Source organism: Pistacia vera, unplaced genomic scaffold (genome assembly GCF_008641045.1).
Source record: "Pistacia vera cultivar Batoury unplaced genomic scaffold, PisVer_v2 Contig3, whole genome shotgun sequence".
NCBI classification, from domain to species: domain Eukaryota; kingdom Viridiplantae; phylum Streptophyta; class Magnoliopsida; order Sapindales; family Anacardiaceae; genus Pistacia; species Pistacia vera.
Window position 1 is genome coordinate 200,524 of NW_022196112.1, and position 72,089 is coordinate 272,612.

The 72,089-nt window shown below is 37.2% G+C and overlaps 4 protein-coding genes across 4 annotated transcripts; 2 read left to right on the forward strand and 2 right to left on the reverse strand.

Annotated features, from left to right (window-relative positions):
• The first annotated feature begins 32,547 nt into the window (after positions 1 to 32,547).
• Positions 32,548 to 34,463, forward strand: LOC116135377. Its single transcript, XM_031421073.1, has 3 exons — positions 32,548 to 32,744; positions 32,939 to 33,245; positions 34,103 to 34,463. The coding sequence occupies exons 1-3, from the start codon at positions 32,679 to 32,681 to the stop codon at positions 34,219 to 34,221; spliced, it is 492 nt and encodes a 163-aa protein (XP_031276933.1). The 5' UTR covers positions 32,548 to 32,678; the 3' UTR covers positions 34,222 to 34,463.
• Positions 34,464 to 34,754: 291 nt separating this feature from the next.
• On the reverse strand, positions 34,755 to 38,257 carry LOC116135376 (cyclin-dependent kinase G-2-like). The gene is made up of 6 exons (XM_031421072.1): positions 36,315 to 38,257; positions 35,914 to 36,049; positions 35,713 to 35,804; positions 35,448 to 35,559; positions 35,243 to 35,340; positions 34,755 to 35,123 (listed from the first exon to the last, which is right to left on the reverse strand). Exons 1-6 carry the CDS (start codon positions 37,790 to 37,792, stop codon positions 35,015 to 35,017), a joined length of 2,025 nt encoding a protein of 674 aa, XP_031276932.1. The 5' UTR covers positions 37,793 to 38,257; the 3' UTR covers positions 34,755 to 35,014.
• Positions 38,258 to 41,773: 3,516 nt separating this feature from the next.
• On the reverse strand, positions 41,774 to 42,106 carry LOC116135414. The gene has a single exon (XM_031421121.1). It carries the CDS (start codon positions 42,104 to 42,106, stop codon positions 41,774 to 41,776), a length of 333 nt encoding a protein of 110 aa, XP_031276981.1.
• A 5,330-nt stretch (positions 42,107 to 47,436) lies between these two features.
• Positions 47,437 to 49,611, forward strand: LOC116135407 (malate synthase, glyoxysomal). The gene is made up of 4 exons (XM_031421114.1): positions 47,437 to 47,846; positions 47,925 to 48,250; positions 48,485 to 48,815; positions 48,900 to 49,611. Exons 1-4 carry the CDS (start codon positions 47,454 to 47,456, stop codon positions 49,554 to 49,556), a joined length of 1,707 nt encoding a protein of 568 aa, XP_031276974.1. The 5' UTR covers positions 47,437 to 47,453; the 3' UTR covers positions 49,557 to 49,611.
• Positions 49,612 to 72,089: the final 22,478 nt, after the last annotated feature.

Genomic DNA, 72,089 nt, shown 5'->3' on the forward strand with positions numbered 1-72,089 from the left:
TAATCAAAGAATACCAAGCTAAGTCTCAGTTAAGGGTTGCTTCTTATAAATAAGAAGCTAAAAGAAATTTCAATTCCAAAGAAAAAAATCGAGACTTCGAGGTGGGCAACCTAGTTCTTAAAAAGGTTGTCCCAAGTACACATAATTAGAACTTGGGGACACTTGGGCCCAAATAGGAAGGTCTTTTAGGTCCTCTAAAAAGCTCACACTAGAAACTTGTCACGTGGAGCACATCAATGGTAAAGCTGTATTGCGAGCATGGAATGTCGAGTACCTATGAAGATATTACCAATAAGCAGCTCGGGCTTTCAATTTTGTTCTCTCTTTCTCTTCTCCCAAATCAAATGTAAGGTCTCTTATGGCCAAGTTTCAATTATCAATAAAGAGGTATTATTCAAAACTTTATTTTCTTCATTATTATTTATCTGTTATTTCAAAATTGTGACCTAAGCAACAACATCTAAAAAACTCAGAGTCAAGAGTTCGAAAAAAGGCAGCTTAGTTTTATAAGCCACGCCATAATTCAACTCATTAACATAGACATTCCCCGAAGTGACGAAGTTAAAACTCAAAAAACACTCGAGTAAAAACAAGTCGAAATGAAATCGATCATAAATCGACGACCAAAACATGAGAGGGGCAACTAGCCCAAACTAGGCGTTGTCGCAAAAAAGATTTTCTTGTTTGTTCAAAAAGCTCCTAAAGAAGCGAGCTAACTTGAAGCAAATTCGAATTTTTGATGCTAAGTTTGTTTAGAACAGATAAAATGACTCAGCAGGAATAAAATTATTGCTCGACCACAAATGAGAAAAGTTAATTTTTCATTGATCAGTAAATGTTTAGTTACAAAACTAAACTAAAAACAAAAAAGAAATTTTTTTAGGTCTCAATTGTAGGAGTCAGAGCATCTTTAGCAGGAGCTTGAGGGACATCTTCATGAGCAGGGGCTGACCTTTTGCTTGACTGCGACCTCTTCTTCTTCTTCACCTTCTTTTTCATCCTTGCTCTCGTTATACTCGAAATTGTCTGAATAGACAAACTCCAAGCCTTTTGCTTTGGCCTTCATTCTCTTGATTTCTTTTCGGTAGACGACGGGAAGAAATGAGAAGTCCACTGAGGGATGAGCCTCCCAAAGCTGTGAGACCAAGTAAACCGATGTCTCCCAAGAGTGCCCTTTGACCTCATACTTCAGATCTTCAACCCCTCTTTTGAGGTTAACAATCTCTGCCTTGGCCTCTTTGCAATCATCCCTCTCTTGGAAGATTTGGCCCAAGGCATCTGTATGCTTGGCCTCCCGTTCTGATGTAGCTTTCTTAGTCATAGCAAGCTTAGAATCCAACTTATTGTTGGCACCTCGCTGTTGTGCTAGGTCTCTCTCGGCCTTTTGTAGATCCGCTTCAGATTTCTATTGAGCTACCTTGCTTGTTGAGAATTTGTCGAGAAACTTTCTCTCTTTGACCTTAAAGGTCTCGACTTGCCCTTTCAGTCACTCAAGCTCTGCTCGTAACGACTCTTTTTCCTTCCCGCCACCTCAGCCATCACCAAGGCATCTTCCTTAAGCTTTTTAGCCTCCTGCCAACACAGGTGATTACCCTCCAAGGTCAAATAGTTCTCATCAAACAAGAGCTTACTCACCGTGCTAGCCTAAAAAAGAAAAAGCAGTTAGCAAAGAGTAGGGGTAAAGAGCTCAAGACAATCTAAGAGAGGCGAACTACTAATACCTTGGTGACGTACCCACAAAGGTGAGCAAGCTGCTCGTAAGGAGGAGTAGCCTTGAGCATCTTATAGGTTTGCACCGAAACGGCCTCCCTGATCGTCGATGCTCTAACGCCTCTATGCTTGAGGAGCCTAATGATTCACTCATCAAGATCGACCTCGGTTGCTTTAGCCACTTTCCTCTTACAATGTCACGGGGGTGAGCTTTCCCCACTTTCACTAGTACTGGTGGCCCCAGCCGCTAGAGCAAACTTCTTCTTGGCCGTGCTCTTTACTAAGATTTTTGTCAGGCCATCCTGATAGTCTTCTTTCCTGAGCCCTCAAACTGCTCGATCAACTTATGTTTTCCTGAGCCTCCCTACTACTCGATCAACTTTTGTTTACCCGACCCTCCCTGCAGCTCGATTGATTTCTTTTTCCCCGAGCCTTTTCCTACTGCTTGGCCACCTTCTTCTTCCCCGAGCCTTCTGCCGGCTTAGAGTATTTTTTGGTCAAGCCCATTGGGAGCTTGGGAGTACCCTTTTGCTCGATCGCCTTGGAAGCTGCTGTGAGCTTCTTCGCACTCAGGCCTTCCCCAAGCTCTTTGCTAATTCTCTTGAGAGTCGGTGATGAAGAACCAAGCCCGGTCACCTTGGTAGGATCTGCGGGTTGTTTCTTCACCAGGATCCTTGGTGGTTTCTTGGCAGCCTCGTGAACTACCAGCATCTTCTTCAGGTTCTTTGGCTATCAGCCCACATATCTGCAATGAAAACATGGCTATTACTGACCTATCAAAATGGAGGCAGAAAGTGCAAGTTATCGGACACGTACCTTTTTCAAAGATTATATAGAATTTTGCTGAATCATTGTAGAAGCTGTACACGACCAAGTGAGAAAGTGTAATGAGCTGGGTAACGTCGTGCTCGTTGATAGGAAGATTGGTAAAATATTGAAGCCACTCTAAGCTCGCTTTAGGGAAAAAATTTTGCTCTACATTTATTGCAAAACAAAGAAAATTAGATTAGCTTGTGCATCCAACCAAAAAAGTGTTAAGCTTTGTGCGGATATCAGGATACTTACAAGCCTCCAAGGCAAAAATGCCAGTTTCCCAACTTCATATAAGAAATATTGGGAGTCCTAATTCGCAATCTTCTTCAAGACTTCAGCCAAACCATTCAAGTGTACTTTCCTCGCCTTATAAAGGTAGTAAAAGATAGAATGCATGGAGAATGATGCATGTGATACTATAACATGTATATTCATATTTTGCAAAAAAAATTCAATCAAATTGAAAACAAAGTAAGGTATCACTTGTTACCTTAAGTCCTTGGCAATCTTGGAGACTTTTAATTTCAAGAGAAATTAAAGAAAAGAGTATCCACACTAAGGTAAAAGAAGAATTAGGCCAAGAGAGACATTTGGGGTTCTTAGAAATTTTTGATCTCTATCTCAAACTTGATATATCATTTTCTTTATATATGTAGCCTTGTAAACAATTCAATAATTGTTTTGGACTTCCTTAAACAATTCCATAATTGTTTTGGAGTTGTAAATAATTCCATAATTATTATGAAGTTGTTAAACTTTTTTAAACAATAACATTGGATTAACATTTAATCACAATTAACAATTTAACTCTTAAAATGTTTACATAACAATTTAACCCTTAAATTTTTCATATGTTTACAAGTACAACCCATTGTTAAATTCAATTTAATATAAAGAAAATGATTAATTATGAATTGGAATTCCATTTAATTCCAATTAGCAATTTAACTCTTAAATTATTCATAATAACTAATGTAACCCTCCATTGAATCTAATTCAATGATAATAATATAAATAACTTTATTACCCTTGGTAGGTGATAGCCAACCTTGGATATTGGATAATAACCTCTCTTTGGCTATTTCTCCATTCTCCTTAGTTTTTATGTTTGACCTTTTAGATTCACTGTGGCCTAGCCGTAGGCCCAATATCATAGTCTATTCTGATATGTTTTGTCATAACTCTTTATGCACAAAACTCTCGCCGATTATGGTAGGCATCTAGCAATGCTACATAACCCCTAAGTCACAATGAAGATATACTCCAACAAACCCTTTTATAATCATACACACTGTATAATCAAATCCTTTCGTTGTCTAATCCCAATTGAGAATGGATTCATGGTATGTCAAAATCCTTATCTTAATTTTATATCAAATTGACAATCAATACATATGGAACGTGTCACCATGAAACAACCTTTTAGGTAACATTTTATATACCCCGGCCGGAGATTTCCCTTTTCCAATGTATCTTTAAATTTGTCTAGGAACTTGATATCAATCTATACCAAGTCAATGGATCCCATCTTGACTATCACTTGTCCTCACACATAAACAACACATGTCCAAATTGGCTTATTAACACATGTCCAAATCGGCTTATTAACACATGATATGATTAGCCTCGTGTTTATACACCATATGAACCATATGCGTTTATGCAGAATCCAACCGTGATATCTAAGGTCTAAGGATTAATAATACACTAGTACGATCTTATGATGAATTATTGACTACATTTTAAATGTCCATGTGATTCATCAGTAATGGCCATATTCAATAAACAGTTCACTACCCGCTTATCCGTGCTAATGCCCTAGTGATATAACTTTGATAATCACCCACACTAATACCATCACATGATATTCTACGGAGGCATTCAGCATGCCTACTATATAATATTATTGCCCAATTAATATTACCTATGTAGGGAATACTTTGATGATGTTAATCTTCTAAAGATTTGTATCATCCGAACATTTCACATGTAATACATATATATGAATGAAGCAATAAACCACATGTGAAATAAGAACAGTTTCTTCTATTCATAAGATAAAAATGTATATACAAAATATATATACATTAACATATATATGTACAAAACATAATGCCTTGTAACCGATGACATGATTGGTTCCTAGAGCATACACTAACAAAACTCCCAGTTGCACTAGAGCCAATCGTTGTGGTATCTAATACCCATCTTCTCAAGATGATTATCTAATTGCTTTTGTGTCATCACTTTAGTAATTGGGTCAGCTACGTTATCCGTTGAAGGTGTTTTCTACACCAAAATTTCTCCAGCTTCAACAAGCTCTCTCAAAATATGATATTTACACTAAATATGTTTTGATTTTTGGTGTGCTCATGGTTCCTTTGCTTGTGCAATAGCACCATTATTGTCACATAACAAGGTTATCGGATAAATCATGTTCGGAACCACGTCAAGTTCAGCTACAAATTTGTGTATCCACACACCTACTTTTGCTACTTCTGAAACGACTATATATGCTGCTTCTGAAGCGGCAATATATTCAGCTTCTGTAGTGGAGTCGGCAATGGTCGACTGCTTGGAACTTTTCTAACTAACTGCTTCTCCATTACATGTAAAGATGAATCCGGATGTAGACTTTCTATCATCCACATCTGATTGAAATTAGAATCTGAGTATCCCTGGATTTTTAATTCTAAACTTCCATAACTCAGTATTAAATCTTTAGTCCTTCTCAAGTACTTAAAAGAGTGTTTTAACTGCTGACCAGTGTTTCTCTCCTGGATTTGATTGATATCTGCTTGGAACAGTTACAGCATAGGCTATATCAGGCCTTGTACATAGCTTTGCGTACATAAGACTACCTACGGCTGAAGCATAGGGTATATTATGCATCCGCTGTTGCTCCTGATCAGTCCATGACCACAAGGCAAAAATCCTCTCTTGGAGTCTTGCATGTTGAACTTTTTCAACATTTTCTCTATATACATGCTTTGAGATAACCCTATCAATCTTTTCACTCTATTTTTATAGATGAGAATTCCTAGGATGTAATTTTCTTCTCCCAAATCTTTCATTGAGAAAGCCTTTGATAACCACATCTTAACTTTGATCATCATACTAATATCATTTCCCATTAACAATATGTCATCTACATATAATATGAGGAAAATTGAGACATGATAGTTTACCCACTTATATACACAAGGTTCATCCGGATTCTTTATGAAACCAAAAGTCTTGATCATTTCATCAAACCGGATATTCCAGCTTCTAAAAGCTTACTTCAATCCATAAATGGATCTATGTAATTTGCACACTTTCTGTCTTTCAGTATTGGATACAAAACCTTCAGGTTGTTGCATATATATGTTTTCCTCAACAAATTCATTAAGGAACGCGATCTTGACATCCATTTGCCAAATTTCATAATCATAGTGTGCTGCTATGGCTAGCATGATTTTGATGGATTTAAGCATTGCAACTAGTGAAGAGGTTTCCTCATAATCCAACCCTTCTTTCTGAGTATAATCTTTCGCTACCAGTCTAGCCTTATAGGTCTCTACCTTTCCATCTTTGCCAACCTTTCTCTTGAAGACCCATTTACAACTAATAGGAACTATTCCTTATAGAGGGTCAACAAGTGTCTAAACTTGATTAGCGTGCATGGATTCTATTCAGAATTCATCACTTCTAGCCATCTTCCCGAATTGATATCTAATATCACTTCTTCATAAGTTTTAGGATCATCTCCATGATCAACTTCTCCTATTGAAAAAGATTCAAAAACTTTTTTATGTAGAAAACCATAATATCTCTCTGGAGGTCGAGATATTCTAGAAGATATATGGGTTGGAATCATTGTGTCATGGGTTAAAGGTTCTTGATCTAGTTCACCTATCTGAGTATTATCGATTTGAGACTTTTCGGAATATTCCTTGAGTTCAATTTTTCTTCTTACACCTCCTTCTTCCAAGAATTATTTCTCAAAGAAATGTGCATTTCTACTGATTGAGATTCTTTGATTAGTACAGAAGTAAAAATAATATCTTAAACTTTCTTTAGGATACCCTATAAACCGACATTTTTTAGATCTTACGTCCAACTTATATGTTTTGACAGTCTTGACATAAGCTGGACAACCCCAGTGTTTTCTGGATTAATTTAGATGGTGCTCTATTTAAACTATGCACTGCTGTTTGTAGAGCATACCCCCCTAAGTAAATCGGCAAGTCCATACAAGTCATCATCGATCGTACCATATCCAATAAAGTATGATTTCTCCTTTCAAATACACCATTGTGTTGTGGTGTAAATGGAGGAGTTAATTGTGATATAATTTCATTTTCTTTTTGGAAATCTCAAAATTTCGTACTTAAGTATTCACCTCCACGATCTGATCGTAGAATTTTAATACTCTTTCCAATTTGTTTCTCTACTTAATTCTTGAATTCTTTGAACCTTTCAAAAGATTCTGATTTGTATTTCATTAAATACAAATACCCATACCTTGGTAATTAAGTAATGAAAACCTCCTCTAACCATTTCATTAAATGGTCCATATACATATGTATGTATTAATTCCAACAATTCTTTGGCCCTTTCCCCTTTACTCTTAAAGGGTGACTTGGTCATTTTTCCTTGAAGACAAGATTCACAAGTCGGATGGGGTTATAAACCCAATGAACTTAGAAGTCGACTTTCTCCTAACTGGATTACTCTTCTGTCTCTTATATGACCTAATCTATGATGCCAAAGTAATTTAGGATTAATTTCATTACGAGTTTGTTTATTAGTTATGGAATTCATTATGCTATGGCCATTTAATTCTAGCACATACAAACCATTTGTATTGATAGCTTTGCCAACAAGTTTATTTCCAAAATGAACTAAATATTCATTTCTATTGAACTGTACATTGTAACCATATTTACATACTACAGAAACTGAAATTATATTTCTAGTGGCTTTAGCAAAATACAGGACATTGTACAAATACAAAAGGGGTCCTGATGGAAGCATCAAACTGCATGTTCCCATGGCTTCGGCAACAACATTTGCTCCATTTGCCATTCTTAACATGACTTGATCTTTCGCTAGAGCAGAACTATTCTGCAGATCCTGCAAACAAACACAAATGTACGAAGTAGCAGCTGAACCTAATATCCAGGATAAATTATTTGAACTAACATTTAATTTAAATTCAATGACATAGCATTGGGACATACCTGATTTAGTCTTCTCAATGAGAAGAGCTTTAGTCTTCTTAAGACTTTCTAGATAGACAGGACAATTCCTCTTCCAGTGCCCTTTTTCTATGCACCAAAAGCATTGGCCCTTTTCTTTAGATTTATTGGCTTGAGGTGTAGCCTTTTTCTTAAACCCCTTTCCCTTGGGTTTTGTTCCCAATTTCTTTTCGGATTTCATTAGCTTTTTCTTCTTTGTCTTACTGGAAGAAACCATACTAACAACCTCCTCCCTTTTCCCTTTTCTTTCCTGACCATAAAACTATTGAATCTCATTCAACAAATTAGGAAGTTTTCTCTTAATCTTATTGAGATGATAATTATTAATGAAAGGTGTGAAACTTGAAGGTAGAGATTGAAGAACTAAATCCACCTTGAGGGTGTCTAGCATTTCAATTTTCATGGCATGAAATTGCCCCATAATATTAATCATTTTCATCACATGTTCTTCTGGTGACACACACTCTTTCAACTTCATTCCAAATAAAGTCAAACTTAGTTCATATTGTCTTATCCTCGAATTTTCATGGTACAACTCTTGTAACTCGAGGTAAATTTCATTAGCACTTTACATCTCTTCACACCTTCTCTAGAGCTTGTCACTCATCGATGCCATCATATAAGGGTGAGCTTTAAGTTCATCTTCCTTCCATTTTTTATATTCATTATGCTCATCGGAAGGAGGAGGTTTAGGCATGGGCGTTTCTAAAACATAGGCTGCGTTTTCTGAATTCAATATTATTGTCAGTTTCCTCAGCCAATCATTGAAATTACTACGGCCAACTAACTTGTTGTTCTTATCCAAGATTTTCAATAGTAGATTATTCATCTTTTATAGTTTAATATTTTATGAGAGATGTTGCAAGGAAATTAAAAATTATGAGTGATTTGTCACATATGTCTTTTATTAAGCTAATCTAATTAGCTCCCAATAATTTAATTAGCTCCCACTATTTTATTCAAATCTTATACTTCCCTGGATAAAGATTCGGAAATTTCGCTGGATTAAAATTTCTAGTGGGGAATCAAATTCTTATCAAATTTAGTAAACCTCACATAATAGAAATCTTGGTCCATTAAATTCAATAAGTAGGAAACTATTTCCTTTTATATCACCATATAAACTATTATTCATTTCCTTGCCTCTAGTTTCAGATACCTCACATAATAGAAATCTTGGTACCCTAGGCTAGTTAAATCCGACCCATTATGCTTTCTTAAAATATAATTCCTATTATACCCTCACATAATAGAAATCTTGGGTACAATGAGAATTTCTATCAAAGAACTAAGACAATCAATTATGTGTCATAAATTAGTATCCCTCACATAATAGAAATCTTGGGATCTCTAATTCTATGGCAAAGAATTAATTGACTTCTAATGGAAGGCTTAGAATTAATATTTTAATTAGGGAAGATTTAAAGATTAGGTTTTGTTTTAGGTTAATGTTTTAATATCTACCCTATACATATCCACCATATGTATCAACTAAATATAAAACATAAACCCCAAACTACAAACCTAAAACTAAATGTCATGCCATAAAATTAAGCTTCAATACTTCATATAAATATTAAAACTTAACAATAAACAAGCATATTACATGCTTAAATATAGCATCACATGTTATCAAACATAACAAATATGCATTGTATTAATATAACACACATATATCCCATATATCAATTATATCTAATAAATGGCTCATTAATAATCATTAATGAAACTTTAGGGGATAATGTAACACTCATATTAAATAAGCAATTATACAACCAACATTGGCAACGAAAAGTTGGTGGAGTAAATTTATGCTTGTCTTGTCACATGGAACATCAATGTACATTAATGATTGATTCAATTAATCTTATCAAAGACATAATGAACAATTAAATTGTGTTCACACTACCTTTCCATGTTCTTGCTACAAAGACAATTTTGCCCTTAACTCTTTAAGGCAAAGTATTTTAATACCCTTTAATGTCTTGTAACACCCACATCAAGGTACATAAGTTTATTCTGAAGTAAGGGCACAGATAATACGGTAAGGCTATCATAGTATTGAACAACCCTGTCGAAAGGCAGTGACTGATCTCACTTGTCAAGGTTGTTTGGTGATAACCTGGTGCAACACATGGGTGCTTGCTGTAGGAGGATATACCGTAGCAAGTTCGCTGGACTGACCCACCAGAGGATTCCATATGGATGGTAACCTCAGTGTCTATGGAAAAAATCCTCTAACGAATGGTGGTGCATGTGATCCTTAGACTTGAGATCACCGGAGCGCCTTGTGCACCGATTAGTGCAGTTTGACACTAGCCTAACATAGTTATATTCAGAGCTATCAAGACGGTGGTGATTGGCTACATCAAGGAATGTATCAAGACTATGGTGAATTTACAGAGGATTCATCACTCCCAAGTACGGGAGAAGTTATCTCACAGCGCAATTCAGTATATGGCAATGACACTAAAACTGTGGCCACAATGGGGTTGAGTTGTTGCTCTATCCAGTTTATAATACAAGTCATTGGTCTAGAAACTGAATGCATAATATCGAGAGTAACCAGAGGTTGACACTATTTCTATGCCTTTGTCTTGTTGAGATATAGTATGATGAAAACATCGAATTGTATGGTAACCATATCGTTGACAGGTAGCTACTTTGCTGAATCCAAATCTATCGGGTGGCCTTGATGCCTTGCTAGGGGCCAATCTTGGTCTATGTATTAGTGAGATGATTAATTGGTATTAATCACGATACTATACACTGCCAGTATGATGAGGAGCCTATAGGTCACACACATAGAAGATAATTTAAGAGCCAAGAAGAAAGAAGGGCGTTTTCGTCTTTTTAGGTGAAAGGGTATTTTGGTAATTTCACAGTGCAATTAAATTTGCTGAGGTTGTAGCTTTATTTAATTTGTTAGAAAAATTAAATAAGTGAAATTACGTTTAAATGTGTGTTCGCACATATTTAATTAAATCATCATTATTGTTAAATGTTAATTAAATATTAATTGATTTTAATTAAGATAATGATGAATTAAATTAAAATAATGATGAATTAAATTAAAATATCAAATTGGGAGTGTTTGGCAACATGGGGTGTTTGGGTTGGAGCCCAAGCCCATTCCATGTGGGAATAGGGCAACTAAGTTTACCTACAAAAGAAAAGTGTTTGTGTGTGATTTAAGAAGAATGATTTTATTTTTGCCTTTTGATTAAAGAAAAGAAAAACACACACAACAAAAAGCTCTCCCATGCCACTTTCACTGTTTGATTGAAAATCAAATATTTCTTTTTCTTCTTCTTGATTTCTTAAGGCCAAGTAGGATCTAGCAAATCCTTCCTTGGTTCCTTGCGATTGTCTTCGTGTGGACTTCTATGGTTCGATCCTACACTTGGATCGGTAGCAAACACGTTCAGAGACAATATTGGTGGAGCCTCCAACGTGGGTATGAATCTAAACTTTAGATTTATTTTTTCTGCAGATTCTTGTTGTAATATATAAACTGTAATTTTCTATGCCCTGATTTTGGGTTCTAAGGAACGATCCATGGTTGTAAAATTTTGTTTTCCGCTGCGCAACCGGATCGTTTCCTAACAGAACACGCCACCTCTCATCCATTTTCTCTCAAGCTTCTTCATCAAATTTCAAAGGGAATTCATAGGGTTTAGCTTAAATTTTTGTATATTTTCAATCCTAAAGCATCCAAAGAAGATTCTAGCACAAAGGTATGTGATTAAACTTTAAAGTTCTAAATTCTTATGGTTTTATATCATTTAGGTCCAAGAGGAAGCGAATTTAAGCAAAGGGGGGGTTATATCACTAGTGTTGTACAAATTCAAGGTAAGTAAATCCAATTTTAGTTTTGATTTGAGCAATAATTGTGTAGATCGATTCTTGTGTGTTTGTATGTGATGTATGGTGGGAATTATTGGCTGTTTTAATGTTTGAATGATGTATAAAATTCTAGCCATGAAGAGTAGTTCATGGTTCATGTGTATGTGTATGTGTATGTAGTGATTTGGTGGAATTATGGATGAAATATGGAAGAATTGTTGATGGAATTTTGAAGTGCCGAATCTGGCCAGATTTGAAGTTAAGTGTTGGTGAGTTTTTGCTCTAGTTTTGGTGGATTTGGAGAGATGTGGAAGTGTGGCCAACCAAGTATTCGCATGTGCATGTGAATTGTTTGATGAAAATTCAAAGAGAAATGCATGCATGAGTTTGTTAAATCTTATTGAAGGAATTGTTTGAGAAGGGAAAGAATTGGAGTTGAAAGGTTATGTTAGGCTTAACCAAGTGTAAGTTTTAGTATTCAAGAGTGCATTTTGTTATGCCAAAATTTAGAATATCACTTGGTCATGTTGGTTCAATGAGATAAATGGGTTTTAGTGCATGGTTCAAGTTACTTGAACCTTTAGTATGTCTTTGAATAGCACATTGTATTTGGTTATTGAATTAACAATTGTGAAACTTATGACTTTAGGAAAGTGTTAGAAGGGATTTGTATGTTAAATTGTTACTTTGATATGGCATTGTTGATAGTACAGAATGGTGGATTATGTCATGGCATATCAATATGCCACAATAAATTCTCAAGTTTGTGTACTTGAATTTGGAAAGAACATCAAAGAATGGGCTCGGTCATACATATTTTGTGCATATCATCCACATATACTTTATTTGGCAAGTGAGAATATTAAGGAGAATGTTAGCAGAAAGTGACAGAAAGAAAGAAAAGAAAATTGCTTTGTAGATTCATTTTAAGCTAACATGTAAATATGTATATTTTCCTATTTATTAAAGAATATAATTTTACACTTTCCATAACTTGGAAATATATTTAGAAATGTGTATAAAATCTTTTTCAGAGATATAGAATGTTATGTTAGAAGGTTGTTGCGATGGGGAACCCATGAGTGACAGAGATGCAGAAAGTTCTTACATGCACACCGCCATTAGTGAGCGGCCTCAAACTAGAAAATCAGAATTTGTACAGTCTGTTAGAAGTGCATGTGGATGAGGATTGTACCCAGAAGGAATTTTAGAATACACTCACATGGCCAAGGCTCCAAATCCATGCCTCAGCCTAGTCCGATCGGCAAACCAGAATAGAATAAAGAAAAAGAAACAAAAACAGAATAAGAGATAGAAAACAGAAAGGAAAAAAGAAAATTTAGTTCTTAGCAAAAGTTTATTTATTTTGTATATGTATTATGCAACTTGCATTAATTAGAATTTTATATGTGCCCGACTATATTCTTTTATATTAATTGTTCTTGCATGTTGATAAGTAGCAAATTAGTATGGGAAAGAATGTGAAGGGACAGAAGAGAAATTTGAGAAGTAGCAAATTGAGTATGAGAATGAAGAATAATAAAAAAGAATGAAGAATAATAGAAAAGAATAAGTGAGAAAGGAAAGCCAGAATATGAGTAACGGAGGAAAAATAGTAGTGTAGTTTGATTTTACTTACTAAGCAATTAGTGCTTACTCTGTTATTTTACTATTTTTTGCAGGTACTAGGTGAAATACGGTCGGATGGGAAGTCAATAGGTAGAGGAGTTTGGCAGCACTGTCCAAGGATATTTTGCACTTGTTGATATATATTAGTTGTTTTGTGTAGAGATATATAAATTAAAGTTAGTGTTTTTGGTCTACATCATATATATGTATGTATGTATGTTTTTTAAGAAATATTTAGTGGATTTTATCATATATCTCTCAAAGAATTACTAGCTAGAGAATATATTACATTTTTTGTATCAGAGCTAGGTTTTGGGAAAAGTAAGGTCTTTTTATCAGAATTGACAGTGTGCCTCTCCCGCCGCATTGATGTGCCATAGCTGATCGTTGTAAGTTATTTCTTTTCTTACTTGTGCTAGATGAGTTATTTTAGTTAACTAATTGTATTGGTACTATGTGTTTTAGATGAGACGTACGACTCGATCTGGTAATAAGAATGCATCGAGTATAGGTGAGCCATCCAACCCGTTAGGATCTACTCCCCTTGTCCTCGATGAAGCGTGGATTCGTAATATCATTCAGTAGGTATTGAGGGAGAGTTAGGGGAGACCTATATCGAAGAGAGTTGAGACACCAGTTGTTGTACCAACCACCAGAGATGACAGAGAAAAGCTGTTACCCCCGATAGTACAAAGCCATCTTAAGCCTATTTATGGGTTACCTAGTTAGCATCAACCGCCAGAATTCAGAGGTACGACTAATGTAACGCCCCACTTGAGGTACGTAGTTATTGTTTCCTCTTTCGCCCTCATTTGAGTTGTTTTTGGTAATATTGTTTGATAGTTATTAGTATGAGTGTTGTGTGGATTAATTGCCTTGAAATGGGTTAAAAATAGAAGAAGTGTAATATGCCGAGCTTCGCCGGGGCGAAGAAGAATCTTCGCCGCGGCGAAGATGTGTTGAAACCACCGGAAACTCTCTGGACGGTTTCGCCGCGGCGACAGAAGTTTCTTCGCCGCGGCGACAGGCCGATTAAAATGTTGCTCAAGTTTTAGATATTTTCTTCCCTAAGGGCAATTTGACCATTCTACCCCTAATTAGCAGGAAAAGTGGGGAGTTAATTGTAAGGATTTTTCATGGAGAATATGTTGATATGGGGGTGAGTTTGTAATGAATCAAAGGATATAGATGGAATTCCCAAAGAAGAGTAAGGGCAAAATGGGAATGCTTGGGTATAAATTTCATTAAAAGGAATTAAGAGTTAGCAAACCCCTCATTCTTCTTCTCAAAAACGCAACCCTCCATTCTTGTTCCTCTCAATTTCTCTTTCTTTTGATCAAGGAGTTCCAAGGGGTTTTTGAAGTGATTTGGGGTAGAAAAGCAACCTAAGGCTTCCTAAGGTAAGGATTCCTACTTAAGTTGTGTGATTTGTGAGTTTTAGTTCATATTGAAGTTTGAAGGTTTTTGTTCTTTTGGTTAAGAGTAGAGAAAAAGTCAAGCAAAACAAGTGAAAGGAAGAGTTGGTGAAGTCTCTCCATAACAAGGTAAGTAAACCCCAACCCAAGTTGAGATTTAAGAATTTTCTTGATTAGGGTTTTGATAGAAATGATGTATGTATGTGATATACATGTGATATGCCATGTATGGAGGCTTAAATAGAGATTTCTATGCCTTGTGATTGTTTATACCTTGCAAATATGAGAAATGAGTTGTTGGGTTGGAAAGGTAGTTTGAGATGGAATTGAAGGGGTATTGTGGATCCCTTTTTGGAAGTGCTTTCTTTGACAGGTTTTATGGTTATGTGAAGGGGTTTCTCCCCATTTTGGATGGTTAGAGAAAGATTTAGAATCATTGCTATAGTAGAGTTTTATGATGCACTTGAGTTGTTTGATGAAATGCCTAATAGAGGTTTGAGTATGAGTAGTGAACCTTAATTCTTGCAACATTGCATGTTGGCATTTCATAAGTGCATTAGTGGAGATGAACCATCCATAGGCACTAATTGTGCATTGAAAAGTGACCTAAGAAAGTGTAGGAAAATTGTGTATGCAATTACCCTATGAGTAGAGAGCTTGGTGGATGCAACTACTCTAAGGGTAGAGAGAATGAAAAATGCTAGAATAGAGTGAATTAGAAGAGTAGAATAGATGGGTTGATGCTTTGTGATCATCACCCGACAGTTATGGGAATCGGGTTGATGCTTTGTGATCACCACCCGAATAGCCCTTAGAGATGGGTCGATGCTTTGTGATCGTCACCCGATGAGTAGTAGAAACGGGTGGATGCTTTGTGACCACCACCCGGTTAGTTATTAGATAAGTGGGTTGATGCTTTGTGATCATCATCCAACATTTAGTAGAAGTGGGTTGATGCTTTGTGATCATCACCCGACAGTGACTAGAGACGGGTTAATGCTTGGTGATCGTTACCCAAAAGTCATGAGAAACGGGTAGGTGCTAGGTGGTCTCCACCCGATAGTTAGGAAAACCGAGTAGGTGCTTTGTGATCCCCACTCGGTAGTCACTAAGAACGGGTTGGTACTGTGTGAATTCCACCCGATAGTCATGGAGAGTGAGATGGTGCTGTGTGAACGCCATCCGGCCGTACCTCCGGTAAGATGAGGCCATGGTATTTAGTAGAAACAGAAACAGAATTAGAAAAGGAAAGAATTAAGAGTTATATACGGGGACAGACAGTTAGAGGGTTTACTTACTGAGCATTATTTTGTGCTCACCCCGTTATTTTCCTTTGTGGATGCAGGATCTAGGTGATGAAGCAGTCGGAGGGGCGTTGGCAAGCGAGAGAAATAGCTACACTGTTTCCCCCTGTTTTGTCTTTTAAAATACATTTTGTAAACAGCACTCTTTATGTATAAAAGACACATGAATTATAATGAAAAGAAAACTTTGGGCCCAATTTTACATTGTTATCATGCATGCATTGTACTAGTTTTCAGTAGATGTTACAACTAACCCATTAGTGGCAGAAGAATGGATTAGATCCATAGAGCGTACGATGACACTTTTTCCTAAGACAACCAAATGCTTGATGCATTTACAGATACAGCAAAAATAATGAGATCATACATTTTGTTGTTAATACACCAACAAGGATTGATGTTACCAATGAACAATCCATATGGACAATGATAGATTCATCTGTTACATGCCAGAAGCATGGCAAGCCGATTAGAGCCAAGGATATTGTTCCTAGGGAACGAAAGACACAAAACCAAATAGGTGCCAATATTGACAATACTAGAACAATTGACGATTCCATACCTTCTAAACCAACTATAGAAGAGTTGACAGTCCCTGAACGGACACACATCCCTGAAGAGGAACAAATCCCTAAAGGAATGCAAGAACATAGAAATGAAGAAATTTCTATAAACTATTCTCATAGTAAAGAAATGAGGAATCGTGAAACAACTATTGTCAATAACATATTTTCATACGCAGTGGCCACTGAAATTATGAATGATGAATTTGAGCCACATTCTGTTGATGAATGTCACAAGAGACATGATTGGCCAAAATGGGAAGAGGCAATTCAAGCATAATTAACCTCCCTAACAAAACGTAATGTATTTGGACTTGTAGTCCAAACACCTGAAAACGTGAAACCAGTAGGATATAAGTGGGTATTCACAAGGAAAAGAAATGAGAAAAATGAGATTGCTAGGTATAAGGCCAGACTAGCAGCTTAAGGTTTCGTATAGAGACCCGGAATTGACTTTAATGAGACATATTCACTAGTGATGGATGCTATTACATTTCGATACTTGATTAGTTTATCAGTCTTAGAAGGACTTGATATGCGTCTCATGGACGTTGTCACTGCGTATTTGTATAGGACACTAGATATTGATATTTATATGAAAATCCCTAAAGGATTCAAAGTGCCAGAAGCAAATAAAACGAACATGCATTCAATTAAATTGCAAAGGTCGTTATATGGGTTGAAACAATTAGGATGAATGTGGTATAATCGTTTCAGTGAGTATCTGATAAAGGAAGGATACATTAATGATCCTGTATGTATGTGTGTCTTTATAAAAAGGTTAGAATCAGGATTTGTAATTGTGGTAGTATATGTCGATGACAAGAACCTAATAAGGACTCCTGAAGAGGTCACAACAGCTGCTAAGTACTTAAAAAGAGAATTTGAAATGAAGGATCAAGGGGAAACAAAGTATTGTCTCGGCCTGCAGATCGAATATTGTTCAAATGGAATTTTGCTCCATCAATCAAATTATACAACAAAGATCCTTAAGCAATTTTAATATGGATAAATCTCACCCCTTAAGTACCCCATTGGTAGTTTGGTCTCTTGATCCTAAAAAGGATCCATTTCGTCCTAAAGAAGATGATGAAAAGATACTTGGCCTTGATGTATCGTATCTAAATGCAATAGGTGCATTATTATATTGGGCACAATGTACGAGACCAGACATAGCATTTGCAGTGAATCTATTGGCAAGATTTAGCTCTACACTAACTCGCCAACATTGGAATGGGATCAAACATGTATTTCGTTACCTCAGTAGAACAAAAGACTTGGGATTATTTTATCCAAGGAAGTCTGATAATGATCCTAAATTAGTTGACTATACGGATGTTAGGTACCTTTCTGATCCTCGCAAAGCCCACTCACCTATGGGATATGTTTTCACTTATAATGATACTGCAATATCATAGCGCTCTACAAAATAAACATTTGTTGCCGCTTCCTCTAACCACTCCGAGATTCTTGCACTTCACAAAGCCAGCCGAGAATGCATATGGTTAAGATCTGTCATCCATCATATTAAAAGTACATGCAAATTGCATGTACCTCAGACGCTGCCACAATTATAAATGAAGATAATGCATCATGTATTGCTCAAGTCAGGGGGGGTATATCAAAGGAGACAAAACTAAGCATATTTCACCAAAGTTCTTTTACACACATGAACTCCAGCAAAATCGAGAGATTGATGTCAAACAAACATGCTCTAGTGATAATCTTGCAAATTTATTCACTAAGGCCTTACCGACATCAACATTTGAAAAGTTAGTGTATAACATTGATATGTGGCGACTCAATAAGTTACTAAATTAATTCTACTATTATGAGGGGGAGCATTGATTAAGAGGAACATCAATTAGGGGGAGTGTTTAGAAAATTTTATTGTATTGGACATATGTTCACTGTACTCTTTTTTCCTTGATCAGGTTTTGTCCTACTGGGTTTTCCTAAGAAGGTTTTTAATGAGGCAGTATGAAGCAGTCCATCTTCATGTTACAGTTTCATTATAGAGTTGTATTTCTTTACTTAGGTTTTTTCTCAATGGGTTTTTCTTGAGTAAGGTTAAATACAATCATTTGTAAATGGTGGATGTCCAAGGGAGAGCATTATAAAAGGTGAACCTCCACCATTTACCTAGTGGTGGAGGAAACCTTACGGCAATTAAAGGAGGGGAAGGCAACCACCAATCCCTTTCAGTTTGACACATCCAAGACTTTTATGAAAGAAATCATACTACTAACAACTCTCAATTCTCTCACTTTCATCCCTTTTATTTTACTTTCTTCACTTTATCTTTCCTGAATTATTACTGAATAACACCACTAAATTATAACAGTGGGCATGGGTACCCATGTTTACTAGGTGTCCTAGGGCCCGATAATTACCCTCCTAGGAATTTTCCCTGGAGACAGGGTTAAATAGCAAGCCCAGCCAAGGGCAGGTTTGGAATTGGTATACCCACCCAAATAAACAAGTCTTGGAGGTTGATTTTCTCTAATAAAAATAATATTAATGAGACAACTTACTAAATGCCTTATATTATCATGGGTTCCCTATTAAAAAAAAAGCAACAAGCCTCTTATAGGGTAGATTACGGATTTAACCTTATGGAGTTTACGTATTACAGTCTAGCTACTTACTATTAACAGTATCACCATCTCCTTGTAATGACGGAGTCACGGAGCCAACAATTTGTTTCAGTGGGGGCAAATTAAAAGAAATAATCAAAATATTAAAAAATTAAACATTAAAAGAAGGAAAAATTGACCATAAAATTAAACTTGAGGAACCAATCAATACTTCTATTTTGAACAGCTGAAGAATTTAATTATTAGAGAAAAAAATAATTTGCATTATAAAATATGCTAAAAGAAGAGAAAAGATAATTAAGAAGAAATAGAACCAACGCTTTTCTATTCCAAAGTTGAGTGTACATCATCTTTCACAATAAATCTATTTATAGTCTCAAGATTATGAAATATTATAAATGAAATTAAAAGCTAATAAAATGCTTTGAAGTTGTAGAACTTGAAAGTTTCAAGAGTTAGAGAAGATGAAATATTAGGAAGTTATAGAATTGCAAGGGACATCCACATTTATTCATAACGCTCCCCCTTGGATGTCCATTACACAAAGAATATGCCTTGTTAAAACCTTACTAGGAAAAAACCCAATAAACCTAGTGAAGGAGAAAGAGTACATTATTCTTGTGTATAATACGCATTTGGAAACTATCTCATCAAAAACCTTACCAGGAAAATCCAGTGGGATAAAACCTTGGTCAAGGGAAAAAGAGTATAATGTGTATTTACTCCCCCTCATGATGATATCACTTAAGATTTTTGTACTGACGCATTCCAATATTGTATACCAACTTTTCAAATGTTGTAGTCAGTAAAGCTTTAGTGAATAAATCTGCCAAATTATCACATCTATTTAACTTCAATATCGCTATTCTTTTGAAGATCATGAGTGAAGATGAATTTTGGTGATATATGTTTCGTCTTTGATATAAACTCCCTTTAACTGAGATATGCATGCAGTATTATCTTCATATAATGTTATAGGAACTTCTTTGTTGTAATCGATGCCACATGATTCTTGACCATGTTGGGTTATTGATCTAAGCCAAACACATTCTCAGCTTGCTTCATGGATAGCTATTATCTCAGCATGGTTTGAAGAAGCAGTAGCTATAGTTTGTTTTGTAGAACACCATGAAATAGTCGTACCTTCATGCATGAACAAATAACCTGTTTGAGACCTAGCTTTATGTGGGTTAGATAAATGTCATGCATCTGCATAACCAATTAATTGAGGTGTAGATTCATTTGAATAAAATAAACTCGTATCTATTGTTCCTTGAAGATATTAGAATATATGCTTAATTCCATTCCAATGCCTTCGTGTCAGAGCAAACTATATGTTGCTAACAAATTTACTGAAAATGCTATATCTGGTTGTGTATTGCTAGAAAGATACATTAATGCATCTATTACACTTAGGGATCATACTTCAGGACCAATTACTTCTTCCTTATCTTCTGCCAGCCAAAAAGGATCTTTATTCACATCAAGTGATCTTACAACCATTTGGGGGCGGGGGGTTGTTTACTCAATGGATGTGCTTTATCCATATAAAATCGTTTTAAGATTTTCTCACTATCATTTGATTGGTGCAGAAAAATTCCATTCGTTAAGTGCTCAACTTGCAAACCGAGACAAAATTTTGTTTTTCCAAGGTCTTTCATCTCAAATTCCATTTTTAGATAGTTTGTTGCTGTAAGTAATTGATCTACCATATCAACAGAAAACAAAAATTTAATCGGTAAATCAATTACCTTTCTTTGCCAAGATCCGAGTATAGATTATACCGTTTGCATGTTTATAAACAAAATTTGTATAAAGTAAATCCATTCAATGATTAGAATACTTACATACATTTGGAGGCTCCTTCGAATATCTCTAATTTTGGACAGGGACACTATTCATGGTAGTGTTCATGGTTACTGTTCACGTGATTTTTCGCCAATCGATCCAAAGTAGGATCGCACTCACGGAAGTCCACACAAAGATAATCCGCAAAACCCTTGATTATTTTGCTAGAATAATCAAGGACTTCAAGAATCAAGAAAGAAGAACAAGAAAAATTTTCTTCTTAAGAGAGAGAGATAGAGTGGCTAGGGTTTAATTGAATGAATAATTCTCGTCTTTTAATTTTAAGTTGCACCTGTATAGTGCAACAATTAAAACTCTATTCCACTTAGGAATAGCCATGGGCTCCAACCCTAGTTCACCCTTGCAACCAAACACACCCTTTATGGTATTTTAATTAATTATTATTATTATAATTAAAATCAATTAATGTATATAATAATATATTAACATTCAATTAATATCAATAATTCATTTAAATATATACATAGATATATTTAAATATAATCTCACTAATTTAATTTTAATATTAAAATTAAATACAGGCAACAACCTTAGCAAATTTAATTGCACTGTGAGATTACCAAAATACCATTTCTCACAAATTGATTCTTAAATTATCTTCTAAGTGTGTGACCCATAGGCTCCGCATCATATCGGCAGTGTGTAGTATCACAATTAAAACCAATTAATCGTCTCACTACACACAGACCAAGATTGGCCCCTAGCAAGACATCATGGCCACCCGATAGATTCGGATTTAGTGAAACCGTAGCCTGTCAATGGTTTGGTTACCGTGCAATCAAATCCTTTTCATCAACTGTTATCTCATCAAGACTGAGGTAAAGAAATAGTGTCAACCTTAGATATCCTCGACATGTTTGTATTCAGTTACTGGACCAATGACAAGAATATTAAATTGGATTGAGCATCAACTCAATTCCATAGTGGCTATAGATTTAGTGTCATTGCCATTTACTGAATTACCCAGTGAGATAACTTCTCCCGTACCCAAGAGTGATGAATCCTTTGTCGATCCACTATAGTCTTGATACACTTCTCAATGTAGCCAATCACTACCGTATGTATAGCTCTGAATAGAACTACGTTGGGCTAGTTTCAAACTACACCAATTCGTGCACAAGGCGCTCCGGTGATCTCAAGTCTAAGGATCACATGCACCACCATCTGTTCAGTATATCATTCCCGATCAGAAGTATGTCATCAACATACAACACTAGGAATGCCACTGCGATCCCACTCACTTTCTTGTAAACATAGGGCTCATCTTCGTTCTTGATAAAATTGAATTCTTTTACGGCTTCATCAAAACGAATGTTCCAGCTCCTTGAAGCTTGCTTGAGTCCATAAATGGATCTTTGCAACTTGCATACCTTCTCAGCTTGCCTATCAAGAACGAAACCATCGGGTTGTGTCATATACACATCCTCTTCAAGGTTTTCATTCAAGAAAGCCGTTTTAACATCCATTTGCCAAACCTCATAATCATGATATGTAGTAATCGTAAGCATAATCTGGATGGATTTAATCATGGCAACCAGTGAAAACGCTTCCTCATAATTAATATCATGAATTTTCTTGAAACCTTTGGTAACCAGTCATGCTTTATAAGTGTGCACCTTGCCATCATGTCAGTCTTTTTCTTGAAGACCCATTTACACCCTATGGGTTTTACCCCTCAGGTGGTTCCACCAAAGACCATACTTGGTTTTGGTACATGGAGTCCATCTCATATTTCATGGCTTCAAGCCATTTAACAGAATCTGGACCTAATATAGCATCTTCGTAGTTCTGGGTTCATCATCTTGGTAGACAAGTACGTCACCATGTTGAGTCACAAGATAACTGTATCTCTCAAGCTCATGGCATACTCTCCCATATCTACGTAGCTCTGGTGCTACAAGTTGTGGAGTAACCTCCTCCTGATGTTCAACCACTGCTTGTGGCACATCTTCTCGTCCTTCATCTAGTATATCTTGTGGCTCTAGAACTTTATCAAGTTCTACTTTTCTCCCACTAGTACTTCTTAGAAAAAATTTCTTTTCTAGGAAGACACCAGTACAAGCAACAAAAATTTTGTGCTCTTTTGGATGGTAGAAATAGTATCCTTTGGTCTTTTTAGGATAATTTGTAGGATTTTGGGCCCAGCTTATTTGAAGTCAATTTCTTGATGTAAGCTTCGCAACCCCAAATCCTTAGATAAGACAAATTGGGCTTTTGTCCATTCCATAGTTCAAATAGAGTCTTGTCTACAAACTTTGATGGCACAGGGTTCAAAATGTGAGTTGCAGTCTCCAAGGAATAACCCCAGAATGATGTAGGTAAATCACTAAAACTCATCATGGATCTAACCACGTCAAGTAAGGTCTTATTCCTCCTTTCAAACATTCTATTGTGTTGGGGTGTATATGGAGGGGTGAGTTGTGATACTATCCCACATTCTTTCAAGTATTCAGAAAACCCTGAGCTTAAGTGTTCATCTCCTCGATCTGACCAAAGAGCTTTAATACTTTTGCCAAACATATTATGTACTTCATTCTTGAATCCTTTGAACTTATCAAAGACTTCAAATTTATGTCTCGTGAGGTAGACATAACCATATCTATTAAAATCATCAGTAAATGTGATGAAGTAGGAATATCCACCTCTGGCTTCAAATGTTAGTGGACTACATACATCACTATGGATGATCACTATGGATGATCACTATGGATGATGCCTAACAGTTCAGTAGCCCTTTCACTTTGTCCTATGAAAGGTGACTTGGTCATCTTGCCTAAAAGGTATGACTCGCATACCTCAAATGACTGGAAGTCAAAAGGGTCCAAAAATTCATCCCTTTGAAGTTTTGCAATGCGAGTCTGATTAACATGACCCAATCCACAATGCCAGAGGTATGTATGTTTTTGTTCGCTATGATTAGCTTTCTTAGTTTCAACGTTGCGAATATCCTTATTGTTCAAATCAAGAACGTATAATCTGTTATATAACCTTGCAATTCCAAATAGAATGCCATTCAAACTAAAGGACAACAATCCATTATAAATCTCAAAACGATATCCTATATTATCCAAATCGGATACTGAAATAATGTTTCTAGAAATCACAGGTACAAAATAACAGTCTTTGAGTTCTAATAATAAGCCCGAAGGGAAAGAAAAACAATAAGTCCTTACAGCTAATGTAGCCACATGTGCTCCATTTCCAACTCGTAGGTCCACTTCTCCCTTGGCGAGAAATCTACTATGCCTTAGTCCCTGCACATCAGTATAAATGTGAGTACCACATCCTGTGTCAATGACCCAAGATGTTGAAGGAGAGAAGTTAATCTCAATCATAAACATTCCTGAAGTCGAAGCATCTGATTTCTTCTTGTTTACGAGGAAAGCTTTGTAGTGCTTCCTCCAGTGGCCAGGCTTGCCACAATAGAAGCAGACTACCTTCCCACCTTTCCCAACGCCACCCGCAGGCTTGAGAGCATCTTGTCCTTTAGGCTTGGGCTTGGGCTTGGGCTTGGGATTGGCCTTGGCCTTTCCCTTTCCCTTACCCTTTCCCTTACCCTTTCCTTTACTAGCAGCTACCAGTAAAACAGCCTTGGACTTCTTCAAGTCCTGCTTTGCAGTCCTTGTCATGTTCAAAAGCTCCGACAGGGTTTTCACCATAGCGTTCATATTGAAGTTCATTATGAATGGTGCATAAGAGTCAAGCAAGGATTGCAAAATTAAATCCACTTGTAATTCTGCATCCAACTCAAACCCTAAAGTCTCAGGCCTCTCCATGTGCTCGATCATTTTGAGCACATGAGGGCCAACTTGGGCTCCCTCGGTCAGGCGACTTCTAAATAGTGCTTTTGACACCTTGTACCTCTCATGTCGAGCATTCCCTTCGTAAAGCTCCTTGAGGTGTAGAATAATGGTAGAGCGTCCATATTCTTATGCTGCTTTTGTAGCACTGGTGTCATCGATTTTAACATCAAGCATTGAACGCCATCAGCATCATCAAGGAACTTTTGATAAGTTTCCTTTACTTCCTGAGTGGCATCAGGATCAGGCTCAGCCATGTATGGCTTATGAAGGATATACAATTTCTTTTTAGACTTAAGTATAATCCGAAGATTACGATACCAGTCCGAGAAATTGGATCCATCTAACCTATTTTCTTGCTCAATTATCGGTCGCAGGTTCATAATGCTCATTTTTAAGTGAATCTACAATTCAGAAAAGTAAAGTCAATATAATGTTTATTATTTCTTAATATGGTCTTTTATTAAAAATCACTCCCACTATTTTCCTCAAGCCGATAGCCCTCACTATTAACTCAAGAAAGCCTGTTGGCTTTCCTAATGGACTAAGATCCCATCTGGCCCATTTCAAACCTTCGTTGTGACAAACAAGCCAAAATGGGTTGATTAGGTAGGTCAACAAACTTAATCCACACCAGCTGATAGCTCCCACAACCAACCTCAAATGTGAAGTAAGCCAACAAGCCAATCACACAATCCAATGGCCTAGCCATCATCCTCAAGTGTGATTCCAAGCATCAGTAGAGTGGACACTACATGTTACCACATACACTCAACATGTGTACTTCTCTACTATGCCTATGATGTGTTTATCAACCTTCGCTGTGGCAAACAAGCAAAACTATCATTTTAAGTCGACCCATCATCATTAAGGAAAACTCCAATGAATTTTAGCCTCTCACTAGTAGAAGTATACCCTTCGCTATTGCGAACAAGGTTCCGACAAACAGTAGTTTGATTAAAACCATGGTGATGGAAGGCATACGTGACTTAATATATCTTATTTGAGGGTTTTTATTTAATGTCTCACCAGATTATTATCTTTGTTAGAATGACATTGTTTGGCATGTTATTAAACATTTAACCTTAGCATGCATTCTAAACAAAAAATTAAACATGTTCGTACATGGTCCACTAAAAACGATTTTCTTGAGCCTAGAGGAATTGGTAGGTCAACCTAAGGTTTAAAGGTTAATCTTGGGTCTTCAAGTCATTCCTCTTCATAGCTCCTTCGTTTCTTCTTCATGATCATTACAAATAATTTTATAATAAAAATCCTATTCTAATTTACATCAATAAAATAGAAATCTCACGTTACATACGAGGGGAGTGAGATGAGGAGAAGAAATACATGGAGATTTAAGAGAGAGAGGCAGGACACGCAGGTCTTATTTGTTTATAAAAATTACAAACAGTCCCAATAAACAATAGGTCTAAGGCTCATGTACCGGGCACCATGCAATTATCAAACAAGAACATTGCATACATTAAAAAACAATCAATTTTTTGAATTGGGTGGGTTGAATTATCAAGTTAGCATCTTAAATGTGCAGAATGAATATTTGCTTTAAAGTTTCAAAAAACTACAATTTAGCCCCTATGCGAAAAACAGAGAGGAAAAATTAAACAGTAGGTTTCTTGTCGCGGCGAAGAAGTTCTTCGCCCCGGTGAAGTTCATGCACACATGGTCGTTGCGGCACAGTTTATTTTGCCGTGGCAACCGTGAACCCCCAGAAAACAGAAATCGTTCCAGAGAGTTTTATGCCGCAGCGAAGTTTTATTTCGCCGCGGCTAGATCTACTTTTTTGAAATTTCGCTATAGCGAAGGTTTATTTCGCCGCGGTCAGATTCAACTTTTGCATCTCGCCGCGGCAAAGTGTTATTTTGCCACAGCTAATGCCGTAAAACAGTGAATCAGACACAGTAACGTCTTTTGCAATTTTTCACATAATGACACGGATCCAAATCAAATTGAATGCTTAAACATTTGACCAGGATACCAACCAACCAATACACATTCAACCAACACATTATTTAATCAAATGATTAATTAAGACATTCAACATACAAAAATTTTCAAGATTCAAAAAACACTTCAAATCATGCAATAACATGTTATCAAACAAATATACACGTTATCAAACATCAATTAAACAATATAATCTAATACCCGAGGCTCTGATACCACTTTAAGTAATTGATCTACCATACGTAGTAGAAAACAATAATTGAATCGGTAAATCAATTACCTTTCTTTGCCAAGATCCGAGTATAGATTATGCCGTTTTCATGTTTATAAACAAAAATCTATATAAAGCAAATCCATTCAAGGATTAGAATACTTACGTACGTTTGGAGGCTCCTTCGAATATCTCTGATTTTGGATAGGAATACTGTTCACGGTTACTGTTCATTGTCAACGGTTAATGGTTACTGTTCACGTGATTTTTTGCCAATCGATCCAAAGTAGGATCGCACTCACGGAAGTCCACACGAAGATAATCCGCATAACCCTTGATTATTTTGCTAGAACAATCAAGGACTTCAAGAATCAAGAAAGAAGAACAAGAAAAGTTTTCTTTTTGAGAGAGAGAGATAGGGTGGCTAGGGTTTTAATTGAGTGAATAATTCTCTTGTTTTAATTTTAAGTTGCACTTATATAGTGCACCAATTAAAACCCTATTCCACTTAGGAATAGCCATGGGCTCCAACCCTAGTTCACCCTTGCAACCAAACACACCCTTTATGGTATTTTAATTAATTAATTAGTATTATAATTAAAATCAATTAATATATATAATAATATATTAACATTCAATTAATAATAATAATTCATTTAAATATATACATAGATATATTTAAATATAATCTTACTAATTTAATTTTAATATTAAAATTAAATACAGGCAACAACCTCAGCAAATTTCATTGCACTGTGAGATTACCAAAATACCCTTTCGTCCTAAAAGACGAAAATACCATTCTCACAAATTGATTCTTAAATTATCTTCTAAGTGTGTGACCCATAGGCTCCTCATCATATCGACAGTGTTAGTATTACGATTAACACCAATTAATCGTCTCACTATACATAGACTAAGATTGGCCCTTAGCAAGGCATCATGGCCACCCGATAAATTCGGATTCAGCGAAACCGCTGTCTGTCAACAGTTTGGTTACCGTGAAATCAAATCCTTTTCATCAGCTGTTATCTCTTCGAGTCGATGTACAGAAATAGTGTGAACCTCATATATCCTCGACATGTTTGTATTCAGTTACTGGACCAATGACAGGAATATTAAATTGGATTGAACATCAACTCAATCCCATTGTGGCCACAGATTTAGTGTCATTGTCGTTTACTGAATTACCCAGTGAGATAACTTCTCCCGTACCCAGGAGTGATGAATCCTTTGTCAATCCACCATAGTCTCGATACACTTCTCATGTAGCCAATCACTACCATATTGATAGCTTTGAATAGAACTACGTGGGGCTAGTTTCAAACTACACCAATTGGTGCGCAATGCTCTCCAGTGATCTCAAGTCTAAGGATCACATGCACCACCATCTGTTAAAGGATTTATTCTATAGACACTAGGGTTACCATCCATATGGAATCCTCTGATGGGTCTGTCCAGTGAACTTGCCTCTAGCAAGCACCCATGCATTGCACCAGGTTGTCGGCAAACAATCTTGATAAGTGAGATGAGTTACTACCTTTCGATAGGGTCGTTCAACACTATGATAGCCTTACAATATTATCTGTGTCCTTGGTCAGAATAATACTGGGGCTACAAACATTTCTAGAATGGCCACCATATGTGATCATAGGGTTCTCACTATTAAGATTTGAAACACTTGATACCCTCGTCATGGTTCTACCATCCTAAGGACATATATCAATACATATAATATGATTTACGTGATATAGTAGAATATGTCATTTATTGATAAATAAACATTTATTACAAAGTCAATTTTACAATAATTGATTGGCTCGAGGGCACCTACTCTAACAGTTGCCCTTTGAATCTCTTTAGGAGTTCCGATAATATTCAAGTCATCAACATATACAGCAATTATAACAAATTTAGATCTAGATCTTTTTATGAAAGCACTTGGGCAAATAGGATCATTTTTATAAACTTCTTTCAACAAATATTTACTAAGATGGTTATACCACATATGACTTGATTGCTTTAATCCATATAATGATTTATGCAATTTAATTGAATAAAATTCTCGATAATTTGAGTTACATGCTTCGGGCATTTTAAATCCTTCAGAGATTTTCATATATATGTCGTTATCAAGTTATCCATATAAATAGGCTGCAACTACATCCATTGGATGCATGTCAAGGGTTTTATTTGTTGCAGACTATAAGAAATCGAAATGTTATTGCATCCATCACAGGAGAACATGTTTCTTCATAAACAATGCTAGATCTTTGAAAAAACCCTTTGCTACAAGTTGTGCTTTATATATTAACGACTGCATTTTTCTCATTTCGTTTTCACACAAATACCCATTTGTACTCCTCTGGCATTAGATCTTTAGGTGTTCGAACTACAGGTCCAAAAACTCCACGTTTTTCTAATGAATTTAGTTCTGCCTTGATTGCCTCTTTCCATTTTGGCCAATCTTCTCTTTGTGTACATTCTTCAACATATTTAGGTTCAAGATCCTCATTATTATTTACAATATCAAGCACTATATTGTATGCAAAAATATTGTCCACAATTTTTTCTTTTCGATTCCATATTTTTCTTGTAGAGACATAATTTATTGAGATCTCTTCATTCTTGCTAGTTTCAGGCACCTGAACTTCTTCTGGAGTTTCATGACTAATTATGTTTCTATTATCTTCATGAGAACTTGCCTCCTTGATGTAAGCATCTTGGTCATTTGCTACTTTTTTCTTTGAAGGATTTTTATCTTTGGAACCAACTGGTTTACCACACTTTAAACATGCCTTAGATTCATTTGCTATAGGTAATTGTCCTTTAGGGACATCAATCCAAATTAGAGCATTTGCAGTTGGTATGTGAGATTTAATCACTCTTTTTGAATCAGTGAATGCATCTGGCAACTAATTTGCTACATTTTGCAAATGAATTATCTTTTGAACTTCTTGTTCACATTGTTTAGAACGAGGATCAAGATAAGATATTGATGATATTTTCTAGGTAATTTCCTTTTCCAGCAACCTATTCTCTCCCCCTAATGCTGGGAATTTTGTTTCATCAAAATGACAATCGGCAAATCGTGCCGTAAATAAATCTCCTGTTAATGGTTTTAAACATTTAATTATAGAAGGAGATTCATATCAAAAATATATTCCCAATCTTCTTTGAGGACCCATTTTAGTGCGTTGTGGTGGAGCAATTGGAATGTATACAGCACATCCAAATATTCTTAAATGGGAAATATTTGGCTCTTGACCAAAAGCCAATTGTAAAGGGGAGAATTTGTGATAACTTGTTGGCCTAATGCGTACAAGTGCTGCTGCATGTAAAATAACATGTCCCCAAGCAGAACTTGGGAGCTTTGCTCTCATAAGTAATTGTAACAACCCCCTCCAGCCGAGTACCCTCTAAGTATTCCATTAGGATGGAAAATTAGAGAATTCACGCCTGGAAGGTTATGTAGTTTAAATCGTAAATCCTGGTTACAAACATGTACTATATGAAAATAAATAAATAAAAACTTCTCTTCTCATTTACATTACTTTCTTACTCAACCTATCAATGTAACACCTACTGAAAACTAGTACAATGCATGCAATTAACAATGGAAAATTGGGCCCAAAATGTTTCTTTTCATTACAATTCACATGTCTTTTATACACAAAGGTTACTGTTTACAAAAGTGCNTCGCTAGACTTGCACACATGAAAGGGCAAGCGTGAAGCTTCTGGAAAACACCGGGGTGGTGTTTGCTGTAGGCACTCCGATGCTCAAGTCAGCAAGGCTGAAAGAGATTATTTGATAAGAATTAAAGAGATGAATAATTACCAGGAGTCTTGTCGGAAGCTAGGACTTCGGCGGATGGGTTGAGGCTTTGGGCCATGACATGTTCGTTATTAGGCCTCATCACAATCCCAATCAGGCCTACGCTTAAAATCACCTTGTGAACTACCCACTCTACTAGTTGGCCTATCCTATAAGTTAAGCTAAACTAGGTTTCAGCCTATTAGCCTACAATATTCCATGAATAGGAAATCCGAATCCCACTCTATGTTCTCTTCTACTAAGATTCCAAATCTTACTCAAACTATTAAAGTTACTCTGATAAGATCAAGAAATAATATCTCTTTCATGATAGGGATTATCTCCCAAAATAAGACTTAGTGTCCTACTAAGATTCCAACTCTTATTTAAACTATTAAACTTGATCTGATAAGATCAAGAAATAATATCTCTTTCATGATAGGGATTATCTCCCAAAATAAGACTTAGTGTCCTACTAAGATTTCAAACCTTACTTAAACTATTAAACTTAATCTGATAAGGCCAAGAGATATATTGCTTTCTTGATAGGGATTATCTCTAAAAAAAGAGGACTCAATGTCCTACAAGGATTCCAGCCCCTTGGGTTCACTATAAAAACATAGGTTTGCCCTCTCATTAGGCATGCAATCTCCCATAGTCAATCTACACTACTCAAAACCATCTATTTACTTCTAAAGTTCTTGCTCCCAAGAACCCGACGCCTCTGCCGTAGTCCTAGCTTCCGACAAGACTCCTGGTAATTCTTCATCTCTTTAATTCTTATCAAATAATCTCTTTCAGCCTTGCTAACTTAAGCGTCGAAGTGCCTACGGCAAACACCACCCCGGTGTTTTTTGGAAGCTACAGGTCTAGTAGATTGTCTATAACCTCAACCTCAAGGGATTAGACCTTATTTTCATGACGGTAGATTTTTTGCATCTATAAGATGTTAATGTTTTAATGCTTAAGATTGCATTAACCTCCCTTGAGCATCGATTCAATCATGTTCAATTAATGACATCATGTCTTATCCTAACAAGCCCATCATTTTTGGTAAAAACAGTGGAACATAACATAGCCTAATAGTTTCCATCTTCCCCTTGACACAAACTACTTTAAAGTTGAATCATCTGATTTGACAGATAGTTATTGTCTGGTTCTAATGGGATTTGTGATCGCACAAACACCCNACAGTATCAAATTTGTAGGTCGTTTTGTTCCTCAAGAATAGAGCTCAAAAAACAGTTCTGGTAGGGAAGAAATGCAATTGATACCTAAAGCTAATATTTTGAAATATGAACTAAATAGTATTGGTTTCAAACTCAATTATGCACTTGATTTGATCAGTTGATGTGAAGCTTCAACTCTTCCCCAAGGAATGCGTAAATTTCTAGTATAATATTAATAAGTACATCTTTGTTGCTTGAAATCACAGGTTCAAGCTTTTTGGTTAGGGGTCGGTCGGTCTTTCTTGTGCACTTAAGTTTTGGTATATGATCAGATCATTGATTCAAGTGTTCTCTTTGTTCAGGGTTTCTTCAAATTGTTGGGCGTTTGGATTTTACCTTGTTTTCTTTTGAAGGCTGCCCGTGAGGTTATACATATTGTCTATGCGCATCAATCGTGGTGGCAATCTGTTGGTATAGTAGTTGCCTTGCTTGTATCATGGACTTACTCGACCATTATCTATCTATCTGGCAGTCTCCTGTTCCATTTGGTGTGCAATTTGCAAGTGATTCACTTTGAAAATTATGGCAAACTTTTAGAAAGAGATCTTGACGTTTCAGTGTATATCGAGGAACATGTAAGGTTAAAGCATCATTTATCTAAGATAAGCCACAGGTTTCGAATATATCTGCTTCTTGAGTTCTTGGTTGTGACAGCAACTCAATTTATGTCGCTACTGGAAACCACAGGGAACTATGGGATCATCAATTTCATTAATGGCGGTGATTTTGCAGTAAGTGCAAAAAAATATGTTCCTTCTTTATTCAGTTTATGCGAGTCAATAATATATTAAACTTGTATGTTGCCATAATTTTTGTTTCATACGTCAGCTGAACTGCTTTTTTACCTTATGTTAAGACGATCCTGTGAGGCCCATCATCACCTCAAAGATTTTCACATTCACTTTCTTCACTTTGGTTTTGGTAGGTCGCCTGTATTGTTGAGCTTGTTGGGATGGTAATTTGCCTTCATGCAGCTGCTAAGATCTCACATAGAGCGCAGGGTCTTGGATCAGTTGCTAGCAGATGGCATGCTTCAATCACATGCAGCTCTAACGGTGCCTCTCAATTGGGAATCAATAGTAATGTTGGAAGCTTGGAGGCTGCAAATCCTTCATCCTCAATACCTATTAGCTACTCTGAAAGTGATTTGGAGTCGGGTGACTATGTGCCAATGGCCACAAATACTCAGTTGGCATCTTATATGACCATGTATCACAAGAGACAGGCCTTTGGTATGTGTATCTATGAAACATTAATTCCTTATTTTTATACGTCTATTAGTAGTTAATATATCAAATGTCACTTATCCAGCTAGTCAGTATAAACTTTCGCCTAGTTTATGCTAAGATATAAGAAATTCTTAAATTGTCATTCTGCTCAATCTAAGGCATTAGTTTCTTATAGGCCAGCAAGTCTTTAGATCAAACTATCTTGGTTCTTTGTCAGTCAGAAAACTTATTCAGTCCGTAAAACTTAAAAGGCTATTACTTGAGTTAGGCACCATAGACACTGAGAATAGCATCGGGAAGATTTGATTTTTCTCTCTTGGGCATTGCCATGGTAGCAACAACCAATTCAGCAGCCAAACTGTGGCCATGGGCTACCTCCAGATTTAACGATGCTGTAAAGCAAGGTTTTACCATTAAAGTGAAGTAGGAAAAACTAAACCTGTAAGAAGATTTAACAGTGTCATATATTCTTGCCCAAGGGACGTTAATCTGGTTCAATGACAGTCTGCACTGTTTTACCTAGTTTGATTAAGTAGGGAAAGCTTGTTAATTCTATAATTGTATTGGTTGGAGTTGGCATGCATTTGACTAGCCAAACAGGTCAATCAGAAAAGAAACTTCATCTTTGTGATGTTTGGTTGACACTGAAGCCGGGATTCTAAAATTATAGATATATCTCCTCGAAGGTTCCTGCAATGTCCTTTCTGGAGAACAGAAAAAGGTCCCCAATTTTATCAATCTGTGTATCAGCTCCCCTAGTTATATAGTAATTCTGTCTGGTCCTCTATTTTTTGTAATTATATATGATGTTTACTTGAGCCGTTTTTGCCCTGCAGTTACATATTTGCAATCTAATTCAGGTGGAGCCACTATCTTCGGATGGACTATTGATCGAGCTCTTATCAATACAATTTTCTTCATTGAACTCACTGTGGTTCTTTTTGTGCTTGGGAAGACCATTACTTTCACTACAAAATGACATTCATAGCAAGATCTCTTTGGCAACTCACGTTTCTATCCACCGAGTTTTTTGGTTACGGTTATGGGTGGAAATGGCGTCTGCTTAACTGATATTATTACTTGAGAGGACACTTCATTTGCTTCAGATAATGAGTAGCCATGTATAACATCATTTGGTACTTATAAATGACTAATACAAAGCCTGTACCAATATAAAGACTAATACAGAGCGTCTGCACCAATATAAAGTATAATGACGAAGATGTGTGTTTAATGAAAATGTACTTGTCCGAATACAGTACATAGGATGTTCAAATTTCATTATTAAGTAATTTTAATGACTTTCTGTAGCACATAGATATAGTTAACGGGGAATAGATAGATATTTCATTTACATTAACTTGGTAATGTTTATTGATTCTCTGAGAAAAATTCACAGGAAAGACAATTTTCAATTAGGCAGCAACCCAGAAGCAGTTTCTCGCTTGTTTAGAAAGGAAAAGGGAAATGAAATTGCAGATACAAAACTAATCCTTATTAACACTCATAAGATGATGCATTTGAAACTAAAGCCAGGGGCAGTGATTAAAAAAGATTGAAGTAAGCATCTGAATAAGAAAAACTTTTCTTTTTTTCCTTTTTCGTTTACTCCATGCTGGAAGTAACAATTACATTTCTATCTACAATGAGGATTAGTAAAACGTCAGTGGATAACTCATTAGTTAATCCCAAACGTAGACTTCAACTAACACCACTCCCTCTTGGCTCCTAATCAATCAAAGCTTCAATAGAATTGGGTTCACATCGATGCCTTAATAAAGTCGCTTCATGAATGGTACATGATGCAAGTAGTCGTGCTGACTGTCACTACATTTTCCTAGTCCGGACTCTCTTCTCTTCTTCTGCATTCCTTCTAAATGCCTTAGAACCAAGTTAACAAAATTTGAGACACAAACTACCAAGAGAAAAGAAACCAAAACTGCCGGAAATTTTCTTAGGTTGTATGCTACGTCTAGTTATCTCATTAGCTAGACAGCTACCTGTTCCAAGTATGCTGTGGGGAGAAGGTATGATTGAACTTGGGAAGAGGATCCTCACGAAACCAATCGTGATTGAGGGCATCATCAACTGTTATCCGCTGCATGAACAAGAAAATATTTGTTAACAGGGGTATTGAGCATGCAATTTATAACATAAAGATATAACCAAAATCATATTTGGAATTGCATATTAACAGAAAATTACCTGATCAGGAGCGTAAGTCAGAAGTCTATTTAACAAGTCAAATCCTGATTCCGAAAGAACCGGAGATCCTATGAAAGATGTGGCAGGAAACCTTCTTCGCAACAGATTATACCTGGGACAAAATGAAAAAGATGATCATTTGAAAAATTACACAACTGTGCCTATGCACAGTTAACTTCAAGAATTGCAAAAAGAGACCATATCCTAGAATAGTCTATATGCATAAAAACTTGACCAAAAAAAGATAGCATAAAAAGATGCTTACGGTTGGTTAACAAATTTTGCTTTGGCTCGTCCCGGTAGTTCAGACAATCCAGGCCAATCTTTCTCAGTTGGCGTGCCAAGGGTTTTGAATATCTGCAATTATTTTCAAACATTCATCACTGAGAAGGCCAACACATAAAATGAAATAAATATATAAATTAAAAAAATAAAAAGAGGAATAATGTCAATGAGAAATAACTACCTTGTCAATCTGGTCAGCTTCACTTGTCCCACTGAATAGTGGTTTCTTGGCTAGCATTTCAGCCATTATACAACCCACCGACCACATGTCAACTGCTGTGGAATACTTCTTTGCTCCTAGCAGAAGTTCAGGAGCCCTGTAACATACAGTATCACAGAACTAAATGAGATTACCATAACTAGTTTATGCTACTAATCTTTTTGGCAAGGAAAAAAGAAGTATATTCTACATATAAACAAGGCCTATGATAACGATCAGGTGCTTTAAAGTTTAAACCACGATACTAGATAGATCATTTAGTAACCCTGAAAAGACACAGTTGATTTATTAGTTAAGAAGTGCGTCTTATTATTATTATAATACTTTTAATGATCTACAGAAGAAATGAAATGCATCTTTACCTGTACCATAAAGTAACCACCATTGATGTATATGGCTTAAGTGGGCTTCCATACTGGCGTGACATGCCAAAGTCGCAAATTTTTAACTCACCACAATTGTTCAAAAGAAGATTTGATGTTTTCAAATCCCTGTGAAGAACCCAATTGTCATGCAGATACTTAACACCCTCCAAAAGCTGTAGCATCAAGCATTTGACATCACTAGTACTAAAACGGAACTTCATTGACTCCATTAGCCCCTTGAGGTCATGTTCCATGTACTCCATAACCATGAAAACACTATCAAAATCATCCATAACAACTTCCTTAACCCTAACAACTGAAGGATGCTTAAAAGACAAGAGAATGTTAATTTCCCTCAAAGATGAAGTAGGAAAACCGTATTCTAAATAATCTTCTTTCCTACCAACATTCATCTTCACCTTCTTCAATGCCACAATTTCTCCCGTCTTCTTATCCCTGGCTCTATACACAACGCCATAAGTGCCCTCGTTTACTTTGTTGAGATACTCATATTCAAGCACATGCCTACAACTCTGAAGCATGTTACTACTTCTTTGTCCAGAAATGGCAGGCTCCTCGACAGCAATATCCTCTTCAGCTGTATTATCAACATCCAAGACATCATCAACCTCCAACTCATTTTCAGAATATTCATCTTTGGAAGAACGTTCCCCATCTACAATATCAGATTCGGACAATCTGGCCCCATCTTCAGAGTTTTCTCTACAGAACTCCCCACTCTCAGGAGTAGACCTCTTTGAAAGCTGTTCCCCCTTAACAGGTGCATCTTCACCATCAGATAGAGATATATCCTCCAAATCACTGTCAGAAGCCCAGCGTGATGTTGATGTATTCTGCATTTGAACAAACTCTTCCACCTCTGACTGAACCTGGTCATCAACCACAATATCTTGAGGCAATGAAGGAGACAATTCCCCTGGCGACTCAGACACAGTAGCCACCACTGAACCACCATCAGAAAAAGACTTCTCTGAAAAGAAGTCCAGCCCTTTAACTTTATTTTCCAATGCAGGGCTTTTCGCAACACCCCCATCAGAAACAACATTCGGCACCTCACTAACCAAGCGCACTGAAGATTTCAGAGATGGTAAAGCAGTACGCGTAGGTGCAATTCTTTTCTTAGAAGAAATTTCCACTTTCTTTTCATCCAAGTCCCATATGATGGGTGAAAACTTCCTTTTCTTCGCAGAAGGCAACAGAATCCCATCATCACATTTTGACACTTCACCATTCTTACAACCGTGTGCATCGTCAAACCTGGCTTCAACCCGTTTCGGACCAGAATTGTGCCCATTTGACAAATATCGGTACCCATGTTTATATTTGTCATCAACCCAATCTCGGATCACTTTGGCATCACCAGTACCGTTTCTGTAATGAACAACTTCTTTTTTGGAGTAACCATCATAATAATCCTCTCTTCTCTTCGAAACATTGGTACGCCCTGCCGCCATATTATTAACACCACAACTCTTCTCAATCAAAAATCAAACTCAAGAAATAATAGTACCAAAAAAAAAAAAAAAAAAAAACAGTTCCAAACCCTCACAGATTCAATAATAAAGGGTGTCCCAAATTCTTAAAACAGAGTATACAATATCCCCAATTTTTCTAGTACAAAAACCCAATCAAGTATAACAACAAAAAGATGTATAGCCAGAACAGAAATCAATTATAGAAATCAAAGAAAGATGATTATGATGAATCAAGACAAAAATTGAAATTGAGTAATGAATCAGAGCAGAATCAAAACCCTAGAACTTCAATTTGGTGCTTACTTCTGTCTCTCCTTCGAAATTCACAGGTAATTGAAGATCTTACCAGTGAGCGAAAGAGAAGAGACAACGAATTCGAATTCGAACTCGAAACCGACCCGATGCTGCTTTGCCTACGGACTACGCGTATTCCTTCTGTGTTTGTGACTTTGTGTTTGTGCTTGGTGGATCTGTTCACAATCATTTATACACGCGTTTTTTAAGTCGGTTTAAATTAACGGTCCAGATTAGTTTCTGATATTAGTTTATTACTATGTACGGTATTTATATTTCTACTCTTCTGACGGCCTTTTAAGATATCAGAAACATGGCAATTTTTGTATGGACAATATTATATTTACATTATTTTTTTATATCATTCTGTAAACATTATGATGTGATATATTTTATAATCACATAAATTTTATTATAATATTAAAAATTTAAAATAATTAAAAATTTATGTGATTGTGATATATATCATATCATGATGTAATAAAAATTATATTAAAAAGTAACGTAAGTGTAACATTACTCATTTTTTTATTGTAAGAAACAAAGAAATGGAAAATAAAAAATAAGAGTGATAATTTCCTTTAATATAAGTTTACTCCTTATATTAATTAATTAACTAATTATATTTTTGTTTTGCATTTCTAAATGCGAAGCCCCTATTTAGTTGGATATTCTTAATTTGCTTTCTTAATCTAACTTTTCTAAATATAAATCAAGCTCCTCAACCATTTGAGGTTCGTTTGTTTTGTTATTTTGGATAGGATTTTTAACATTTTTAGAGTTAGGTGAAAATAACGAGGTAAAATTTAAAAATTAACAAGAACACTGCTTTAGGTTTGCTAATTTACTAAACACCCTAATATATAAAAATTTTGTAAAATAACAAAAACACCCCCCACCCACAGTTGCCAGATTTCGGCCACCACCGTCGGAATTTGGTGTTACGGCGCATGATCAGCCTAATCTGGCCGTTTGTGTGCTGATATGACCTTTTTCGGCTATATCCACCGTAGATCTGGCCGAAAAATGTCAGATCTATTGCCATTTCTAGTCGTCGTTATACTTACAGTTCAATCTTTCTAACTTCCTCTTATAACCCCGACGTGACAGATTGCAATTAGTCAACTGGCAATGAGTCTCGTCTACCTAATTACAAATTGTTACGTCAAAGTTGTAAGAAAAAGTTTGTATGATTGAGTTGTGAACCAATCTTTATTGATAAAACAATATAGAAATTACTCGGGACCGTGTTGTAAAAGAGGAGCTTATCAAAATTGTTGGTTAGAAATATCATATAAAAAAATTAATAAAAGGATGATCTAAAGTAAAACTTTAATAAGTAAAAAGAATTTATTAAAAAAGCTCTTACTTCTGAGTTTCTCCAATTTGATTAACGCAATTATTAATATCATAGTCACTATAAAATAAGCTATAAGAAGAGAAAAGATAATTGAAGGGAAATAGAATCAATGTTTTTCTTATTCTAAAGTTGAGTGTACATCATCTTTCATAATACATCTATTTATAGTCTCAAGATTATGAAATATTATAAATGAAATTAAAAGCTAATAAAATGCTTTGAAGTTGTAGAACTTGAAAGGTTTAAGAGTTAGAGAAGATGAAAGATTAGGAAGTTATAGAATTGCAAGGGACATCCACATTTATTCATAACACTCCCCCTTGGATGTCCATTACACAAAGAATATGCCTTGTTAAAACCTTACTAGGACAAAACCCAATTAACCTAGTGAAGGAAAAAGAGTACATTATTCTTGTGTATTATACGCATTTAGAAACTGTCTCATTAAAAACCTTACCAGGAAAACCCTATGGGATAAAACCTTGGTCAAGGGAAAAAGAGTACAGTGAATATTTACTCCCCCTCATGATGATATCACTTAAGATTTTTGTACTGACGCATTCCAATATTGTATACCAACTTTTCAAATATTGTAGTCAGTAAAGTTTTAGTGTCTGCCAGATTATCACATGAGCGAATGTTTAAGTTCAATATTGCAATTCTTTTGAAAATCATGAGTGAAGAAGAATTTTGGTGATATATGTTTCGTCCTATCCCCTTTGATATAACCTCCCTTTAACTGAGCTATGCATGTAGTATTATCTTCATATAATGTTATAAGAACTTCTTTGTTGTAATCAATGCCACATGATTCTTGAATATGTTGGGTTATTGATATGAGCCAAACACATTCTCGGCTTGCTTCATGGATAGCTATTATCTCAGCATGGTTTGAAGAAGTAGCAGCTATAGTTTGTTTTATAGAATGCCATGAAATAGCCGTATCTCTATATGTGAACAAATAGCCTGTTTGAGATCTAGCTTTATGTGGGTTAGATAAATATCTTGCATCTGCACAACTAATTAATTGAGGTGTAGATTCATTTGAATAAAATAAACTCATATCTATTGTTCCTTGAAGATATCAGAATATATGCTTAATTTTGTTCCAATGTCTTCATGTCGGAGCACAACTATATCTTGCTAACAAATTTACTGAAAATGTTATATCTAGTTGTGTATTGTTAGCAAGATACATTAATGCACCTATTGCACTTAGGTATGGTACTTCAGGACCAAGTACCTCTTTTTTATCTTCTGCTAATCGAAAATGATCTTTGTTCACATCAAGTGATCTTACAACCATTGGGGTACTCAGTGGATGTGCTTTATCCATATAAAATTGTTTTAATATTTTCTCGGTATAATTTGATTGGTGCACAAAAATTCCACTCGTTAAGTGCTCAATTTGCAAATCGAGACAAAAAAATTTTTTTCCAAGGTCTTTCATCTCAAATTCCATTTTTAGATAATCCATTGTCCTTTGAATCTCTTCAGGAGTTCCAGTAATATTCAAGTCATCAACATATACAGCAATTATAACAAATTCAGATCCAAATCTTTTTATGAAAACACATGGGCAAATAGGGTCATTTTTATAACCATCTTTCAACAAATATTTACTAAGACGGTTATACCACATACGACCTGATTGCTTTAATCCATATAATGATTTATGCAATTTAATGGAATAAAATTCTCGAGAATTTGAGTTGCACAGTTCAAGCATTTTAAATCCTTCAAGGATTTTCATATATATGTCGTTATCAAGTGATCCATATAAATAGGCTGTAACTACATCCATTAGATTCATATCAAGGGTTTTATTTGTTGCCAGACTAATAAGAAATCAAAATGTTATTGCATCCATCACTAGAGAGTATGTTTCTTCATAATCAATGTCAGGTCTTTGCGAAAACCCTTTTGCTACAAGTTGTGCTTTATATCTTACGACTTCATTTTTCTCATTTTGTTTTCGCACAAATATCCATTTGTACCCCACTAGCATTACATCTTTAGGTGTTCATATTGCAGGTCCAAAAACTCCATATTTTTCTAATGAATTCAATTTTGCCTTGATTGTGTCTTTCCATTTTGGCAAATCTTTTCTTTGTCTATATTCTTCAATAGATTTAGGTTCAACATCCTCATTATTATTTACAATATCAAGCGTTATATTGTATGCAAAAATTTTGTCGACAATTATTTCTTTTTGATTCCATATTTTTCTTGTAGAGACATAATTTATTGAGATCTCTTCATTCTTGCTAGTTTCAGGTACCTAAACTTCTTCTAGAGTTTCATGATTAAATGTCTCTATTCTCTTCATGAGAACTTGCCTCTTTGATGTATACATCTTGGTCATTTGCTACTCTTTTCTTTCGAGGATTTTTATCTTTGGAACCAATTGGTCTACCACGCTTTAAACGTGCCTTAGATTCATTTGCTACAGGTAATTGTCCTTCAGGGACATCAATTCGAATTGGAGCATTTGCAGTTGGTATGTCAGATTTAGTCACTCTTTTTAAATCAGTGAATGCATCTAGCAACTGATTTGCTACATTTTGTAAATGAATTATATTTTGAACTTCTTGTTCACATTGTTTAGAATGGGGATCAAGATAAGATAATGATAACATTTTCCAGATAATTTCCTTTTCCAATTGCCTATTCTCTCCCCCTAATGCTGGGAATTTCGTTTCATCAAAATGATAATCGGCAAATCGTGTCGTAAATAAATCTTCTGTTAATAGTTCTAAATATTTAATTATAGAAGGAGATTCATATCCAGCATATATTTCCAATCTTCTTTGGGACCCATTTTAGTGCGTTGTGGTGGAGCAATTGGAACATATACCGCACATCCAAATATTCTTAAATGAGAAATATTTGGCTCTTGACCAAAAGCCAATTGTAAAGGGGAGAATTTGTGATAACTTGTTGGCCTAATGCGTACAAGTGCTGTTGCATGTAAAATAGCATGTCCCCAGGCAAAACTTGGGAGCTTTGTTCTCATAAGTAATGGTCTAGCAATCAATTGGAGGCGTTTAATAAATGACTCTGCTAGACCATTCTCTGTATGAACATAGGCAACAGGCTTTTCAATCATTATTCCAATTGACATACAATTATCATTAAAAGCCTGAGACATAAATTCACCAGCATTATCAAGACATATTGTCTTAATTGTATAATCTGGAAATTGTGTTCGCAATCGAATTATTTGGGCAAGTAATCTCGCAAACGCCAAGTTGCGAGTAGATAATAAACACACATGAGACCATCTTGTAGATGCATCTACTAAGACCATAAAATATCTAAATGGTCCACATGGTGGATGAATAGGCCTACATATATCACATTGAATTCATTCTAAAAATGTAGGTGATTGAATCCCAATTTTAGCTGGTGATGGTCTAATAATTAATTTACCTTGAGAACAAGCAGCCAAGAGAATTCATTAGATTGAAAAATCTTCTGGTTTTTCAATGGATGTCCATGTGAATTCTCAATGATTCTTCGCATCATTATTGAACCAGGATGGTCTAATCGATCATGCCAAATAATAAAAGTATTAGGATTAGTAAACTTCTAGTTTACTATAACACGTGTTTCAAATACACTGATGTTTGTGTAGTATAATCCAGAAGAAAAAACAGGTAATTTTTCCAACACACATTTCTTGCCTACAATTATTTTTGTAATATAAAGATATTCAATATTTACTTCATTGGTTGTCTCAATATGATATCCATTATAGCGAATATCTTTAAAAATTAATAAGTTTCTTTTAGACTTGGAAGAAAATAATGCATCTTTTATAATAAATTGTGTTCCTTCAGGCAATAATATATTAGCTCTTCCAGAGCCTTCAATTAATCTTGTACAACCATAAATTGTATTTATGTTAGCTTCACACATTATCAAAGAAGAAAAATATTTTCTTTCTTTAAGTATAGTGTGCGTTATAGCATTGTCTGTGAGACAAAGATCTTCATCATCAATCTTGGATCCAATTATAGACTTGGGAATGTCCATTTTTCTTTATTAAAAAAACAAAATACATGGTAAGGCATATTACAAAGCCAACAAAACAAAGTAATTTATCTAAAATTGAAAATCACACTCAAACATATTTAAAGTAAAACACTCATTAAAAGCAAAACACTCAACTTAAACATATTAAAAGTAAAACACTCACAAAAACATAACTTTAATAATTTTGGACATTCCCATCCTCAATTAAATGATCAATTCTCCTTTCAGGATTTTCGAAGAAATCTGCAACATCCAGATGTGTTATATCATTAGGTCCATGATCAAAATTATCATCTTGATAAGCAAAATTTGCTTTTCTATTATCATTTTGGTAGGCAAAATTTGCTTTCGTATTTGTCTCTTTTCTTTCAACAATGCTTGATAAAGTTCAACAAGATGTTTAGGCATACAACAGGTACGTGACCAATGTCCTTTCATGCCACATCGATAGCACACATTTTCTGTATTCTTCAAATTTTTATCTTGTCCACTTTTGCCTTTTTCCTTTTTCTCTTCATCATTATTCCACTTCTGGTAGCTTTTATAATTAGAAGAGTTATAATTATAACCACCACGGTTGTGATTATTACGACTTTGACCACGGCCACGACCACGACCACAACCATAGCCATGACCTCGCCCATGCCCATGATTATTAGATATTGTCACATTCACTTTAGGGAATGGAGTATAACCTGTTGGGCGAGCTTCATGATTTTTCATTAATAGCTCATTATTTTGTTCAGTCACAAGAAGGCATGAAATTAGTTCAGAATATTTTTGAAAACCCTTTTCTCTATATTGCTGCTGTAGGAGCACATTTGATGCATGAAAAGTAGAGAATGTTTTCTCTAACATATCTTCATTAGTAATCTTTTCTCCGCACAATTTCAATTGAGAATTAATTCTGAATACTGCAGAGTTATATTCAATTACTGATTTAAAATCTTGTAAATGTAAATGCATGCAATCATAACGAGCTCTAGGAAGAATCACAGTTTTCTGGTGGTCATACATTTCCTTCAAATTTTCCCAAGGAGTAAGGGGATCTTTTACTTTAAGGTATTCAATTTTCAATCCTTCGTAGAGATGATGTCTAAGGAAAATCATGGCTTTAGCCTTATCTTGATTTGATGATTCATTTCCTTCTTTGATGGTGTCACCAAGATCCATAACATCTAAGTGAATTTCAGCATCAAGAATCCACGACAAATAATTCTTGCCTGTAATATCAAGAGCCACAAATTCAAGTTTCGTAAGATTTGTCATGACGAAAACTATAAAAGAAATATTTAATAAATTAGACAATCTCTAATAAAATGAAAATATTACTACAAATAAGAGTTTAGAATAACAATAATGCACATACAATTTATTACAATTATAGAGAATTTAATAATTTGAAAACACAAATCATAAAAGCAAATATTTACAAATATATGTATGTGTTTTCATATTAATCAAATTATAAATCTATAACTATACAATGTTTTGTTTGTAATGAAATCAAAACGTTCCAAATTAAAACACTTTCATATATTTTATACTATAAAAATGGTTAACCATTCCAACATATTTATAAGGCATATTGAGATACAAGCAAAATTGAATTTACTTACTTGGCAAATGGAAAACTTCAACTCCAAACTTGATGAGAGACAAAAGTTGAAACTTGATTAGAATTTTTTTTTTCTTTGACAAGTTGATATGGTTAGAGACTCGTGCTGATAACGTATAAAATAAGCTATAAGAAGAGAAAAGATAATTGAGGAGAAATAGAACCAATGCTTTTCTTATTCCAAAGTTGAATGTATATGATCTTTCATAATACATCTATTTATAGTCTCAAGATTATGAAATATTATAAATGAAATTAAAAGCTAATAAAATGTTTTGAAGTTTTAGAACTTGAAAGGTTTAAGAGTTAGAGAAGATGAAAGATTAGGAAGTTATAGAATTGCAAGAGACATCCGCATTTATTCATAACAGTCACCAACTTTTATAACATTAATTATTTGTGACTCAAGTTATTGTTTTCCTTGTACAAAATTCAATTGTTCGTCCTCAAGTTTCAAGCCCACACCAGTAACTGATAAGAGCTTGAATGTTGATATTTTGTTAGTGATTTAATTGGTTTATTTATGGAAAAATGTATTTAAAGTGTGGAATTTGGATTAATTCTTTCATAAATACCATTTATGGGATCACGAGTGCATTTTGAGTGTTTTCAGGCTCAAACAGATTTTTGAAGGGAAAAGATGATGTCGATGGGACTCAGAACGCGTGAGAACAAACGGCACATGAATCATAGTCGAAACGAGAAAGTTGTGGTGCGTCGAAGACGTTACGTAAAATCTGGAAATCCTTTATCATGAGCATGCTTCGATGTTTCTGTCATGACTTGAGTTGTAGAAGTCGGAATTCGACGATTCTAGTGGCGTTGGAAAGATTATTCAGAGAGCTACAATGTTTGTGTTGATGACTTTATCAAATTCTGAAGATTATGGATGCCTTAGATAGAAAGAATGATCGCCACAGTGACCATTCTTACCGCCGCGGTGATGGGTCACGGGTGTGTGTTAATTCATTATCCTAATCCGAATCTGAATGGGCTAAGTTTTCTAATCTTTTTCCTAAGCACGACCATAACCCTAGGGATATAAAAGAGGGTCTTTCAGAAGTTAAAAGGGGGATTTGAAGAAGGAGAAAGGACGGCCACTACTTTGGCGATAGGAATTCTTGCGATTCTTGTTCACAAATTAGAGAAGTGTTTTTATATTCCGTTCTTGAACTCATGTTATTCAATACAATGATTGTTTTCATTACTGTAATTATGAACTAAATATCTTTTCTAGGTCTAAAGATGTAGCCTAGTTTATAAATATGTATTGATTTAATTTGTTGTTAATTCTTATTGAGCATTTAATTCTAAGTTTTATTATAGTGCATAATGCTTTCAATTATTAAGGATCCGAGAGTTGAATGATGTCATGGGTTGGGTCGAGATCGGAAGATGAAACCTGATTAGTCTAAGGTAATAAAACCATAGATTGAGCGAACACTAGAGATATGTTACTGTGATCTGTGAGGCTCTAGTAAATTCCATATAACTTAATGATTTCTTAGCTTCTAAATCCAACTTAGAGATATTTTAGGTTGTTGTTTAAGGGTTAATTCGCTAATTGTTCGAGAGAAAGTTAGTGGAATATCAGGGAGTTTGGCCTTTAGAATAAACTTAATTAGGTTAGCAATAATTGTCAATGCATAAGATTAAATTAGTGTAAAATATGTGCCCTAGATTTAGTCATATTGATTTCTCTACCAAAGTATTTATAAAATTCTGCTTTTATTTAGTTTTTAGTTTATATTCTTTTTCATTAAATTCATTCTTAAAATTCTGTTTCATCAAATAGAAATAAGATATACTAGTTTGGTACTTGATAAGTAGTTCTCTTGGGATTCGACATTTGTTTATTCGAGTTTTATTACTTACATGATTTCGTACACTTACGTATAACCTGCCAACAACTCAGGAATAAGATTGGGCTTTGTGTCTGTAAGGTACAAAATATCATCCCTTACAATGGGTTCAGCCCACACTTCCACAAAGCCTTCATGAATTAGAACATGATGACCTTGGTAACATCGACGAACCAATAGTGCCACGCATCAATAGCACCATTTGTTCCATAGTATCATAAGAAACTGCACTTCCCGAGGCAGGCACAAGCTTCAAAGCCACCTCTTTATCCGTCCTGTACCAAGGACTTAGTCACAGTTTATCATGTTACGCACATAAAGCCATAGAATCTCTAAACTTAGCCCATTCCGATAACGCTTTTTGTACCAATCCACTTGCCGCTCTTTCTCTTTATATTTCTAAAGTTCCTACACTTATCCTATTCAAGTACAATACAACAGGAATAGTTTTATCAGAAAAGACGCAAGATGATGGGCTTTGGTTCAAACGGTTACCCCGCAACAATTGCAAAAAACATGAATGCATACAATGATGTTCCTGAGGGAGTGGAGATTAGAGGCCGATACGGTGAAGAGTTTGCAAGAATTCTCACCAAGGATGCTTTCCAGTTTGTTGCAGATTTGCAGAGAGAATTCAGAAACCACATCAAGTATGCAATGGAGTGTCGCAAGGAGGCCAAACGGAGGTATAATGAAGGGGCGTTGCCAGGGTTTGATCCCGCAACAAGGTATATAAGGGAAGGGGAGTGGACATGTGCGCCTGTTCCACAGGCTGTTGCTGATCGGAGGGTGGAAATTACGGGCCCGGTGGAGAGGAAGATGATCATCAATGCACTCAACTCTGGAGCTAAAGTGTTCATGGTCAGTTCTACTTCTTTTATTAAGCCATTATTAATCTTCTACGAAACGAAAACTAAGATTTTGTTGGTTTTTTCATAGGCTGATTTTGAAGATGCCCTCTCGCCCAGCTGGGAGAATCTTATTAGTGGGCAAGTGAATTTAAAGGATGCTGTTGATGGGACAATAAGCTTCCATGACAAGGCCAGGAACAGAGTTTACAAGCTCAATGATAGGACGGCTAAGCTATTTGTCCGCCCACGAGGTTGGCATCTGCCTGAGGCGCACATCCTCATTGACGGAGAGCCTGCAACTGGTTGCCTGGTAGACTTTGGCCTATACTTTTACCACAACTATGCAGCCTTCCGACGAAACCAGGGTGAAGGATTTGGGCCTTTCTTCTATCTACCTAAGATGGAACATTCAAGGTAAGAGAGTTGACAGCACAAGCAAAAATCTATAAAGATAAAGAAACTCTTTAATATTCAACATTACCTGTATTTTTATTCTGAAAATAGAATGTGACAATTGAGGAGGTTGAGAACAAAGCCATGACTTAGTTCTACACAATTTCCATTTCAATTTTTCCCTCTTAAACACAAACACCTACACATCATGCTTTGAAATATTCTGTTGGTCAATAAGTTCAATACTATTGGCAGGGAAGCAAAAATATGGAACTCTGTATTTGAGAGGGCGGAGATGATGGCAGGAATAGAAAGAGGAAGCATCAGAGCCACTGTTCTGATCGAAACTCTTCCGGCTGTCTTCCAAATGGATGAAATCCTGTATGAGCTTAGGGATCATTCTGTTGGTTTGAATTGTGGACGATGGGATTATATCTTCAGCTATGTGAAGACATTCCAAGGTCACCCAAATCGTCTTCTACCAGACAGGGTCCAGGTTGGCATGGCTCAACACTTCATGAAAAGTTACTCCGATCTCCTCATCAGGACTTGCCATAGGCGCGGTGTTCACGCCATGGGCGGCATGGTAAATGAGTTCTTCTTCTTATTAACTTATTCTATCGTTTTTCATTCTTACTTATTACAAAGATCCAACATTTAATTTTAACAGGCAGCTCAGATTCCAATTAGAGATGATCCGGCGGCAAATGAGGCTGCATTGGATCTTGTTCGGAAGGACAAGCTAAGAGAGGTGAGGGCAGGGCACGATGGAACGTGGGCGGCGCACCCTGGACTGATCCCAGCCTGCATGGAACTATTCAACAACAACATGGGCAATGCCCCTAATCAGATACAAACCATGAAGCGAGAAGATGCAGTGAATATAACCGAAGAAGACCTCTTACAGAGGCCCAGAGGAGTTCGTACCCTGGAAGGTCTTCGCCTAAATACCCGGGTTGGAATCCAGTACTTGGCAGCATGGCTCACTGGATCAGGATCAGTACCTCTTTATAACCTCATGGAAGATGCAGCCACTGCTGAGATTAGCAGAGTTCAGAACTGGCAATGGCTGAAATATGAAGCGGAATTGGATGGAGACGGGCTTGGAGTAAAAGTGAGCCGTGATCTCTTTGGTAGAATTGTGGAAGAAGAGATGGCGAGGATTGAGAGGGAGGTGGGGAAAGAAAAGTTCAGGAAGGGAATGTACAAGGAGGCTTGTAAGATGTTTACTCGGCAATGCAAAGCAGCGACACTGGATGATTTTCTGACTCTGGATGCCTACAATCATATCGTCAGACATCATCCAAAGGGATCATCTAGACTCTAAATGAGTTTAACCCTTTTCAAATTCACAGTTTTTGTCTGTCTTGTGTTGCAATAACTGCCTGTTCTAAATAAGTTCTATCCTTATTTCATCATTTTCCTAGAAGAACTCCCGACTTATTTATAATCCACCATAGATATAAGCAGTATACTGAAACAAGACTTCTTTTCTAACTGAAATTTGATGAGAATCTAACAGTATTTTACGCAGCCAATTGGATAGGTTAATATCACGAACCATAACAACAAAGTCTAGATCAGAAACATAAGTCCTGCTAAAAAGAGCAAATTAATTTGCGAATATATGTTAAAATGAGACTAAACAAATTCTCCAAGCCCAGATAACCGTTGTGAGTTACAAGTAAAATCATCAAAAGACAACTGAAGAGACGATAATTTTCCGTTTCTTGGTAGTTTGAGTTATTTTCGTACTACAATATTAATAATGATGAGCACTGAACACCTAACTGATTTATCGAATAAATGACACCTAACTGATTTATCGAATAAATGAATATTTATATGTTGAATAGATTAATAAGTCCAAACAGTAGATGGGAGTACCGATGGCCGAGAGTGAAGACTTGGAAACTTGAAAGCATGATTCTTGGTTCCTGGAGTTTCAGTTCAACTACGACGATAGTGAGCTTTCGGGGATAAACATAGTAAAATAACTTTGCACCCTATGTTTGGGAACAATTGCATTTCATTTCCTAGGATTTTGGTCTATCATCAAGGAAAGATTTATTAAAAACTAGAAAAAAAAGTCCTAAACTTGACATACAATGATCTAAAATTAATATGTAAAGGGCATATATAACTTTTAAACCAAATTCTACAGACAAAAGCTTTATCCTTTACTGAGAAACCAACAAACGTCGGTAAAGCATTACAAACTTCTCATTGGAGGAGAGCAATGGGGCAAGAATCCGGATGGAAATGTGTCAAGGCACAAGACCAGATTAGTTGGAAAGGGTTTCTATCAAACTGCAGAGGTAGATTTTTTCGAAACTTTCAGTCTTGTGGTGAAATTCACAACCAACTAAGCCTTGTTATGTTAAATGGTTGGGTGGTGATGCAAGTAGACGTGGATAATGCCTTCTTAAATGGCATTCTAGCTGAAACAATACACATGGAACAAACCAGATGGATTTCAAGATAACAACACCCAAACCATGTGTGCAAACTAGAAAAGCCTTCTATGGATTGAAAGAGGCCTATAGAGTTTGGTTTCAGAGACTACGAAATGTTTACTCAATTGGGGCTTTGATAACTCAAGATCAGATTCATCTATGTTTGTCCTACGTAAACAAAATCATCTCATTATTCTCCTTATGTATGTTGAAGACATCTTGGTTAGATGATGTTGCTAATAAAAAAATCTCTCAAGCTATTGACAAGTTAAGCAAAGAATTTTTCCTGAAAGGTCTTGGAAATGTCTAATATTTCCTTGGCATGGAAATTTGTGGAGATAAAAACATTCTTTATGTGTCTCAATCCAAGTACATTCTTGATATTCTGAAAAGAGCCAACATGCCAATTGTGAACCAACCCCTACTCTTATGGTTACAGGCTCAGGACTTATAAAGAAGGGAGTAGCACATTCTAAAACGGAACACTCCCTAGGAGTATCTTGGTAGCATTGCAACATGGTCCAAACACAAGACCAAACATCACATTTGCTGAGAATAAACTAATTTGTTGTTAGTAAACAAAGTCAGTTCATGCATGAACCAACAGAGCTCTATTGGCAAAGTTGCAAAAGCATCCTTAGGTACTTATAAAGAACAATCAACCATGGCTTGAAGTTCACTAATCAAGGGAGACTTGACCTAATAAGTTTCTTTGATGCAAACTAGGCATCCGACATTGATGATATATAAAATCAGCTGGGGGATATTGCATATCTCTAGTAGGAAAATTAATTTCATGGAGTTCAAAAAAGCAAAGGGCTGTTGCAAGGTCTAGCATAGAAAGTGAATATAGATCCCTTGCTCAAACATTCTCTGAAATCTCCTAGATTGATTCTTTATTCAGTGAACTTCAATTGAACCTTATTCAAAAGCCAATCATGTGGTGCGACAACCAAGAAGCAGTTTCTCTAACCTTGAATCCTATACTCCATGGAAGAACCAAACACATTGAGTTTGATGTTCACTTCATCAGAGATTCGGTTGCTAACAGAAACTCAGAAATTAGATATGTTCCTTCGAAGGAATATATTACTGATTATGACAAAAACCTCCACAACAGAATCTTTCAACTTCTTCAAAGAAAAGCTTAACGTTCTTGAAAGTCCATGTCGCTTGAAGGAGGTGTGTTAGCAAAGGAAATTTCAAATAATGTTTACCGTTTGCAAAGTTATTCAAATATCCCTCACCCAGGTGATTGACTAAGCAACAACAAACTTTTTATTCCCAGTACAACACTAGCTCACACCTTGCCTCACCATGTGTGTTAAAGCCATAATTCAAAGGATATGGTTATATGACTCATCACCTAGATAATTCTGTTTTCAATTTATAAATAAAGCATTGTAGCTCATCTTTATCAAGATAGCAAAAAAATACAATAGAATGAATTTTCTCTTGAGTAATTTTCTAATGTTCATTATCTGTGAGAAATCTTGGTCTACAGCTCAAAGAGCCTTAAAACAACCTAGGTCGTCACAATTGGCATTAGGCAAGGTCGCGATTTTTGGCCTTGCTTGTCATTTTAATAATTTGTTAATGTATCTATTAGTTGTGTTTATGAATGTGTGTTTTTGTTGATGGAGGTGATGGGTGGTTGTGCCTGCGTTAGTGGAGGAGATGGGTGGTTTGTGTTTTTGTTAAAAGAGGAGATGCATCATTAGGAGGAGAAGGTGCGGATGGGGGTTGTAGTGAGAGAAACTGGAAGTTATGGGTTTGACTTGAATTTGTTGGGGCTAGGACAAAGAGAAAGTGATAGTTAGGGGTTTGACAATAACTACGTTTTATGTAAGTCAAAGTGTTAAATGGCATTCTTGCCCTTTAAACACCAACAGAAGGAGTTAGCATTCGGGGTGTTAATGATGCATTTTCAAATGGCATTAGGGGTGGTGTTGTGTGTGATTTTCCATCAAGCTCGAGGAGTTGAGAGGTAATAGCTCGACCCAGAATCAGTCCGACTCTACTGATTGTCCAACCCAGCATAAACTTGTCGAGATATAGCTCAACCTAGCACAAGCTAGTCGCGAACAATCCGAGTGATCATTTAATCAGTTCCCAGATAACTTCAAATCTCAGATATCTCAGGAATGATCAGATTGACAACAATCCTTGCGCAATCACAGCACCCAATCACGAGAATATCGGAGTCGCATTTCAAGTTAATTGTAATCCCTTTAATTTCACTCTTTCCTTTGTACAAACTTTGTATATAAACCCCCTCAAACGATGAGGAAAGGGTTGGAAAATACTCCTTGAATTACTACTGTAAGCTCACACAGCAAATACAAAGAACAGTGGACGCAGGCTTAAGAGTGTTATGCAACGGAAACATAAACTCTAACGCTAGCTTTTTTATTTTATTATTACAAGTAGTAAAGCATAAATAAATTGCCAAAATTAAATGCAAAAATAAAGAATACCAGGAATTAACGAGGTTCGGTATTGAAACCTACGTCCTCGGACGCTATGAAAGAAAACTCCACTATCTCCGAACAATATTACAAACTTTTGGGCAATACAACAAATACCCAAAACAGAGGGGAGATACAACAAAACTTGCAAACTAAAGGGTCCTTAAAGAAAGAACCCTAAACAAAAGAAGTCTAATGGAATTACAACTTGGGATACAAATAACATTGATTTAGGTCCTTATATATAGGCCCCAAAAGTTTCCTACTTTTCATTCCTTTTCAATGTGGGACAAACCAACTCATTTTGGCCTATTACATATAAGTCCCTAAACCTTTCTCCATTATCACTTCTACCCAATGTGATTTTGCTAAAAGCCATTTTTCAACAAATCTCCACCTTGGCGAATTAGCACATCTTCAAAGTTTTGTATTCTTCTGCCAAATTTTGCAACACCTTCAAATGCACCAAAAGGCACAGTCAAGCTCGTAGGATGTTGATCAAGTTCAAATAATAAATGAACTTGACCCTTGTCACTACTGAAGTCAACATGTCTGTAGGATTATCTTCTGTTCCAATCTTCTGGATAGTCATTTTCCCATTCTCAATATAATCCCACACAAAAACTAAACCAATATCTATAGTACATATACTGTAGAAACCATTTCACAACTTGCAAATGCCCTTTACCAGGATCGTGCATATGCCTGCTCACCATACTAAATGCTTGTGAAATATCAGGCCTTGTGTACCCATGGCCCATCATACATTGATCAAATCGCTTGTACCACTGTCTTGGTGACTGCTTCAAACTATACAGCGATTTCTTCAATCTGCAAACCCAATTTTTCTTTCCAGCAACCCTATAATCATCTGGTTGAGTCTTGTAGATTTCCTCTTCCAAACTACCATGTGAAAGCACGATTTTCACATCCAATTGAACTAGTTCAAAATCAAACTGTACCACCAAGGTTAGCAAAATTAGAATGGAAGAATACTTTACCACAAGAGAAAACACTTCACTGTAATCAAATCCTTCCATTTGAGCGTATCCCTTTACTACCAACTTAACCTTGTGTCGAACATCTTCTCTATTAGGAAATCCCTTCTTCTTTGCATACACCTATTTGCACCCAATCGCTTTCTTATGTAGGGATCGCATTTCATCATTCATGGCTGGTTTCCATAATTCACAATTTGAACTCCTAACTACTTCTTTATAAGTAGTAGGAATATCATCACCTACAATTGAAAGTGCATAAGCCACCATATTAGCGAAACGAGCAGGCTTGCGAATTTCTCGTCTTGGCCTATTGTATGCAATCGATTCCTGTTGCTGATGAGATTCTTGGGGTAAAATCTCCTTTTCATCTATAATATCCACATTAGTCACCTCAGAATCACTTTCTGTCTCGTGGACACTATCTAGTTCAACTGTTGTTTCAAACTCCACCTGCTGCCGAGTATGCTCCACACACATATGCCACAGCTTGAGCATTTCTAAATCTGCATCCTTCTGTACGACTGCAGCTGTCGTTCCAATAACTGTACTACCATTATAGTAATACAAGTTGTTTCTCCTTGTGCTTTTCATTACCACAAGAGCTCCTGAAGAAACTTTTAGAATTCCATCTCGCATATTCACCGTGAAGCCTTTAGATTCCAAGGCTCCCAAAGAGATGAGATTCTTTTTCAACTTCGGTACATACCGAACATCTGTCAGAGTTCTAGTTGAGCCATCATGATTCTTCAACCGAATTGAACCTATCCCAGTTGTTTTACAAGCATCATCATTGCCCATATAAACAACTCCACCATCAAGTTCTTCAAAATTAAAGAACCACTCCTTGTGGGGACACATATGATAGGTACAACCTGAATCCATAATCAATATTTGATCCAGAGGTGGATGGTAGGCTAACTAGATAGAAATCTGACTCATCCTCTTCACGCTCAACAACGCATGCATCAGAAGTAGCTTTGCCCTCTTCTTTTGCAAATTCGGACAATCTTTCTTCCAATGCCTATTTCACGATAAAAGGCACATTGATCCAAACTGAGTTTTCCCTTTGAACGAGATCTTCCTTTCTCTCATTCTTACGACTCTGACTCCACCCTCTGTACAAGTGCTTCTGCTGCATCATCTCTATTCTCCTTCTGATCTTTCTTCCGAATTTCAGATTGGACAGAGCAGAACAAACTTCTTCAAAGACAATTTTCTTTCCCATGAAGAAGTGTAATACCAAGATGATCCAACTCATCCGGAAGAGATCCAATCAGCAACATAGCTTTATGTTTATCTTTGAATGTTTCATCCAAATTTAACAAATTAGCAATTAATCTGTTAAATGTATCAATATGGCTACTGATATTCGTACCTGGTTCAACTGAAGACGAAACAGTCTTTTCATCAAATAGAGCCGATTCTCATTACTTTTTTCATATATTTGTTTTCCAACGCTTTCCATAACTTATTTGCAGACGTCTCTTTCATGATGGATATTTCTGCCTTCTACAAAGACATGAGCGAATATCCCACACGCTTTTACATTAACCTCACCCAGTCTTTCTCATAGACATCTTCTGGTTTTTCCTCCTCCAGAACAATATCTAGATCCTGTTGATACAAGCTATCCATTACCTCACTCTGCCACAAGCCCAAATTATTTTGGCCATCAAATTTTTCAACATCAATTTTTGCATTTGAAACCATTATCATCTTTACTGGCACGGATGGTGGTGCCGCGAACAGTGATGCCTCGGACGATGAATCCTCGGACAATGACGCCATTTAGCCTTACTCAATTGGCTTGGTAAACAAAGTTCCCAATAACCAAGCACCACAAATTATTATATTCAATAGCTAACCAACAAATCAACAATAGCCCTAGGTAGTAGTAAGTGCTAAAATGATTAAATACGCACAGGAAAATTCTCAGGAAATAATGGAGGGGTACAAATGGTCCCACTTAATCCAGTCTCCTTAGATTTTTATCGTCTTTTGACAGAATTTTCCTAGACATGCATATAACCATACAAATAAGCTACTCACTATCCTAAACCTAGGCTTAATACCACCTATTATGCAGCGGAAACATAAACTCTAACGCTGGCTATTGAATTATAATAACAAGTAGTAAAGCATAAATAAATTACCAAAATTAAATGCAAAAATAAAGAATACCAGGAATTAACGAGGTTCGGTATTGAAACCTACGTCCTCGGCGCCTACAAAAGAAAAACTCCACTATCTCCAACAATATTACAAACTTTTGGCAACACAACAAATGCCCAAACAAAGGGGAGATACAACAAAACTTGCAAACTAAAGGGTCCTTAAAGAAAGAACCATAAACAAAAGAAGTATAATAGAATTACAACTTGGGATACAAATAACATTGATTTAGGTCCTTATATATAGGCCCCAAAAGTTTCTCACTTTTCATTCCTTTTCAATGTGGGACAAACTAACTCATTTTGGCCAATTACATATAAGTCCCTAAACCTTTCTCCATTATCACTTCTACCCCATGTGATTTTGCTAAAAGCCATTTTTCAACAAAGAGTTCATCTCACCGAACCACTTTAAAATCCTTTTTTGCCATTTACATTGTTGCATTCATTATTCATCCATTGCTGGTTATCCTTAATCACGCACACATCAATTCCGATCCCGCCAAGGTCAATCGGATCACTCTAGTTGGTGCAGATTTCTGTATCAACATTTTGGCGTTAGAAGGAGGGCCTTCGCCAACATCTTAGAAATTCCGGCAAACAACCACAGCGATCTAACCACTTCAAGCCCATGATGGTGCATACAAGATCAAAAACCACCACCGAAAACCATGACAATGTGGAGACCACCCATTAGGAGGTGCAATAAGATGCCACTAGGCGTCAACCACAATTGCTGCCATCTCAACGTGCCATGAATAACTAAGGGGCAGGAACATTAAACCCCGAAAATGGCCAACTGGTGGAAATGATCAGAACTATGGTTGCACAAGCGATGCAACAGAACGTGGCTGAGTTGAGAAATCAGCAACCAACCTCCCAGAACCTTGACCAGCTATGCTTCACTGATCCTACCCCGACAAGTCAGTCTTTAGTCGGGGACCAGTCTGGCTCATCGGTGCTAAGGGGCGATCGACACTCCCAATGTCAAAAAGTGTATTCCGCCCATGAGCATGAGTCTCACAAACAAACTAAGCTTAAGAGGTGGCCAAGGAAACAACCAATGGGTGAAAACGAACGTACTGGTTGCCCGTGAGATGCTCGACCTTCCCAGTGGAATCCTATGTGTCAGCGTACTGGTCTTAACCCACGCTCGAGACAAGATGGATCCTCAAAAGCTCACGAGACGAGTAATGTGTGCCAATTTGGCAATGACCGACGTTCTAGTTATAATCGACATAGTAAGCAACGCACTGACAAGCATGTGAACACTTATCAACTGAGCCATCATGCTAAACCTCACGCATCAGTGCGCGCAATAGAGGGTGTTCACAAGCGACAGATTTGTGAACTCGCTTGCTCAAGGTAAGGTTGAACAGAGCCAACCAGAGCAATCACAATGAAGACTTGATCACGTGTAGAAAATGATCGACGATCTAAGAGTCTGCCAAAATGTTGTGGTGGAAGAAATAGTGAGTTCCCCTTTCACAGACGAGGTTCACTAGGCCCCATTTCCATAGGGATTCAGGACGCCAGAGAGTAAGGTCAACGGGAAAGGAGACCCTAGAAACCACCTCGATAATTTCAATGACCTGATGGAGCTGCATCAGGTCTGTGACCTAGGGAAATGCTGCTGCTTCGCGGTCATAGTGGTAGGAGATGCCAAGAGTTGGTACAAAAGACTCAAGGTGAATTCCATCAGTTCTTGGCAACAGTTTTTGTACTTGCAGCAATTCCAGGCGAGGAGCCAGTTCGTGATGCTGCTCAGCTACTTGAGCAATATTCGTTAGGAGAGAGACGAAACCCTAACCTCGTATTTAACGAGGTTCCAGAACAAGCAAGCAAAGGTCGCGGATGCACTTGAAGAGTCAATCTGAACTTTACTGATTGCAGGCATCAAGCCAAACACGGAGTTATGGAAAGAGCTCCAAAGTGAAGACCACGTGTGCCTGGCCAAGTTTTACCAGATGGTTGCAAAACACCAGTGAATGGAAAGCTCGTTGGCAACATTGGCTACAAGCTCGATGCAAGGAGCCCCGGATAAGTGACAAGATCACCTATCAGACAAGCCCAAGGGCCAAGACCGCAATGATAGGGACCGCAACAGGTCCTAAAAAGGATAAAGAACTGATAACCGCGGGGACAGGCAACCCTCCTCACAGTATGCAGAATATACCCCCCTCACGCAAGACATAGCCCACATCTACGAAGTCTCCCATGAGGCAAAGAGATTGCCCACTTCAGAAAGGATAAGGGCGGCTCCGGGCAGAAGAGATAGGCAAAAATATTGCCGATACCATTGGGACATCGAACACAACACCAATGAGTATCGAGCTTTAAAAGATGCCATCCAAGACCTGATACAGAGGGGCTATCTAAAGGAATTTGTCAAGGAGGCACTGGCCCCCGAAATTACTGGCAAGCAAAACAACCAGGTCCGGAACCAGGTCCAGCAAGCCTTGGCAAACGCCAACAATGAGGTCCTAGTAGGCATGATCTATGGGGGGCTCGACATAATGAACAACTCTAGACGCGCTCGCGAGAAATATGCTTAAGAGGATAGAACAGATACGGTCCCCCAGATAATGAGTTGTGAATAAAAACCACTGAAGCGGCCCAGACAAAAAAGTGAGGTGATAGGGTTCACTATCAAAGAATGCGAAGAATCCCTCACCGTAATCATGATGTGATCTTAATCGTAGCCAGAATTGGCAATGCTAGAGTACTGAGGGTGATGGTCGATAATAGGAGTACAACGAACATCATTTTCTTGGGAGCTTTTCGAGGAATGAGGTTCACGAAGAGAGACCTAAAGGCGTGCCCTTCACTACTCTATGGATTTATCGGGGATAGTCAGGTTCCCAAGGGGACGATCGACCTCTCCGTGACTTTGAGGGCAGAGCCCAAAATCAGGATGGTGATGACCAAATTCCTAGTGGTAGACTGCCCGACCACATACAATGTCATCTTCAGAAGACCAATTTTGGATTATCTGAGCGTAGTCACTTCAATGCGTTACCAAGCAATGAGGTTCCCAACTCTGAGGGGAGTCGCGACGATCAGAAGCTATAGAAAGGAATCTCGAGAATGTTACGACCGAGCCATAAATGCTGCACAAAAATGGTTGCTCCCAAGGACAATGGTTATTACATAATATGAGCTGAATCACAGACCTCTCGAGGATACCATAAATCCTTGCATCCATAGAGAAGAGCCCGCAGCAGGGCCGATGGAAAAGCTGCGAGAAATATGTGTCAGCAGGGAAGATCTAACTCACGTATTGAAAATTGGCAACAGCTTGAGCAAAGAAATGGCCGATAATCTGGCAGGGTGTTTGAAGAAAAACCTCGACGTGTTCGTATGGGTGCATGCGGATATGGTGGGGATCAGCCCCAAGGTAATATTTCATAGGCTGAACATCAACCCAAAAGCTCAGCCAATAAGATAGAAAAGAATGTCTATAGATGCAGAGTGCTCTAAAGCGCTCAAAGATGAAGTTGATGAACATCAACTTTATCAGGAAAGTGAAGTACTTGGCTTGGCTCGCCAACCCAGTCTTAAAAAAGAAATTGAATGGCAAGTGGTAGACTTGCGTCAACTTCACAGATCTGAATAAAGCCTATCCAAAAGATAACTTTTCGCTACCATAAATTGACCAACTAGCAGGTACGACAGCTAGAAACGCACTGCTTAGCTTCATGGGCGCATACTCGGGATATAACCAAATTCCGATGCATCAGCCCAATGAAAAGCATACCTCATTTATTACTAACTGTGGGATTTATTGTTGCAGGGTTATGCTGTTTGGCCTAAAGAACGCTGGGGCAACCTACTAGTACTTGGTGAACAATATATTTGCTGACCAAATCGGCAAGACTATGAAGGTATACATTGACGACATGCTCATCAAATCGAAGGTCATCGAAAGCCACATTGAGAATTTGGGGGAAATGTTTGACATCCTCAGAAAATACAGAATGAAGCTTAACCCCCTAAAATGTGCTTTCAGAGTAAGCTCAGGAAAATTCTTAGGGTTTCTTGTAAATCAACGAGATGTTGAAGCCAACCCAGAGGAGATTCAAGCTCTGTTGGATATAAAAAGCTTGACCAGCATAAGGCAGGTATAGAGCTTGATAGGACGTGTGGTTGTGCTCAATGGGTTTGTTTCCCAAGCCACAGACAGATGCTTACCATTCTTTGAGATTTTGAAAGGGAAGAAATGTTTCAAGTGGATAAAGGAGTGCGAGAGAGCCTTCCAGGAGCTAAAGAAACATCTGAGACAACTTGCTTTGTTGTCAAAGCCCATCTTGGGCGAGCCACTGCTATTGTATTTTTCGGTATCAAAGTCTGTTATCAGCGCAGCATTGGTACACGAAGAGGGAGGAGTGCAGTGGTTGGTATACTATGTGAGCAAGAGGCTACTTGATGTGGAGATGAGATACCCTGAAATGGAGAAGCTTGCCTACGCCCTTGTCATCGCTGCCAAAAAGCTACGGCCTTATTTCCAGGTGTACTCCATTCACGTGCTGACCAACTTTCCCTTGAAGAAAATAATACAGAAGCCCGAGACATCGAGTAGATTAATCCAGTAGACAATGGAAATGAGTCAGCACGATATCAAATACATCCCGAGAATAGCAATCAAATGTCAGACCTTAGCGGATTTCATATCAGAATTCTCCTATCAGCCGGAAGGGGAACTAAGCTCGCCAAGGGCAAATTCCTAGGAAGAAGTCGAGTAGCAAAAGCCAAAGCTCGACGACCTATGGCAATAGGCTCTGTATGTAGATGGCTCCTCAAACGAGAAGGGGGCAGACGTAGGGCTCTTGCTTGAAAGTCCAGAGGGAAACCCGATCAAAGCCGCAATAAGATTCTGGTTCGCCGCCTCCAACAACGAGGCTGAGTACAAGGCGTTGCTCGCAGGGATCAGCCTCGCCAAAGAAATAGAGGCAATATCCATTAAAATTTATAGTGATTCCCAGCTCGTAGCCCACCAGATTACTGGAGAGTACCAAGCGAAGGAAGATAGGATGGCGTCCTACCTCCAGTTGGTGAAATCTGAACTCGAGCAGTTTAGATCCTTCACAGTTCTTCAGATCTCAAGGGAGAAGAATTTGGTAGCTAATGCTTTAGCCCACCTAGCCTCTACAATGGACCAAGAGAAAGCTGAATCCATACCAATTAAGTTCCTCCTAAGACTAAGCACCTCCGCTCCACAAGAGCCAGACTTAGCAAAGAGTAGGATATACAATTGGATGGACACAATCATTGCCTACCTAAGGAATTGTACACTGCTAGAAGGAAGAACTGAAGCTAGAACACTCCACGTGAAGTCAACTTGGTAAACACTCATCAATGATAAGTTGTATAAGCGCAGATTCAATGTATCGCTACTGTGATGTATCGACCACGAGGATGCAGATTATGTTCTAAGGGAGATCCATGAGAGAATTTGTGGGAACCATGCAGGAGGCAGATCTCTAGCATACAAAGTGTTTCGTCAAGGTTATTATTGGCTAACGATTTTCGGCGATGCAGTGAACTATGTGCGTAGATGCGACAGATGCTAGAAATTCATATATATTTCATGAGCTCCACCCCAAGAGTTAACTACGCTGACAAGCCCTTGGCCATTTGCAATCTAGGGGATCAACCTGATCGGTCCTTTGCCTCAAGGAAATAAGGGCGTTAAGTTCGTAGTAGTTGTCGTGGACTACTTTACCAAATGGGTAGAAGCTGAGCCTTTAGCCACCATTACGTCGAACAAGCTAAAGGATTTCATCTACAAAAACATCATTTATAGGTTAAGAATCCCCCACACCATAATTATCGACAACAGAAAATAGTTCGACAGTGAGGACTTCATATCTTTCTGCGAACAACTCGGTATCAAAAAGAGTTTTGCTGCTGTTTATTGGCCTTAAGCTAATGGTCAAGTAGAGGCTGTAAACAAGGTCATCAAACACATCATAAAAAGAAGCTCGACGCCCTGAAGGGAAGATGGGCCAAAGATTTGCCCGAAGCCTTGTGGTCTTATAGAACGACAGCCAGGAGCTTGACAGGTGAAACCCCATTCTCTCTATCATACGGGTGTGAAGAAATGGCCCTGGTTGAAGTGGGGATCAGTTCATTCTGAAAGGAAGTTTTCGACGAAAAAGTAAATGGAGACCTTCTCCGCATGAGGCTAGACCTAATCAAAAAGCATCGGGCCAAGTCTCAGTTAAGGCTTGCTCATATCAGTAGCAAGCCAAACGATATTTTAACACCAAAGTAAAAAACAGAGACTTTGAAGTGGGCGATCTAGTTCTTGAAAAGATCATCCAGAGTACCTAAAATTCGAACTTGGGGGCACCTGGGCCCAAATGGGAAGGTTCTTTCAGGATAGCCAAAAAGCTTGTGCCAGGAACTTTCCACCTAGAACTCCTCAACGGTGAAGCAATATTGTGAGCGTGGAATGTCAAGCATTTGCGACTATACTACCAATGAGCAGCTCGGGTTCCACCTATGTCTTTCTTTTTATCATTCATTGTAAGGCAGTTCAAGGCTAAAATGTTTTATTAGTGAAAAAGGTATTATTCAATGTCTTTCTTTGTTCATCATTATTATTTTTACTCGTTTAACACTTATTATTCATCGCTTCAAAAATTGCGACCTACGCGATAGTATTTAAAAAAGAACTCAGAGTCAAGAGTCCGAAAAAAAGCAATTTATCTCAATAAGCCACGCCAAAATCCGACTCTATAATGGTGAAATATCCCGAATCGACGAAGTTAAACTTGAAAAAAAATATTCAAGAAAAAACACGTCAAAGGAAATCGGCCTTAAGCCAATGACCAAAACTCGAAACGGACAATGGATTTGAAATCAAAGTTGTTTGTCGCATAAGATTTCCTCACATATATTCAAAAAAACTCTTCAAGAAGCAAGCTACGCATAACTTGGAGCAAATTTGGATTCTTTATGACAAGTCCAGTTAGGATGGCTGAAATGACTCTACAAGAATATAAAAAAATTTTGCTCGACGAGGATATACTAAAATATCTTCTTTTCATTGATGAGTTCGGTTACAATCTAAAGAAAAAGACAAAAAATATATATGATGATCTTTCAGGCAGCTGGAAGAGCAGAGGCATCGTCCTCAATCAGTCCAAGGAGCTCGTCACCGACTGGAAGAGACGGTTTCGAGACGGAAGGAATGGTAGTAGTCTCTTCAAGGTTAGGAGCCTCGCCCGAAGGTAGTGTGGCTAGGGGAGCCGAATCCTCGACTTTTTCTTTGAGCTTGATCTCCTCTTCGCCTTCCTCGACCTCTTCCTGGCCTTCACCATCATCCTCGGAGTCATTCGAGTACACGTAGGCCATTCCTTGAGCCTTGGTCTTCATCCTATTGACCTCTCTCTGTAAGCTCGCAGAAGGAAAGAGAAGTCAATTGAAGGGTGGGCTTCCCATAACTTTTGCACAAGGAAGACTGATGTCTGCCAAGCCTGAGTAGTGATGGCCTCATTCAACTCCTCAATTTGAAGCCTGAGTTGCTCGGCCTCAACTTCAGCTTTCCGTCGACCTTCCGCCTCCTGAGCAAGGTCTAGTGAGGTTTGTTTGAACTTGGCCTCCCAATCCGAGGTAGATTTTTAGGCCAAGGAAAGCTCGGAGTTTAGCTTTTTATTAGCACCTCGCTGTTGTACCAGACTGTTCGCAGCCTCGGTTGCTTCGGCTTCAGCCTTAGCTCGCATAGTCTCACTCTCTTTGTGCTTGTCAAGGAACTCCCTTTCCTTGACTCCGATGGCCACCATTTCCTCCCTAAGCCATTCGAGCTCGGCCTGCTTTGCTTCATTTGCCTTCTCCGCGACCTAGGCCCTGGCTAAGGCATTCTCCTTCACCGTCTCTGCCTGTTGTCATCTTTTTTTAGTGTCTTCCAATGTAGTATAGCACTCGTCGTAGAGGAGCCTTCTCGCCATGGCAACTTAAATAAAGGAGAGAAAGTTAGCAAGAAGTACTAATAGCATGCATAAAAAGGTAAAAAAGGCAAACTACTAATACCTTTGCTGTATAGCTGCACACCTAGGCTAACATCTCGATAGGAGATGAATCCCTAATGCTTGCGAATGTTCGCGGGGTGATACCATCCTTGGCTGCCGTGGCCCTAACGCTAATATAGGGGAGTTGGTCGATTAACGCATCAATTGCAGCTTGAGCTGCTTCATCTATTCTCTTGCATCCCGGCCGAGACGAGCTAGACTTACTCCCATCGGTGGTGCCAGCCTCGCCTACAGTAGTGGACTTCTTCTTGACTAAATCCTTAGCCATAGTTTTCTTTTGGTTGGCAGCCTGCACAACGACCTCTTTGCCCGAGCCAACCTGCTGCTCGGCCAATTTCTATTTTCCCAAGCCCCCTTGGGGCTCGGTCAACTTTTTCATGCCCGAGTCGTTGTACTGCTCAAATGCCTTCTGTTTCCCCAGCCCTAGTTAGCTCAGGTGTTTTCTTTGTCAGCCACTTTTGGGGCTTGAAGATACCTTTCTCGCTAACTGCCTTCGAGGAAGTCGTGGGCTTCTTCATACTTGGGCCTTCCCCAAGTTCGCCTCCGTTACGCTTCGCGTCAGCGATGTCAGTGGGTTCTTTCATTGCCAAAGCAACCAGTGCTTTCTTGGTAGTCGTGGAAGCCACCGCTTTCTTCTTGAGGCCCTTTGGTTTCTCAGCCCACATTTCTACCAAAAAAAAAAAAAAAGCAAACAGTGAGTGACCTATCTACTCAGGGGAAATAAGCGCAAGCAAGCGATAACTTACCTTTCTCTAGAATGGTAAGAAACTTAGAGTTGTCCTTGCAGAAGCCATACGCCTTCAAATAAGGAAGCAAAATGTTCTCATGAATGTTGTGCTCTCCGTTAGGAAGGTCCTTGAAACACTAGAGCGTCTATAAGCTCGCAACAGGGAGATAGTTTTGCTCAACATTAACTTCAAAGCAAAGCAACTTAGTTAGCTTAAACATAAAGTTTGAAAGCGATCCTCGCACACACTGGGAGTCGAGGTCTTACTCACTTCTGAAGCGAAAATGCCGGTCTCCTGAGCTTCAAAGAAGAAAAATTGGGAGTCCTAATGCAAGACCTTCTTTAGGACGTTAACCAACCCATTGAAATGTACCTTCCTCGCCTTGGAAAGGTAGTACATCTGGTTTTGCCCTTTTTTGAGCCTATACAGATGGACGAGCTCCTCAATGGATGGCTCGCCCAATTCGGCAATCATGTGTGCTATATACAGACCTATGATTATGATGTATGAGTTTATGGACTGTTGGAGAGGAACGATTTCGAATAGTCTTATAACATTGTCAATAAAATGATGAAGGGGAATAGATACCTCGCATCTCAGGAGGGTCTTAGAGATCCCACCCATCCGGGTTGGGGATTCTTCTAAGAAGAGTCTCTTAGAACCATCAAATTAAGTTGTGGCGCATAAACCTATCTTATGCACGGTCCTCCATGTTAATCGAGGATTGTGGTTCCCTCCGCAGTCTATGAACTGGAGACCGCTTGGATTGGGCCAACTATATAGAGGCACGATCGAATGAGCCCGCCGTGTTGGGGTCCAACGATTTCCTTGAAAACCTTGAGGAATGAACTCTTGAGGACCACCAAGCCCACGGGTGAGTTAAACATGCGATCAATCGTGTGATTGTTGGAAGAAAACATAATTATAGCTTGCTTCTGGGTACCTAAAAAAGAAGCGAACATATGTCAGAGCTTGAAAAACTCACTACCTATCCACACTTGCTTTTAGTTCAGTCACCCAAGATAGCTCACGCCACACGACGAGCGCACGCGACCTACCCATGGTTCCGACGGCCATTGCGATAAACCCTTCTTAAACCGAAGGCTATCAGAGACACGCTTAAAAACCCTAGTAAAGTCCTAGAAGGCTCAATGTGGCCACGATAATGACCACTCTTAGCCACGAAAATCAAGACAGCAACTAACAAGAAGGAAATAAGCCTTACCGTAATAAAAGAATGGGAAGCACTCGCCGGAAAAGAACACCATGATGACAATGAAACAACAACAGAATAAGCAAAAGACGTCAAAGAATTTTTTCAAGTTGAGTAAGTTTCTGACAACTTCGCTTGCTTTTATAGTGGTTTGCATGGGAGACGAAAGGGCGGGGTTTGATCATAGCCATTGATGTACAGCAAATCTCGACCTTCCATTTATCGAGCGATCCTAGCCTTTGCACGTGGCCACGTGTCAGACATCCGAGAGGGATGACGAACCGTTAGATTGCTGTGATCATAACCGCCATCGCACGTCGCCTCAACTTCGCGCGTGGACAGTTGTAGTCGCCCACGCGCGACAAAACATGAATACCAATGGTTGCCGCATTTAATGCAACATGACCGCATGGAATTTACATAATTGTCCTAAACATTTGTATTCCAAGTTTGACAGGTGTCACGAAGGAGAGAACGTCTAAGTGTGAAGTACGTCGATCAATCATGGGTTCGACCCTCGAAGCTTGATCGAGTTTGCATCTGATGGCCTACTGACGACACCGAGCTGGATATTAAATTGAGAAATAGTTCCAAAACTCGAAATGAGCATCAAACACTAGGGGGCAGATGTTGCATGTGATTTTTCCATCAAGCTCGGGGAGTTGCAAGGTAATAGCTCAACCTAGAATCAGTCCGACTCTACTGATTGTCCAACCCAACATAAGCTCGTCGAGATATAGCTTGACCCAGCACAAGCCAGTCACGAACAATCCGAGTGATCATTCAATCAGTTCCCAAATAACTTCAGATCCCAAATATCTTGAGAATGATCAGATTGACAGCAATCCTTGTGCAATCACAGCGCCCAATCACAAGAATATCGGAGTCGTATTTCAATTTAATTGTAATCCCCTTAATTTCACTCTTTCCTTTGTACAAACTTTGTATATAACCCCCCTCAAATGATGAGGAAAGGGTTGGAAAATATTCCTTGAATTACCACTGTAAGCTCACACAGCAAATACAAAGAATAATGGACATAGGCTTAAGAGTTCATCTCTCCGAACCACTTTAAAATATTTTTTTGCCATTTAAATTGCTGTATTCATTATTCATCCATTGCTGGTTATCCGTAATCACGCACACATCAGTTCCAATCCTGCCAAGGTCGATTGGATCACTCTAGTTGGTGCAGATTTCAATATCAATAGGTGGTTTGATTCAAATGTTAATGAATTCTAAAAGTAACAATTTTGAATAAAGTTAGCATGGTAATTAATTTTTACCATTCTCTTAATGTTATGATGTCGTGCTTACTTCACGGATCACTAAGGGAATGTCCATTCCCTTGTTTACTTGAACAAAATTTTGAGGTAATGAGAACTAGTCCACCTTGTTCTCCGAGGCGGGTTTCTACTACTAACGTTATGGGGTAGAGGCCCATGCCAGTAGCACCAATGCTTTCTTTTTTTAAGATACCTTGAACATGGGCGGTGGGTTCAACCAACTGTAGATGAGATGCTTTGCTTACCCATATAGATCTTCCAGATGAAGAGTCAGATTCACTCCCAGCGTAAAGTGGAATCCACATAGGAAGAATGGTAAAGGATAAAGGTTGGGACCTGGGCGATTTGAGATCCGCATGAGGGAGTTTTCTCTAGGTAAAGATAGATATTTGAAGAAGCCCTTCTCTCTATAGATAGGCAAAGGCGCTTTTGACAACAACTAACGATAGTTAGCTTTGTAAATGAAATGTCCAGTGCTGGAAATTCGATGGCTTCATGAACATCACACCAAATCTTTCCCCTTTTAAGGAAGTTTCTTCTTCCGCATGAGGATTGAGTGGTAGGACCCACCCCCCCAAAAGGGAATCCAGTTCCTCCCAAATTTGGGAGGAATTGGTATTCCAAGGGTATTCACTACCCTTGGTTTTATTTGTTTTTCCAATAATGTTTTTAAAGTAATTTATTTAAAATTTTAATTATTTTATAATCTAATAATTAAATTAAAATATTTTAGGAAAAGTAAATTATTGTTCTGCTCCCATTATTAAATTGTCACCCTCATCGATTGTCCACAAGAACTGCCACCATTGCTGGCAAGTCATGCGTCGCAGGAATCACGATCTAGGTGTCACCTCCAAGCTACCGATCTGGGCAAGTTCTAATCGCCTAATGTTGGAGGTGACGTCACGTGCGGCAAACATTTCTTCATGTTGTTGCCCGCGACGTCACCTCTAGCATAATCACTATCGAAACTTGTCCAAATCAGTAAATCGCCGATCACCAACCTCTCAAGTGTCAAAGTGATGCCTAGCTCGCAATCCGATGATGTTGACTGGTGGTTGACAGGTTTTGAAATTTTTTTATTTTCTATTTTCATTTAATAGAAAATAATAAGTTTAATTATATAAAAAATAAAATAAAATAATTTTAATTTTATTTATAATATTTAATGTTAATTTAAATATTAATGAAAATAATTTAAAATTATAGAATTTTGTCCAATTAATTTTTAATGATTGTGTGAAGAAATACAGATATATAATGATTTAATTAGAGGGCAATTTTGTCCCGAAAAGCACAAATTATATTTCATTCCATCACTATTCATTGTTACAAGAAAATAATGTAATCATATTCATTCTCACATATGCTCGTTCTCATTCTTATTTCTAGCCTCATGCTTATCCCCATCTCCATTCTCATGCTCATACAATCCACCAAGTAAACCCCACCAAAGTTCATTAAGGGTGTGTTTGGTTGGGAGTAATATCTCATTATTGAGGTAATGACATCTTATATTACTTTATTGTTATGTTTAATTGTCAAGTAATATAAGATTCCAGTAATCTTCCAAAACCAATAGTAACTACTATTGGTTATATAGGAAGTAATCTAATTACCTCTATTTTCTTAAATATTTTAAGATTATTTGGTAATCTTAATTTTGTTAGAAATTTATCCCTTATTAATAAAATTTTAGGATAGTAATGTCATTGTTATCTAAACAATTTATAATAAATTTATGAACAATTTTGGCCTTATACTCAAGATTTTTAAGACAAAATTACCCTTGTACCTCAACCAAATTACCCAAGACTACAGCCACCCCCAACCACCCAAGAGGACTGCTGGCCACTGTCACCGGTAGTCACCAAAATAGTGCATGGCCGATCGAATCTGGCCGATCGTGCGTGGGTAAGACTTTTTTCCAGCTAGATCTATGGTTGTTTCATGACCAAAGATGTGGCAATGAAATGGCCACTAATCTAGCCGTGAAAAGGCCAAATCTTTGGCCATGAAACAGCCACTTTTTCACAACCAGATCTATGGCCATGAGACGGCCTTAATGGCACACGACCGGTCAGATCTGGTTGACCGTGCACCTCTCAGGCGACTACCAGCGACGACTGGCAGTCTTAGGAAGGTGGTTGTGATGTTTTTGTTAAGTTTTAAACTTTTTGGTTACTGGGGTGTTTTAGCTAAATCTAAAATGTTGGGGTTAAATAATAAAATACAAATTAATAATACTATTAAAATATAAGGACAATTTAGTAATCTATCTCTAAAATATGACATACCCACAAATTTATTCCTTACAACCAAACATATCAACATAACATACTTACCAATTTAATCACATCTGATTAAACATATTTTTAATAACATTGTTAGTAATCGTCAAGGTTATCTATCTTTCTATTAATATAACATTTTCAATATCCCTTAACCAAATGCCCCCTAGAGATAATAGCGTACATTTGACAACTGCGGGGGCTTCCAAAGAGATTTATGACGTCATGGATGCCTTAAGGGTTTAGAGTAATTTAATAAATGAACATTGCATATGGATTTACACCTGTTTCAAAAGGCCCAAAACATTGGGCTTTATAAAACAATTACATAAAACAACACACGATGATTATTATGTGTTTTTTTCCTTTGTCTGTATACTTGTATCGTTATTCATCTTGCAGAGATATACCAATTTATAAAGCTATAAAAGTGTGTACGATTCAAATGTATACACTAATTTTTATGGCAAATTCGTGGATGCAATTCAATCAACACCAATTATATATGTACTATCAACCTCTGAACAAAATAATTGATGCTCTTTTTCCCTTGGGAGAAAATAAAGTTGCAGATATAATTTAAAACGTCCAGATATCTAGATATAGATCCATATCTTTGTTTTTTGCTCAATAAAAACATACAAGTGAATTGCTTCATTGTATTACATCATTTCTCCCTTGATGCTAAATTATATATAATATTAGTGGCTACTGATCAGTGGCTTAATGATTTACTTTGTCTTTGAAGAGATATTAATCATAGTTAGTCGAGAACCATCGCCCATGAAAATGGTCACATTCAGCGTGCAGGATTAGACAATATTTATCTCATATCTCCACATAAAGTACTTTCAATGGTGCTTGGATTAATTAAATCCAATCCCATCGTTGGTAAACAATTGAAGAACGCTGTGTTTGGATAATTAAGAGATTTTCTTATTTCTCCATTAAGCAAAAGTGCTTCCGTACGAGGCAACTTCCTTAGGATTAGGGTTACCTTATTAAAGAGAGATTGTATGTTTTTCAAAAGTAAGTCTTACTCAATATAGTATTACTGTTAATATATAATATATAATGTTATAAGATACCCCAACATGTAGCAATATTATAATATTAAATTGAAATTATTTGTTTAAGTCCAAAATCTAAAAGCAATATTAGATTAATAAAAGTTGCAGAAGCTACAACATGATCTAACTCTCTAGAAGACTACTTTAGCTTAGATTCTGTAGCATGGCCACCACATCAATACGTGTCCCAAATAAAACACTAGCTTCCAACTTCGGTTAATATCACATTATTTAGAGCATTGTGAATTCAGTTTTTAATTCTTCTCTCCAGCTGTATATTTGCAGTAATCTGTCCAATTATCATTCGATGCAAATGCTTATCATGTGCGGTGGCCCAACCTTCTAGCTAATTTTAGAAGGAATAGATTAAAATAATCAAACAACAACTTTGTTTTCTGTGTTTTGTTCCCTTAAATTAATTAGAGGATTACAATGTCTTTTATAGTATTGATATTGTGTATGCAAAATTTCCACTCCATATATATACGACAAGACAATTGGAATAGACTAATACCTTCTAATAGTAGAAGGAATGATATCCCCGACTTGAATGTAACCTAGAATATTGAAGAAATAAAAGTTTATATATTAGGTGTACATTTTTATTTTAATATTTTATTAATTCCTCTTGTGACTTCTGTGATGTCATTAGGGTTTCATAGTTTATCACGTCAAAGACTTGTTCAAAGAAGGATAAAGATAGGGTAGGATGATTCATGAATGGCCAGAGAAGAAGCAAACATATTGACAAAATGAAGAATTACTTTTGGATTGGTCAGAAATCTGGATTTGATCGTCAATCCAAGAAATGTCATTCGTGAAATAGAAGCAACAAGGAAAAACTATGATGGATGAAGTCATACATATCATGAAGACGATGAATGGGATCATGTTATTATCAGAAAACAGGAGTAATATATGGATGGATTAACTTTTGTTGAAAAAGAAAATCACGTAAATTGATTATTGGGGCCAACTCCAAAGTTGATGCGATAATGATGGCAAAAACTGCCATCTGGATGGTCGAACATGGAGGACAAAAGTCGTTCTCGGTATAAATTAAGAAATATTGCAAAAGTATTCAACTTCTTGGTCCATATTCTTATCAGTCTTATCACAGATTTTATGGTAGTATATTTATAT

Excerpts from the sequence above, each read along its gene's own strand:
- LOC116135414 (XM_031421121.1), bottom strand. The coding sequence starts at position 42,106 with ATGTTATCATTATCTTATCTTGATCCCCATTCTAAACAATGTGAACAA.
- LOC116135376 (XM_031421072.1), bottom strand. The coding sequence starts at position 37,792 with ATGGCGGCAGGGCGTACCAATGTTTCGAAGAGAAGAGAGGATTATTAT. Across the intron at positions 35,805-35,913 it reads AAGCTGACCAGATTGACAAG|ATATTCAAAACCCTTGGCAC; the intron begins GTAGTTATTTCT and ends AAATAATTGCAG. Across the intron at positions 35,560-35,712 it reads GCAAAATTTGTTAACCAACC|GTATAATCTGTTGCGAAGAA; the intron begins GTAAGCATCTTT and ends ATTTTGTCCCAG.
- LOC116135407 (XM_031421114.1), top strand. The coding sequence starts at position 47,454 with ATGATGGGCTTTGGTTCAAACGGTTACCCCGCAACAATTGCAAAAAAC. Across the intron at positions 47,847-47,924 it reads CTGGAGCTAAAGTGTTCATG|GCTGATTTTGAAGATGCCCT; the intron begins GTCAGTTCTACT and ends GTTTTTTCATAG. Across the intron at positions 48,816-48,899 it reads TTCACGCCATGGGCGGCATG|GCAGCTCAGATTCCAATTAG; the intron begins GTAAATGAGTTC and ends TAATTTTAACAG.
- LOC116135377 (XM_031421073.1), top strand. The coding sequence starts at position 32,679 with ATGTCGCTACTGGAAACCACAGGGAACTATGGGATCATCAATTTCATT. Across the intron at positions 32,745-32,938 it reads TTAATGGCGGTGATTTTGCA|GTCGCCTGTATTGTTGAGCT; the intron begins GTAAGTGCAAAA and ends TGGTTTTGGTAG. Across the intron at positions 33,246-34,102 it reads TCACAAGAGACAGGCCTTTG|GTGGAGCCACTATCTTCGGA; the intron begins GTATGTGTATCT and ends AATCTAATTCAG.